At 37.9% G+C, this 72,089-nt stretch overlaps 3 pseudogenes; 1 reads left to right on the forward strand and 2 right to left on the reverse strand.

The window, feature by feature from the left end:
• Positions 1-9,120: 9,120 nt before the first annotated feature.
• Positions 9,121-19,570, forward strand: LOC136379515 (peptidyl-prolyl cis-trans isomerase A pseudogene; annotated as a pseudogene).
• Positions 19,571-39,124: 19,554 nt separating this feature from the next.
• On the reverse strand, positions 39,125-42,023 carry LOC136379516 (GPN-loop GTPase 1-like; annotated as a pseudogene).
• A 14,966-nt stretch (positions 42,024-56,989) lies between these two features.
• LOC136379517 (ribonucleoside-diphosphate reductase subunit M2-like) lies at positions 56,990-65,333 on the reverse strand (annotated as a pseudogene).
• Positions 65,334-72,089: the final 6,756 nt, after the last annotated feature.

Here is a 72,089-nt window from a genome sequence, read left to right on the forward strand (position 1 = left end):
TTATATTGCATTAGATTGTATAATAATCTAATTATTTAGTATTTAATTTATTTAATAATTTAATTCATGGACTGAACTCTCTTCTCTCCAAATTATATTTTGAATTCTTAGTTCTCAATATTTCAGAATATGACGGTATTTGGGGATATGGCCTTTAAAAATATAACTAAATTAAAATAAGATACTTAGTGTAGATTCTGATTCAATATGACTAATGTTCTTTTAAGAAGTGGAGAGTGGACATACAACACAGACCGAGGGCTGAACATGTGAAGACACCGTGAGAAGGCAGCATAAGCCAATCTGCAAGTCAGCAAGCTAGGCCTCAGGAGAAACCAAGCCTGCAGACACTGTGACCTTAACTTCTAGCTTCCACCATTATGAGAAAATAAATTTTGGTTTTGTAAGCCACCCAATCTGTGATGTTTTTGTATGACAACCCTGGTACACTAATATATTTTATTTCTAATTTTTTATTTTTACAAATAAAATTGTTCTTTCAAAAATAGCTTTATGATCATCTCTGACTATTGTCTCACAAAGTTTTATAAAAATTTGTTTTGGCCCTGGCTGGTTGGCTCGGTGGTAGAGCGTCGGCCTGGCGTGCAGGGGTCCCGGGTTTGATTCCCGGCCAAGGCACACAGGGGAAGCGCCCATCTGCTTCTCCACCCCTCCTCCTCTCCTTCCTTTCTGTCTCTCTCTTCCTCTCCCTCAGAGGAGGCTCCATTGGACCAAAGATGGCCCGGGCACTGGGGATGGCTCCTTGGCCTCTGCCCCAGGCGCTAGAGTGGCTCTGGTCGCAACAGAGTGAAGCCCCGAGGGACAGAGCATCGCCCCCTGGTGGGCAGAGCGTCGCCCCCTGGTGGGCATGCGGGGGTGGGGGGGGGATCCCGGTTGGGCGCATGCGGGAGTCTGTCTGACTGTCACTCCCCGTTTCTAGCTTCAGAAAAATACAAAAAAAAAAAAATATGCAAAATTTTTCCCAATTCAATAAGCAAAGAAAACGAACACATTGCTGTGTTTAATTTTACATTTTTAAAATTTCGATGAAGTATAACTTCTTTCCAGATGGTTATTGGCCATTGTTATTTGTGGTAGTGTAATACAAATGTAAATACATATTGTTTAGTTTTGCATATATTTTAATGTATATATTTATATATGATATATGTTCCCTGTCCTCCTTCTGAATCTGATCTTGCTATATAAATGTCACTACTATTAGCATTCTTGTGTGCAACTTTTGTTATCCACTGACACAGTTTCTCTTTGGTTAATGCAGTGGTAGTCAACCTGGTCTCTACCGCCCACTAGTGGGCATTCCAGCTTTCATGGTGGGCGGTAACAGAACAACCAAAGTATAAATGAAAAGGTAGATTTAACTATAGTAAGTTGTTTTATAAAGATTTATTCTGCCAAACTTAGCAAAAATACGACATAAAATACTTGGTAAGTAATTATTATTATATGCTTTAACTTGCTGTAACTCTGCTTTATAAATTTTATAAAGTACAGTTACTTCCCTACTTTATAAATCACCATGACTGTGGAACCACTAGTAGGTGCTTAGAAAATTTTACTACTAACAGAGATACAAAAGAGGGTGGTAGGTATAAAAAGGTTGACTATCCCTGGTTTAATGCAAAACATAGGTATTTCAAAATAAGACTGCACCCCCAAGTTTGAGATTAAATTATTACAGAGCCTTACAGACTTGTCTATGTCTATCTCCAGTTTCCACAGGTTTCTATAATTTCTGCCCTCCCCTGACCCAATCAGTCCTAATACAGACAGTATTTCCAAGACATAAAAACTGATTATATTCTCCCCTCAGAAAGGATTCAGTTCTGGCTGTTCTGGAAAGGTTTGAGGAAATGAAGGGTTTGGGGAAACAACTTCAGAAATAATAAGTGGCACAAAATACCCCCCAAAATATATACTATATATAAACATTTATGTTCAATAACCCAGGACACAGAGCTGCATCTGCCCTTCATCAGGTTTTGAACATTGAAAAGCAGCTCAAAAGTACAATGAAATACAGAGAATATTCTAGGGTTATACTAGAACATGTAGGTGAGGTACATGCAGCATCTGAGACTCAGAAAAAGAGAAAAACAACATTGTCTTCTGTCTCCCCTTCCTGCTGTGATAATAGTAATCATCCTTAATGACTGACCCTTTTTTCTTAGTCACTTCTTTAGTATGTATTTCCAATAATGTTTATCCACAACTTGTTACTGCAATCAAAGGACAGAATTACATGTAAAAATATGAATAGAGGCTAAGTAAAAAAAATAATATATATATTTTTTGCTCATCACAGAACCACTGGCAGCCACCTTAATTGATATTTAGCTCCATCATCTCATTTGTTCTCCCTCAGGATGGGCTTCTCATCCTTCCTTCCACAGAGATCAGAGTCATTACTTCTTCCAGCTTGTCACTTGCAAGGTGAAAGAGGTCATTTGTGGGTACAAATGGCCTTTGAAATAACCACTAACTCTAACCACAGTATGTTTTTACAAATATGATAAAAATGGCACACAAAGTGCTGATTTACACATTACTTGAGCTCAATTCTTTCAGATCGTTGAGCATTACGTATAATGTTGTTACTTACGTCAGTCACTAAATTCTCTTTTTATTCTCACTTTGGTAATAAACATGAAATTCAATCATTATTTTCACTCTGTAACCTAAATAGTTGTTTTCTTTCTTGACCCATTCTTGTAGGATGGCAAGAGGGCAGAAGTCTGGAATGCTTCTCTCTGTGGTAATCAGCAGAACTATTTTGATCTGTTTCATATATTAAATCAGACGATCTCTAAGGTGCTTTGTGAGGTTTCTAAATAGACTTAGAAAACTCCAGCTGTTGTTCTCAACCCTTGTTGCAAATTGGAATCGTTTTGGGAACTTAATCCCAGTGCCCAGAACATATCCTTAGAGATTATAACCTAATTGGCCATGCTGGGGCCATGCCAGGAATAATATTTGAAAGCAACCCACGGGTGTCTCTGAAACTACAGTAAAAAAAACCTCTCAGAGTTTATGAATACATGATGGGGTTGGAACGCCTGCTTTGTCCCTTTACATTAATCCACATGCCACACACTCAGAGCCATTCAGTCGGCAAGAAATTAGGCAGCAGACTTGAAAGAAATTGACTAAATATTTCCTCTCCTTTGTAATCTCTCTGGCTAGACTTTTGATGGAGATAGATTGTTATGAAATGAGCCTGAGCAGCAGAAGCCGGTGTATTCCTAGGTCTTTGAGATGGTGGACAGGGGAATGTCTGGGAAAAGTTAGGCTAGAATGAATAGATTTAATGAACTTCAGTGTACTTGTTGGGAATTTAGTAAGCCTTTCAGAAAGTCTACAGACACCCTGAATCAATATCCCAGGGCAGGGTTTCAGCAATAACCATGCAAATCCTTGTAACTGTGAGTGAAGCTGCAAGAACCCATGAATTAGTGGCACTTTTATTCTCATTCAGTATACACGTAGGTAGCCCCTGGTTCAATGGCCGTGGCCATTCAACTTGATCCTGTTGACTCTTTTCAATTCAAACTTAGACAATCTGAAACAATTTGTCTTCTCTCTCTACATTCATAGCAACTCTGTAGCCTATTCAGTAATTCTAACATTCTTCCCAAGATATGGGATTAAGCTACATTTCATGTTTTACTGAGATGCTTTCTGCAAAATTTATATGAAAGAGCTGTGTTAATTCCATTTCTACTGCTAAAAGTACAAAAATGTATTAACCTATTTTAAACAAAAGTTTAAGAAAAACCATGAAAGAGCTTTTTTGTAACATGACTACTCATTATGAATATAAGCTTAATTAAATAAAAAGTTGACTTTTATTACAATATGAAAACATACTGACAAATGCTAGATATTCATAACCTTATGTATATTATGAAAAAATAGCTCACTAAAAGTAGATAGCTAGTCTGTATAATTTTATTGACCAGTGTCACCTCAATACATTCAATAAAAAAGAAAAAAAGTAGGTATCTAAAGATAGATAGATATTCATAAATGGCAAAGAATATAAAAATGGCAGAAAATTAAAATTGAACAGTCTAAGAATGTCGAAGAACAGAATTATAGCAGATACCAGTATATACATTCTTATTCGAAATGAGAAGCTTCCTTAAGGGGGATGATTGAGCCTGATTCAAGGCTTCTAAACATGTCAATTTTTTACTTAACATTCAAATGCTCACATTTAGAGTAAATTGTTGAGGGTGAAAGAAAAGATGGTCTCTCCTCTTTCCTTTTTTTTTTATGACTGAGACAGAATAAGACAGAGCGAGACAAAGTGAGGGACAGATAGGGACAGGCAGACCAGAAAGGAGAGAGATGAGAAGTATCAATTCTTCGTTGTGGCACCTTAGTTGTTCAATGACTGCTTTCTCATATGTGCCTTGACTAGGGGGCTACAGCAGACCGAGTGACCTCTGCTCAAGCCAGCAACCTTGGGCTCAAGCTGGTGAGCCTTGGTCAAACCAGATGAGCCTGCACTCAAGCTGGGGACCTCGGAGTTTCCAACCTGGGTCCTCTGTGTCTAAGTCTGATGCTCTATCTACTGTGCCACCACCTGGTCAGGTGGTCTCTCCTCCTAACTGGAGAATATAAGTAGTAAAAAAAAAAAGCATTAAGATATTATAACACAATAATGGCTATCATTTAAAATCACCATGTATCGGACACTAACAGATATAAGAGATGCTTTATATACCTGATCTCATTGAATCATGCTAAATATGTATTATCTTGGTGTTAAAAAATATGATATATGTTTTATTTTATAATCTAAGGGAAAAGAGGTCAATGCTCTTGACTAAATAGTTAAGCATTGCATGTTTTAAAAATTCTTGCAGCATTTCAGTGTCCCACAGCACTGCACAAAGGTTGAAAATCGCTGACTTAGAAAATTTATATATAATATATATTATATATAATATATGTATATATAATGCACACAGAACACTGAAAAATGTAGTTTGCTGAAGATTCAGTTTGAGTTAAAGATATGTCTCTTAAGTACAGCATTTATTTCATTGCTGCTGAGAGAGAATCTAGACATTCTGTGACTATAGAGAAGACCTCATATCTTGATATGTCCAAGGAAGCCTCACGGACTTCACAGTTGGAGAGCTCATCAGAGCTGATTGCTGTGTGCAGTGTGTGGAGCAAGAGGAACTCCAACCCAGGGAGGGGCTCCCCTGCATCCACTTCCCTTAGGGATCTCTCAGTGGAGTTGGAGGTGGAACATAGCTGTCAGCTGGGGAGACGTCATTGAGGAAGAGAACATCACTGCTTGAAGATCCAGGTTTATTCCTGAAGAGGGGCCACGAGTGCTTGGCCCTTGACCTCCTGAAAGGTTTGAAAAAGCAGCTTGGGAAATGGAGATTTTCACAAACTCTTCTAGGGACTTAAGTGTTTTTAGCATCTCTGCTGTCTCTTTCTCTTGCCTTGAGCATTTGGTTGTCTCTTCCTTCAGTTTGTGAACCAGGGACATCATTTCCTGCTTCAGCATCCAGTAAGTTGTGGTCCCCTTTCTGTAAGCGATGCTAAGATTGGCTATATTTAATGAGGCTCACACTTGGCATCATCTAAAAATGACTCCATTTCTGCACACTCCTCTTTGCAGTGCTCAACTTGTCAATGGTTGGCATTTCTCCTCAATCTGCGGCCAATGCCTTTGCCCACTGCACTTTGTGTCTTAGGTATAGTTAACTCTGAACAAACCGAATAAGCCTATCAATGTGAGATCTATGAAGAATCCAATGAAAAGAGGACACACCAATGTCTCCCACTGGAGGATGTGAACCCTGACATGTGGGCTCAGGCTATTGGGCAGCAGCCCTACCATCATGTTGCCCAACTTTCCAAGTGGGCCCAAAGCCCAGCTTCTCGGTGAAACCCCAAAATTCCTCCCAATCACAGCCAGCAAGAGTGACCCTAATTGGTCATCAGTGATAGGGTTGGGTTGGGGGAAGATCTGAAGGAAAGTTTCCACATACTGTGACTACCCAATGAACATTCTCTTTTATTTCTACCTGTATGGTTTTTTGTTTGTTTGTTTGTTTTTGTATCAGTATGAATTAATATCATGAAAATAGCAATCATTATATGACTTGGTAAATTTTTAAAACTTTCTAAATCCCTCTGGTATCCAACAACATTATGTATGCAGGCATACCTATATTGTGGTTCAGTTCCAGACTTCCACAATAAAGCCGGTCTTGCCATCAAGTGTGTTGTAATCTTTTCCCAGTGGAAGGTCTTGGCTTCAATTCAGTCAAAGATGCAACATCTGTGGAGCACAATAAAGTTCAGTAAAACAGGGTGTGGCTTCACAAGGATCTTGTCTAGGTAAAACATTTTTTAAAAAAATTCATCTACAGCCCTAGCCAGATAGTTCCATTGGTTGAGAGGATGACACTTGTTCCCTGGTCAGGACACATACAGGAGCAGATTGATGTTTCTGTCTGTCTGTCTCTCTCTCTTCCCCTTTCTCTCTCTAAAAAATCAATAAAATAAACCTTAAAAAAATGTTCAACTATAGCTAGTATTTAATATCATATTAGTTTCAGTTATACAGCATACAATTATATAATTTGATAAGTCACTCCCCCGCTCCTAAGTTTTAGTACCTACCTGGCACCATACAGAGTTATTACAATATTATTGAATATATTCCCTGTGCTATAATTTACACCTCATATGGCTTTTAACTGCCAATTTGTATTTCTTAATCCCTTCACTTTTTAACCTGAGTCCCCCAGCTCCAATCCCATCTGGCAACGCTCAGTTAGTTCTCTGTGTCTGTGAATTTGTTTATATTTTGATTGTTCCTTTATTTTGTTTCTTAGATTCCACATATAAGTGAAATCATGTGTTATTTGTCTTTTCTTGTCTGACTTATTTTACTTAGTACGATACCCTCTATGTTCATCTATGTTTGTGCAATTGATAAGATTTCATTATTCTTTTTTTAAAAATTACTGCAGCAAAAGCACTTTATTATCTCTCTTTTCTACAACCAAAACAAAACAAAAAACTGAGGCCCTATGAGATTTGAATATCTTATTTAGGACCATGCATCAAGAGCACGATACATTCAAAACAAATTCAGATCCGCTGCCTGTGCCGGTACACCATGCTGAGTGCCCGCCCATCTTGCCGTCTCCGTTCTGCACCCTCACCCAGCTACTATGCCAGTGGTTCAAAAAAGATGAGGAGATGAGGGAATATTCTCCTACTTCTGTTTTCACTGTGTCCCCTACGTATGATTGTGACAGGCTGTATGGGGGTGTTTTATCTAGAAAAGGGTGCAGTGGACAGAGATGCTTCTTCTTCACTTGTCCATTCTGGCATCATTATGAATCTATGGGGAAAAAAAATGTTTGCAGAATATTCTCAAAATATCTCTAGTAAATCTCTTTTCTCCCAAGAAGGAAACAAAACAAGATGTCTAAATTCCCACTTTCTTATCATCCTTTGGCTGGTGGCTGAAAGTCTCTGATTTAATAACAAGAGTCATAATCTTCTGCCACAGAAAGTTCACAAGATCAGGATGAGCCGCAGCCTTAACACTCAACAAATGGATCACTCAGTCAAGACAATCACTTCAGTATTTAATTAAGGTTCTGTAGCTCAGTAAGAGGACTGAGCCTTATGGTGTGTGTCACCATAAGATTTATCAGAAGGATTTGATAGACTGCCATACAAAAATCAGTGTTTTTCTATGTATTGGCAAAATAAATTGAAAAATTTAATTTAAACATATTTAAAAGAGCATCAAAAACTATGACATAGTTAAGTATAAATATAATAAAATATGTTCAAGACCTTCACACTGAAAACTACAATATATTGCTGATAAAATTGGAAAAGATCTTTAAAACAACAAGAGACATACATTATGTTCATGCATCATAAAACAATATTTTTATAACATCAATTCTTAAAAAATTGGCCTATATATTAACACAGTCCCATCCAAAATCCCAATAGCATTTTTGAAAAAATTGACAAGCTAATTATAAAATTCATATGGAAATGCAAAAGGTGAAAAATAATTAAAACAACTTTTAAAAAACTTTGTGATGTTAAGACTTCTTCACGGTACAGTAACCAAGACAGTGTGAAATTGGCATGCGAGCAGGTGAAGAGAACGATAAATAGAAACAGAGTCCAGAGATAGACACACACATACTATATAGAAATCTGATTTTTGACAAAGGGCAAGATCAACTCAGTGAAGAAAGAATAGCTTTTCAACAAATGGTGCTTGATTAATTTGACATGCTTATACCAAAACAAAACAAAAGAAAAAACTTTAATTTATTTCTATACATAAAAAACTCAAAATGGGCCCTGGCCAGTGGCTCAGTGGATAGAGCATCAGCCTGGTATATGGATGTCATAATTTGATTCCAGGTCAGGGCACATAGGAGAAGCAACCACCTGCTTTTCTCCTCTCCCCCTCCTTCTTCTCTTCCTCTTCCCCTCCCACAGCCAGTGATTCAGCTGGTTCAGGCATAGGCAGGGTAGTGAGGATAGCTTGTTGGTGTGTCAGCCTCAGGTGCTAAAAATATACCGGTTGAGATTCAGCCTGGGTCCCAGAAGGGATTTCCAGGAAGATCCCTGCTGGGGCGCATGCAGAAATCTGTCTCACTGTGTCCCCTCCTCTCACATAAAAAAAAGCAAAACACCTCAAAATAGATTATAAACCTAAATGTAAAGTCGAAAACTATAAAATGTCTAGAAGAAAGCATAAAAGAAAACCTTTTATGAACTTGGATTAGGCAAAGATTTCTTAAAAATGACATCAAAAGCATCATCTACAGAAGAAAAAAATACATAAATTAGATTTTATCCAAAAAACAAACAACAAAAACCTGCATTCTGAAAAACAAAATGAAAACATAAGCCACAGAACAACCACACACACACAAAAATTATGAATCCTATATTGGCTAAAGAACTTGTGTCTAAAATACATTTTAAAAAGTAGCATACTTAATAACAAGAAAGCAACTCAATAAAAATTGAACCAGGCTTTGCAGATGCCATCTCCCCGAGCGCCCACGCCCAGCCATGGTCTACCCTACAGTGTCCTATGACACAATCATTAGTGGCAAGCCTTTGGGCTACGCCTCCTTTGAATTGTTTGTAGACAAAATTCCAAAGACAGCAGAAAACTTCTGTCCTCTGAGCACTTGGGCTAAAAGATTTGGTTATAAAGTTTCCTGCTTTCACAAAATTATTCCAGGATTTAGGTGCTCAAGTGGTAACTTCACACACCATAATGGCACAAAAGCAGGTTGATCTATGTGGAGAAATTTGATGATGAGAATGTTATCTTGAAGCATATAGATCTTGGTATCTCATTGATGGCAAATACTGGATCCAACACAATGGTTCCCAGTTTTTCATCTGCACTGCCAAGACTCAGTGGTTGGATGGCAAGCATGTGGTCTTTGGAAAGATGAAAGAGGGCATGGTCATTGTGGAAGCCATGGAGCACTTAGGGGACAGGAACGGCAGGACCAGCAAGAAGATTACCATTGCTGTAATCAGTTTGTGTGGACAACACAAATTTGACTTGTATTTTATCTTAACCACTAGACCATTTCTTACATAGCTCAAGAAATCACACTTGTCACCCCCATCTGCTAAGAATATCCTATAATCTTTGTGCTTTTGTTGCAGTTTATTGGGTTCCATATTTTCCTTATCCCTTTTCAAGTCTGGCTGATTTCAGAGTTAACTTTATGATTATGAAATAAAAACTAAACAACAACAACAAAAATGAACCAAAGATTTGAACAGACATTTCACCAAAGAAGATACTGGATTGCGATATGCACATAAAAAGATAATCACCTTTTCTTTTTCTCATCTTAATTAGTCATTAAGGAAAAACAAAATCACAATGAGATACCACTGCACACCTATTAGAACAGCTACAATTAAAAAACTGTTATTACAAGTATTGGAAAGAATATGGAGAAACTGGAAATATTATATATAGAAATGTAAAGTGGTTCACCACTTTGAAAAACACTTTGGAAAACAGTTTGACAGTTTCCTAAAAAGTTAGACATACATTTAGTATATGGTCTCTAGCCATTCTGCTCTTAGGTACTTTTCCAAGAGAAATGAAAATATATGCATACAAAGACAAACATTAATGTTCACAGAATTCATACATTTATTATTGAAGTTGTAATACTCACATATTTGTAATTTACAAAAACTAGAAACAACGCAAATATCTATCACAGGGGAATACGTACACAAAATGTATATTGAACTATGAAATACTAATCAATGGTAAAAAGGATGAACTGTCTATATATGCAATGACAGACAAATTTCAAAATAATTATGTTCAGTGATAAAAATGCAAATATCTGTAGTGTCAGACAACATATCAGTTGTTGCCTGCAGACAGGGGAGAAGAACAGAAGGGGAGATTATAAGTAGATGAAGTACTTTTACAAGTGATGGATATATTCACAATCTCAACGGTAGTGGTAGTTTCATGGATGTATTCAGATGTCTAACCTTAAAAATTGTACATTTAAACATGTGCAGTTCATTTTATATCAATTATACTGTAATAAAACTGCTTTAGCCTGACCAGGAGGTGGCACAGTGGATGGAGCATTGGACTGGAACTCGGAGGATGCAAGTTCGAAACCCCAAGGTAACCAGCTTGAATGTGGGATCATGCTGGCTTGAGCCCAACATTGCTGGCTTGAGCAAGGGGTCACTCACTCTGCTGCAGCCCCTGGTCAGGGCACATATGAGAAAGTAATCAATGAATAACTAAGGTGACTAAGGAGCCACAATAAAGCATTGATGCTTCTCATCTTTCTCCTTCCTGTCTGTCTGTTCCTGTTTGTCCCTCTCTCTGTCTCTCTCTGTGTGTCACAAAAAAAATAAAAATAAAATAAAACTGCTTTATGAGTGGATAAACAAAATAAAATATTATTCCACACAATGAAATATTATTCAGCTATAAAATGAAAGAACATTTTTATAAATGCTAGAGCATGGATTAAACTTGAGAATATTATGCTAAGTGAAATAAGGCAGTCATAGAAAAATACTGTATGCTTTTACTTACATGAAGTATCTAGAGTAGTCAAGTTCACAGAAACAGAAAGTAGAATGGTGGTTCCCAAGGCTGAGGGGAAGGGATTATAAGGAGTTATTGTTTAATGGGTAATGAGTTTCAGTTTTAAGATGAAGTTCTGGAGCTTGGTGTCAAGATGGTACTAAGAAACAAGATATAGTAGAAACAGTGCCTTCAAAGCAACATTTGTGAAGGGAGAGGATATGCTAGGTGTGGGAAACAGAATGATCAATCACAGGGTTAAAATATGAATAGTAAAGAGTGCCTTAATTTTTATTTTTTTCAAATATTTGTATCATTGCTTTCTCAATTTCTCAGATCTCTGCTGAAATGTTACTTTGGCAGAAGGGACTCCTAATGCCACACTGCATAATTTTAACCCCCAACCCTCTTTCTCTGTTACCTTACCCACCTTGTTTTTCTTCAGAGCATTGCCAGTCCCTGATATTACAATATGTAATAGGAAGTATTTGTTTACTGTTTTGCCCACAATAAAATAATATCCATGAATGCAGAGACATTAGTATCTATGAAGGTCAGTATCAAGAAAGTTCAAACTAAATAAAATTCTTAGAATAAAATAAATATTCATTAGGCTAGCCAAATATTCCTGGGCACTGAGAAGCTATTGTAAAGTTGGTATAGAGACAAAGAGACTAGTGTCTGCTGGGTGGGATAGATGTATCTCTGCACAAACAGGTACCCAGCACCTGCTCCTTTGCTTCCCTGGGTCCCATTCCTGGAGATTTCCCCCTCCATCCTGGAGAAGCAGGGCAATTCTCCCAGTTCCAAGACTTCCAGGAAATAAAGAAATTATGTAGGTCCTTATAACAAGAATCTGATAGTGATATCCTGATCCCATATAATTTTAACAAGTTCTATGGTCACCTCTGTAAGTTTTATAAGAGGAACTTTAGGTACAAGTTCTCCTCATGCTAATTCAACTGAATTAGAACTAAAATTTAGAAATAGCATGCACTTATATCATTCTACAATCACACCTCAAAATGCTGCTAACCTACAACGAATCATAGCTCATCATGCCCAATCATCCACCAATAATACAGGCACCACAATTTTACACTTTCTTAAGAGATGACAATAAAAAGGAGGACTAATAAGAATCAACTTATTCTGGAAAATGCATCTCCCCGTGAAGGATCCGCAAAATGTAGGAGCCGGAAAAACTAATTAGTGAGATCCCGGAGGCACTAACACAAAGAAAAGAGGGTCAGTGGTTTAAACAATTTCCCCACCCTCTTCAAGGAGACAGAACTGGAAGACAATCAGATCTCCCAACTCTTATGTCAGTAGTTTTTCTCCAGCTATTAATAACATTCTAGATTTGTGATGTTTGTTCATTTTGTGTCTTTTGCAGAAGAACTCCTTTCTCAAACAAATTTCAACTCAAAACTTAGTGTTAGCAGCAAATAAGAGATGCTCTAGTAGAAGAATTGGGGGATAATTGTCTGAACAGGAAATATCAGGAATCCAGCTTTGCTTTTCTTACCCACAGCTGAAGGTTAGAAAGAATGATTAAGAAAATTGCCAAATTGTTGAAACCTGTCCTTAGTGCTCACCGCATCACTGCTTTGCCACCCTATGCTCTCTTTGGTAATCTGGCCTGTTCCTACTTCTGAAGCATTTAGTCTCTCTGCACGCTAGCTGAAAGAAGTCATTGGTACATTGACTTAAAACTATTTACACTAATTCTTATTGAATCATAGTCTAATTTACTTTATAAGGCTTTCTTTCTCTTTAATTGTGAAATATAAGCTCCTCTTGCATTGAACATTTCAAACAATTGGGAACGGTCTGGGGTGATCATTTCAATGACAGAGCTCTAGACCAGGGGTCCCCAAACTACAGCCCGCGGGCCACATGCAGCCCCCTGAGGCCATTTATCCGGCCCCACTGCACTTCCGGAAGGGGCACCTCTTTCATTGGTGGTCAGTGTTCTGAGAGTAACTGAATGAGAACGAGGTACTGCGCAAAGGATTATGTGGCTGCACAATGGAAGACGTCCAAAAGCAGGCCCATAGTTCCCATTGAAATACTGGTCAGTTTGTTGATTTAAATTTACTTGTTATTTTAAAATTGTATTTGTTCCCGTTTGTTTTTTTACTTTAAAATAAGATATGTGCAGTGTGCATAGGGATTTGTTCATAGTTTATTTTATAGTCCAGCCCTCCAATGGCCTGAGGGACAGTGAACTGGCCCCCTGTGTAAAAAGTTTGGGGACCCCTGCTCTAGACTACTCCATGAAGCAGAGTTCTCTACTGGCTTCAGTTATTTTAAGCATCCTGGGAGAGAATCAGACGATACTATATAGAGTTTTCTTTTTAGCTCTCCAAGCCTGGGTTGAAAAGCTGACTCTACAGGTTTCTTGCTATATATGTAACCTTTAAGAAGTTGCTTAATTTTTCTTATTATCAACTTTCTAATCTGCCACTTGGGCTTAAAAAATCTGCACCAGCCTTGGTCAGATACATCAGTTGGTTAGAGCATCTCAAAGTGCAGAGGTTGCCAGTTCGATCCCTAGTTAGGGCACATACAGGAACAGCTCAGTGTTCCTGTCTCTTTCTCTCTCCCTTCTTCTCCCTCTAAATTCAATAAAAAATAGAAAAAAAAAGAATTCTGCATCAGAAATGTGTTAAGAAATGTTAAAGGTGATGAAGGATATAGTACATCTTACAAAGGTTAGGGCAACAAACATTGATTCCATATTCTTCTCCCTTCTCCCTTTCTGGAAGAGGATGATCTGAATAAAATAAGCTGGGACTCTGAATGTCCTATCCCCAGTAGTTGATGGGGGAAAGGTACCACCAGCTATAGCCTTTTGAAACTGGAACCTTTTTTTACCCAAACAAAAGTTCACGTATCATTCTAGGACCCTTTCAGTCTTAGCTTCTACTCCTCCCTTGCCTTCTAGAGCACAGGGTGGTTCATTCATTCATTTATTTAAAAAAAATGCATCATTCTGGTCCTGGTTTCACACCAATAAAACAGTTCCTTTCCTCAAGAAAGCTACAGTGCAATTAGGACTCTGAACAGAAAAAAAGTTACACACTTTTACCTTATACCTATACACCAGCCTAAGGGTTTCACACATATACACGACACGGTGAGGTGGAGAGCTGTTTTTAGATCTAATACAGTGGTAAAATTATATCAGTAATTTTAAATTTGTCTGAAAAAGAGGTGTGCACATATTATACTCATATCATTAGTTTAATAAATAGTGTATAGTTTAATCTGTAAAGTGGACATCAATTCTCATCCTTTTTTTTGGTCTTTTTTTTATCACCCCCAAATCAAATAACTTTCCAGGAACTGAGTAAAGGAATCTGAAGTAGATGAATGCCAGTGACCTATGTTGTGGGATTTTAGTGTCCCGAGTTAATAGATAAGTTTACAAATTTTTCTGTCTCACTTACCTAACATCACTTGACAAAGGGATGTCTGTCACTCTTCCACAAAACACTTTCTTCCTCGTTCCATGCTCTGCTTTTTTCTTTTCATAAGAATTACTTACTAGGCTTTTCTTCCCTTCAGCTTCTCTATAGACTTGGACAATTGGAAGGCAGTGGCCGAGGACTGAAGACAGCACAAACAGGTAAGCTGAGGTATTCCTCTTCCTTCTCCATTTCCTATGTTGTCTTGGTAGTGACTATGTCTCCTCTGTGATAGCATCTCCTGTTTGACAGTCCAACTGTGGGCCAGCTAATGTAGAAATACAGCCCATCACCTCCTCATCTCTCTAGACAGATGATAGGTGTTTTCTGCTGATGTTAATTTCTTGGTTGCCTTACCTTATTTTTTTTGGCTTCCCTGAGAATCTATCACCCGTGTAACCAATTTTGATGTTAAATTTTATCAGTTTTAAATGTTTATCATGATTTCTGTGTTCCTGTTTAGATCTTGTCTAATATATTGGGTTTGTCCTTATATACATATACAACACATTTGGATGTGTTAGGAGCATGCCTTTGACCACATTAGAAATAAAAAACAACTTATATACTATATCTAACATGAACTGGCATGCAGTAGGTGTTTAATGAGCATTGTTTTGTAAATTAACTGTTTATGGTATCAGAAAAAGTAACATAAAAGGTAATTCAAAGGTGGAAAATTCATAGTAGCTATAATCATTTTCTGACTTGAAAACAATTTATGCCTTTTCATTTTTTTTGACATTATACATATCAGGAGACATGTTTGTGAAATACTGTAGTTAAAAGAAAAAAATTAACATAAAAAGTTAATTAAGAATTATTTCTAATGTAACAATGAAGGGAAAGTCTAATATTTTCATTTGTTCCCAGGACTAAGAATAGGTGTTCAGATAAAGTGAAGAAATTTAAGATTTCTAAAGGGGTAACCAAGTATGATTTGTTGACTTTATCCATAATTTTCCTCTTCAGAGAGTCTCTTTTGGAAGAAATTTACACTGCTTCCTTGTAAAACCTTTCTTTATAAAAGAGCGGAGTGCATTTTACTGCTTTCCCTTTGCAAGATTTAATTTTATTTTGTAATTAAAAATAACTAGTTTGGGAATTATCCTGCAGTGTCTCTTGGTTTTGAATTTTCATTGAGTCTTTCAGGAAGAATTAGAAACTCCTTAAAGGAACTGCTGTTGTTTGTTACCATGGGTAATTGTCTCTAAATAAACTCAGGGTAGTTAAGTAGATAGGAACAGATGGAAATAAATTGATGCAAGTTGACTATTGTGCCTCTTGGCTTCTGTTTATTTGTCACCAGCAGAGTAACTTTTTGTCTTGTCATTTTAAGTACTTGAACTTTAACAATGTAAGCTAGATTCCTCCTCAGAGCCTGCATAAAATTGAGCTTCAGGATAAAGCCTTCTGCCAACATGGCCAGTCCACAGTAGAGACCTAATCACAGTCCTCTAAACCCTATAGAAAGAAAGGTCACATATATTCATGCAGCTGGCTAATTATGGGCATATTTACCTACCCTTCAGTTGGGATTGCAGGCAGGCTCTGTTGTTTTACACATGGCGAAAATAAAGCCAATGGAGAAGAAACGATTCATCCTAATGTTTACTCATTCATTGAACAAATTTCACAATTAGTTATTGTCAACCATAGACTAGCCATTGTTCTGGACATTGGGGCCTTAATTCGCCTCTGTCCAGGGACTAACAGAGTCAAGATCTCTTAGGAACTTCAAGCTTTAGGTTGGAACCATGAAGAACTGCACACTAGGAATAATGTTAAATCAGAATTAGATCAGCTTTTGCTATAATTAATGCCCAACGTTTATTCCCTAAAAATAGATTAAGGAAGTCTTAGCTTTCTATTGTCTCAAACAGACTGCCGGAAAAACACAGATCCTCTCTGGAGGAAGATATTATAATTCTAAGTTACAAATTATTTCTACAATCTTTCACATTCAGTCAAAAAAAATCATACATATAAAGAATCAAAGCAATATGAAAGGGAAGAAAAAAGCAGACAATAGCAACAAATCTACAAGAACTTGAGAGACAAATATAGTTACTGGGAAGCAGTTTGATCCTTTCTGCTCTTGCTTTCAAGTAGGGCTGCTTCATGGGCTTGCGACCTGGTCAGTCACATGTGTGCCAATGCTTAGAGAGACTGAGTTTGGCTTAGCATTCTAACCTGGTGTAAAGCCAGCAGCCACGGCCACTATCACAGCAGCCTGGCCCATGCAGGTTCACATTGGATTCGGACAGTTGGTAAAGAAACAATGGAGCCAAAAACTGATGGGCCATTGTTGGGCGGATAAAATGTATTATGTTCACTTTGTTAAAGATGCCGTCGCCCAGGTGATATTAATGTGTGTTGGGGGCAGACAGGATCATTGTAGCCTGGGGCTTGGTTTTGGGATTAAGCCTCTCCCACCCGTCTTGATGTGGGGTGGTACAATCCAATCATGCCTCAGAGAAGTGACTGTATTAGGGACTTCCCTATTTTGTATATTGGATTAAAGGGTGTGAAGCTACAGTATAAAGTGGGGGCAAAACGGGAATTTGCCTCTTGGTTCCTGAGATTATCATTAGAAGAGAGAGCAGAGGAGAGCAGAGAAAGGCCACGTGGAGGAGGCCAGGAGAAGCAGCCAAGATGGCGGAGTGCAGAGTGAGATGCCAGTTTGTACAGAGTTTGTATCTGGGATAAGGAAGGAGATGGGGAACTGAGGAGAATAAGGCTGGTGAGCTAGAAACCTTTGATTCTAGGAAACTCGGATAAGTCAGTGGCTTTGTGAGCACTGAATGTGAGTGGGTTTTGGAGCCCAGTGTGTATTTTTACTTGCCCGCTGGGTGCAAGCTAGAATTAAAGACTATGGCCCATCAGATTTTGGCTCCGCTGTTTCTTTACCGACTGTCCGAATCCAGTGCGAACCTGCATGGGCTGGGCTGCTCTGATGGTGGCCCTGGCCTTGGCTTCTGGCTTTACAGCCATCATCTTAAATCCTAGCTTGCACCTGGCGGGCAAGTAAAAACACACACTGGGCTCCAAAACCCACTCACATTCAGTGCTCACAAAGCTACTAACTTATCTGAGTTTCCTAGAATCAAAGGTTTCTAGCTCACCAGATTTATTCACCTATGTTCCCCATCTCCTTCCTTCTCTCTGCACACACTTTGCACAAACTGGCCTCTCACTCAACACTCTGCCATCTTGGCTGCTTCTCCTGGTCTCCTCCACATGGCCTCTCTCTGCTCTCTAATGCTAATCTCAAGTACTGAGAGCAAGCTCCCATTCTTCCCCCATTTTATAGAGCAGAAATCAAAACCTTTAATCCAATATACAAAATAGGAAAGTCTCTAATACAAAGTCACCTTCTGAGGCATGATAGGATTGTACCACCCCACATCAAAAAGGGTGGGAAAGGCTTAATCCCAAAACCAAGCCCCAGGCTACAAGGATTCTGCCTACCCACAGCCCACCCCTAACACACATTAATATCACCAAGGTGATGACCTCCACGTGGGCAGTGCCATCTTTAACAAAGTGAGCATAATATATTTTATCTGCCCAACACCTGGCCATTTGAAAGTCTTACTAGTTTTGCAAAAGTAACCTGGAGTTTTCATTTTGCATTATGTCCTGCTAATTATGTATGTTGTTCTGCATTAAATGGGACCAGAACAACATATCTCACCCAATACTCTGTGAATAATCAGATTTTCCAATCAAACTGGAGCTATTAGGCAGTATTCCCAGCCCTGTGGGAGTGACAGGTATTATTTCCTCTAATAGCCTCTGGTAGTTCCCTCTCCTGCTTTAAGTAGTTTCCTTACATTCCTGTGCTGATCAGTACTCTCCTGTGTGCTCAAGGGGGATTTTTAGGATTCCTGGAATTCTTTCTCTATTAGGCTGTCACCTCTCCTGCAAGGCCTTTGCAAACTCAGGAAATCTACCTAGGATCTCTTTCCTGCACAAAGGCCTGCAAACTCCTCCAGAACAATATCTGGGGTAATTATTTGACATCTCATGTATTTCTCATCTCACAGGGATCATTGTTCTTCTTTGCCTAATGTTCAATGTCTTGAAAACAGTTATATATCCTGACTAGTTTTGTCACTGTTTTTACTTCATTCAAGTAGAATGGCTTATCCTACTCCAATACTCCATCTGGTAAGAAGGTAGTCATCCAACAGCATTTTTTAAATAGCCCCCAAATCTAAATAACCCCAATGTTCATCGGCAGTAAATGAATAAAGAACCTGTGGTGTTTTGATAAGGTGAAGTCTTATTACAAAAATTAAAAAAAAAAATGCCCTGGCCGGTTAGCTCAGTGGTAGAGTGTCAGCCTGGCGTGCAGGAGTCCCAGATTTGATTCCTGCCAGGGCACACAGGAGAAGCACCCATCTGCTTCTCCACCCCTCCCCCTCTCCTTCCTCTCTGTCTCTCTCTTCCCCTCCCACAGCCAAGGCTCCATTGGAGCGAAGTTTGCCCGGGCGCTGAGGATGGCTCTGTGGCCTCTGCCTCAGGAGCTAGAATGGCTCTGGTTGCAACAGAGCAACACCCCGGATGGGCAGAGCATCGCCCCCTGATGGGCATGCCAGGTGGATCCTGGTCTGGCGCATGCGGGAGTCTGTCTGACTGCTTCCCCGTTTCCAACTTCAGAAAAAAAAAAAATTAAAACAAATAATGAAATATAATTGTACTCAGTATCAAGGATGAATCTCAAAAATAATGTAAAATAAATAAAACACAAAATATTACATGACTTATACTTTCCAAAACAGGGAACACTAACGACTGCATTAGAAGCCAGGGTAGCGATTACCTTGAAAAAGAAGGGAGGGAAGGCTGTGATCTGGAAGAGACACAAAGGAGCTTTCCTTTTGCCCCTGGCAGTGCTCTTTCTCTTGATGTGGTGGCCGTTGTGCAAGTGATCTATTTCTGACAACTACTGAGCTGTGTGCATTTATATTTGGTGCACTTTTCTGTGTTAATGACCAAGTATAACCCAGATAATATAAAAAATAATAACAAAGAGTAATATGGAATAGATACATCAAACAACAATAATACATATTATTTTCACAAAAACTCAGAATTCCAACAAGCACATTTGGAAAAGATTCATGTCGAGAGGGGTGAAACAAGTTTTCCAGGAATATTCTAAAATTCTTGAGATACAAGCTGTAAGATGGCAATTGAAGCAATGTGGTTTTTGATATTAATATACATTTTTATTAAATACAGTATGTGTTGAGAAATCTGTTAAAAGAAGCCACATTTCACCAAATTGTTTCCTTGTTTATGGAAATTTTATGTGTATTTATTTGCAATCATTTCCATTAAAATATTTAGTAAATGACTAATATCTTATGTCAGGGTTATTGATTGGTGGCTTGACATTCCCTTTGAAGTTTGCAGGTACTTCTAAGAATACAGTTTTGTAGCCAATTTAACTCAAATGCCCAGGTTTATCCACATCTGCAGTGTACGTGGCAGGGCTGGTGGCTAATGGAAAACATGGGTTCTGGTTTTGTTTTGTTATCAAATCATATGTGAAAATATCACCACCAGTTTTCATTTCCAGATATGTGTTTGTACTGACTTGATAGTGAATCTACAAAGTGAAATAGATAGGAAAAACAAGAGCAGTTCTAAGTTCTCACTCATCAGGTGTTTTAATATTATCAATTGGCCTGCATTGTCTAAAATAATATCATATAAGAACAAGTCTCTCTTTTAATTACCATTACCTTTGGGGTAAAGAAGATCAGGACAAGTTCACACTAGCAAATTAATGACAATTCTAACCAATGTTATTTTGAATTCAGTAAGATGAGATATTTGGCTTTCTCTTATTGTGAAGGCTTTCAAAATAAATAATGTACAATATACATTGTTTTCCCACTACAGACAGCAAAGCAGTTTGGGTGTTAGAAAAGAGAGAAAGTATTTAAAGGTAGAAGCTCTGAATTGGACTCTTCATCTCACCACTTAATAAGCTGTGTTACCTTAATCAAGTCATCAAATTAACTTAATTTATTTATCTTCTCCATCTATGAAATGATGATATTGATAATTACCTCACTAAGTTCTATGGACATAAAATGAGATGAAGAAAAGATATTCTGTGGGCAAAAACGTATAAATACCATCTGTCGAACAAGCTCCTTATTTTCCAAACGTGTAAACTGAGACTGAGAGAAGTTAAATGACCTGCCCAAGGTCACAAATGATTGAAACTCTTGCATTCTCTGTTCTTTTTAATTGAGCAAACTGAATGTGAATCCTTCACATTCTTATGTTGTAACTGTCCTGGTGCTGTGAGGACTTCAACCACTAAGCTCAGTCAGTAAGGTGTTTTGAGTGGTGTGAATTGAGGAGTCTTTCTGTCCAGAAAGTGAGAGACACTGCAGCACAGTTTGAATTTTCATTAAATAACACGGTTGTAACAATGTTACTGAACAAATTATTTTTTTCATTCTCAGTCTTCACAGTCTTTAAATCATAATTAACTTAATATGAACATTTTTTTTCAACTAGATTCTATCACATAATTTACTGCTCTATTTGGCTGATGTGCTTCTCAACAATAATAGATAAACAACATTTAAAAACCATAGATGATAAAAGTTTTTCAGCTTCTATATCCCCATTGGGGCTTGAATCACCTAAAGCTCAGCTCCAGCTTTTCAACCTGTTTAGTCTTCCCTTATTCATAATAAATTTCCCTCAAATATTCTTCCCCCAGCATGCTTCCCTCCTTTCACATGTGGAAAATATTTTAGGTAATGAAGTAAGGCCATTGTGTGTAATGAGAAAGAGACCGAGACCAGTGTTGATTAAAAATATATATGAAAGCTCTGTACAATTTAGAAAGTGCTGTATAAATTTAAGCAGCTATTGAAATAAGAAACAATTCTATTGATTTGGAGTGTAAAAGATTTTGTTGAACATGGAATTCTAGGCAATGGAAAGCTAAAAAAAAAGTGACATAAGAGAGACTTTAACTTAATAGCAGTCATAATCTCTTTATGAAGATAATTTGTATATCCCCAAGATAACAATATGAGGCATTTTATGACTAAAGATACAATTGTTTAGAATAGAAACTTAAAGAATTGGGGAGTGGGGGGAGGTGGTGGGAGGAAGGATGTAAAGAGAGACAAATAAAAGGTGACAGAAAGTGATTTGACTTTGGGTGATGGGTATACAACATAATCAACAGTTCAAACGCTATAGAGATGTTTACCTGAAACCTATGTGCTCTTATTGATCAATGCCACCCTGTTAACTTTAGGTTTCTAAATAAAATTTTGAAAAAAAGAACTTAAAGAATTATGAGCTGGAGGAAATGGTTCTTGAACTGTGTTTTGAATAATAAGAATTGTCACTAGTGAATGAAGATGGGCAAAAGGGACAAACTTCTAAGCATAAGATACATCCTGGGGATATGACGTACAGCATGGCAATTCAGTTAACGAGACAGTATTGCATATTTGAAAGTGGGTAAGGGAGCAGATCTTAAAAGTCCTCATCACAAGAATAAAAAAATGTAAGAAAAAGATGTAACTATGAATGGTGATAGATATTAACTTATTGTCATAATCATTTTGCAATATATATATACACATCAAATAATTATATTATACATTTTACACTAAAATATATTATCTATAATATATAAATATAAAAAATATGTTAAAAATATCTTAATTTAAAAAATGAGATCTCACTACATACCTAACCAAATGTCTAAAATCCAAACACACTGACAACATCTAATGCTGGCAAAAATGTGGAGCAACAGAAACTCTCATTCTATGCGGTGAGAATGCCAAATAGTATAGTGACTTTGGAATACAGTTTGGTAGTTTCTTACAAAGCTAAACATAATCTTCCATACGGTTCATCAATCATACTGCTTGTTATTTATTCAAATTAATTTAAAATTTATGTCCACACATACACCTGTAAATTAACATTTACAGCAGCAGAAAAAGGTGGGGTGGGAGGAAAGGGAAGGAGGGAACAGAAGAAAGGAAAGAAGGAGAGAAGAAAGGGAGAAGGAGAAGAAAGAAGAGGGAGAGAAGAGGAGGAGGAGAAGAGGGATTTCCATAGTGGAAGGTAGAAAAGAGATACCATGAGCAAAACTGAGGAGACCAAAGCAAATCCCGCAGCTTGCAGAGGCTGTGTCAGGGCAGCTGTGTAGGAGATATGGAACATTTGCTGAAGTTTTCTGACTGGACAGTCAGGCAATTTCTAGATAGTGATAAAAACACTGAAAGTTGTACTACAACCTAATAGTCATATAGTGACTTAAGCTCCGTGTACACTCTGCCTCAGAATTGCATTTTCATATCATGTTATAAGCAAAATGACTTCTTTCTGTTATGAGTCTAAGGCAAAGTTAAAATGGACTGAAGATAGTGATAGAGATGTTCTTTTAACATCAAGTGTTAGAAAGTAGAAAAATGGAACATATGACTGATCTTCTTGTTCCCACATGCATAGGGTATTAACACATGCTCTCTTTAGGTATAGAAAATGCATACTGATGAAGTTTGGTACATTGGGTCTGTCTTTATCCCTTAACACACTAAAAGCATAAGCCATATGAATAGTTTAGAACATGTCTTATAATTGGCAAAGGAAGGCTGTTTCCTGGTGTCTACCCAAAAGAGTCAGCAATATTCCCAATTGTTTGTGATAGTAAATCATAAGGGGAGGGTAATTCTTCCAGGCATTCTTGAGTGCTTTCAGAGTTTATTATGTAGTAATTTAGAAACAGGATTCCCACAAATCCAAACTGAATTTGCCTCAAAACATCAAAACTATTTTTGGGCAGCCAAAATTCAGTTTTTAATATTTTCCATTAATTCTAAAGCATATGTTATACATTTATAGAAAAAAAAGTAAAATTTTCTGTGTCTCTAAACAAAATACTCAATGGAAAATACTGTCTATGGTACAGAAATAGAAAATATTTTAGAATGAGAAAATACAGCACAAAATTAAATATATGTACAGTTATTGACAGCCTCAAAAACATTTGAAATTTCAAAACAAGTGAAAGCCTTCATTATCATTAACATCATCATCATTGTTATTTCCAATGAGCTATTTGTAATTTAATAAGCAGCTCTCAGTGATGGTGTTTTGATTTGAAGCATTTCTTAAAATACTTTTTTAAATAGTCATCCAAAAGAAGCATTATAAGATCATTTAGGTAATCATGTTATCATATATATCCATTCATTGAGGAAAAGATACAAAGGAAAAGAACATATTCCATGACCACTGCTATTCACACTTTTCTGAAAGCAATCACTGGCTCCCATGCAAGAGCTGAGGATGTGGAGAGGACTCATAGGCTGGAGGTAAGACCCTGATTCACATGCTGCGATGGGTATTAGGGGACTTTTAAAATACTTTTTACTAGAACACTTCAGAGAAATAAAACCAGATAAGAGTGGTAGCTAAAAGCCAATTTTACCTAATACTTTTTTGTTGTTGTTTTTCAGGGGTTTTTCTAGCAAGAGAGAGAGAGAGAGAAAGAAAGGGACAAACAGGGACAGACAGACAGGAAGGGAGAGAGAGGAGATACATCAACTCTTCATTGTGGCATCTCAGTTGTTCATTGATTGCTTTCTCAGATGTGCCTTGACCAGGGGCCTCCAGCTGAACCAGTGGCCCCTTGCTCAAGCCAGCGACTTTGGGCTCAATCCAGCCAGCATGGAATCACGTCTATGATCCCATGCTCAAGCCTGTGACCCCACACTCAAGCCAGTGACACTGCATTCAAGCCTCTGACCTTGCGCTCAAGCCTGACTTAACCAGGTGAGAACTTTACAAGAGGGTCCAAGGTCCTCCCTAGAAGGAAAATTCAAAATGAAAGAAAGTCTCCTACTGGCTTTAAAGAAACAAACTGCCATGCTTTGAATGGGGACACGTGTCAAGGAATTGTTGAAAGCCTCCAGTATCTAAAAATACCTTCTGCCTGACAGCCAACTAGAAAGCAGGGACCTTAGTCCTACAACCACAGGAAGTAAACTCTACTAGCAACTAGTGAGTTTGGAAGAGGATTTGCGCTCCAGAGTAGCATGCAACTACAGCTAACACCTTGATTTCAGAATTGTGAGACCCTGAGCAGAGAACACAGCTATGCTGGGTCAACTTCTGACCCACAGAAACTTTGAGATAATAAATGGGTGTTTTAACCTGCTGAGTTTGTGGTAATTTGTTATTTAGGATTAAAAAAAATTAATACCATAGATTTGTATTAAATAACTATTTATTTTTGCTCCCTCTCTAGCTACCTATCATCCCCCATCTTATCACTCTAGAATTAAATCTTATTTTCTTTAGCAAATTTTCTTTCTAAACTACAATCACATGGTTCTCTTAGAGGTTGTTAATTACAATACTGTCCTTTCCTGACTGCAGAAAAAGGCCTGTGACTATCCATATAAGACTAAAACTTGAGAAAAGCAGAGAGGAACGATGCCAAGAAAGAGAGGTCTCTGGCAGCAATCAAGTCCCGAGTTCCAATCCTAAAAGCTCTCTCTGTCCCCACCTTATTCTGTTCCCAGTACTTGAGGTACCATACATTAGTTTGGTTGGATCTTGGTCACCAAAAAAGTACTGAATTGGGTTTTTTATATCCAAGAATACTCACTTTCTCACCCCAACATTTCTAATATGACATTCACCGTTTTTTTTTTCTCTTGCTACAGAATCTTAACCTAGAAAAGGTAAATCTTTGCTTTTTTTTTTCTGTAACAAAAGCTATAGCATAATCTTTTTTCTTTTTAGCTATGAGTAAAGTAGAAAAAAAACAGTCAATTCTTAAATGAGAGACAAAGTTGAGACATAGCTATATGTCCACTAAGTCCTTCTTTCTTTTCTATTCCCCATAAAGTTTTATCAGGAAAACTATTGCTCTCTTTGAGTAAGAATTCAAAAACTCTTAAATTGATGAGTCATTATGCAACAGAATGAAAACATCAGATCCACCAGGCTCCCTATTGGGAATGGAAGTCAATACAGACAGAAGATGATGAAGATACTACTAATTTAGAAAACTCCTATTGAGAAAAAGTTATGAAATTATTTCAGGACTGTGTGCCAAATCTTTATTATAACCTGTACTTGAAGATTCTGTCACACTCTCTATTTGATACTTGTATGTTTAACTAGCTCATCTACAGGATATGCTTCTCTAGAATCCTAAATCTAAACCCTCATTGGTTATAATAAGGCTTGTGATCTTTAGTGCATGATGGTATCAGTAAGGTTCTGTAAAGTCCCAAAAACTACTGAAACAGAAGCATTCTTTATGCAAGAGCCAAAACAGATAGAACTAAGACATCATGCTTTTTTTTTTTGCATTTTTCTGAAGCTGGAAATAGGGAGAGACAGTCAGACAGACTCCCGCATGCGCCCGACCGGGATCCACCCGGCACGCCCACCATGGGGTGGTGCTCTGCCCACCAGGGGGCGATGCTCTGCCCATCCTGGGCGTCGCCATGTTGGGACCAGAGCCACTCTAGCGCCTGAGGCAGAGGCCACAGAGCCATCCCCAGCGCCCGGGCCATCTTTGCTCCAATGGAGCCTTGGCTGCGGGAGGGGAAGAGAGAGACAGAGAGGAAGGCACGGCGGAGGGGTGGAGAAGCTAATGGGCGCTTCTCCTGTGTGCCCTGGCTGGGAATCGAACCCGGGTCCTCCGCACGCTAGGCCGACGCTCTACCGCTGAGCCAACCAGCCAGGGCCCATGCTTTTTATTTTAGATCAATGTTTACCTTTGATTTTCATCTCAGTGATGCTATTACTATACTTCAAAAATACATTTCTCTGATCCCTGCCCCTTACCCACAGCATTAACTATGAAAAGGAAATTTATATTTTTCTCATGTGGACTTGGAAAGATGGGTTATAGAAACTAAAAAATACAAATTATTTCCCTTATTGACAGTAAAGTAAGGGCATGAACAGTGTTATTTTCTTCTAGTCCTTCTTGTGCAGGGTCTATATGAGAGAGTGTCATCTTGAACTCAGTTGCTGATCCCCAGGTAATCTGTGAGGAATGGTATCTAGTAGAGATTTATTCAATTTAGGTGGCAAAATTGCTGGTTAAAGTGGAGAAAAAATATTTACATCTAAATGCAGTAATTTAATTTAAAAATTGCTTGTTGCAGGATAATTATTAACTGAGTGATATGAGGACATGAAAAAGTATGAAACATGATTTCTATCCTCAAAATAATATATTGGTAGATAGAAAAAACCTGAATATATAAAACTGCTAATGAATAATAAAAGATAATATATAATTAGCCTCATGGAAGAGCTTAATACATATTTCTGAATAAATATTAGCAATGCATATTTTATCATTTTTAACGTCTCTAGGTTTCCCTGTCTTCATCAATAAAATATGCACAATAATCTACCTCAAATGAGAATTAAAAAGGATAAGGTATAAAATGTTGATGATGTGTTGATACACAGCCTATCCTCAATATGTGGTACTTTTATTACTCTTGACTTTTTTTAATAGATTCTATTACCATCCCTTTTCCTATAGGCCAAGTGACTGGATGTGAAAGAGCTAAACCTATTAGAAATGATTGTTCAATAGAGCACAAGATTATCAAACTGGGCAATCCATGTCAATAGAATTAAGATCTGAACTCAGGAGCTTAGAGCCCAAAGAAATTTCTGCTGAAAGAAACTGGAAAAAAAAAAAGAATTAAGTTTATTCATATTTCAGGGTTTAAATAACCCCAAAACAATTAACTAATCAGAAGCAGATTAACTAGAAAATGCTTAAAACAAGTTCAGTATTTAATGAATATTTACTGTGGTAAAAATACTAAGTATGAGAAAAGAGGCTTCTATGCATGTGAAACCTATGGTTTGAGATGCTATTTGCATTTCAGAGTAGGCAAACAGAAAACCGTTACCTATAACCCCTTACCATTTAATCCCCAGAAATGTCCAAAGACACACAGGAACTAAGAAAAGAGTAAGTGCTTACTCAGCAAACACAGCTTCAAAACACATAACTCAGTTCACCTTGTAAACACATTGACAAACCTAAGACATTTCTATCTAAAAATTCTGGCAACATCATTGTATGAGTGCAGATCTATAGAGCCCCGGCAGCCATCACTAAATGGAGCTGACCATAGATTTGCGTATATAAAGAAACATATGAGAGGCCCTGGTCCGATAGCCTGGTTGGTTAGTGTTGTCCAGACATGCCAAGGTTGTGGGTTGAATGGGTCAGGGCACACACAAGAATGAACCAATGAATGCATAAATAAGAAACAATAAATGGTTGCTTCTCTCTCTCTCTCTTTCTCTAACCAATGAATAAAAATATATTTTTTAAGATACATATGAGAAGGTCCTGGATAGAGAGTTCAGTTCAGTTGGTTAGAGCATTATTCCCGTATGTCAAGGTTATGTGTTCATATCTGGAAGAAAGAAATTAAATGAGAAGTAGCAGTTCAAGTTTTATTATTTTAAGCTTAGTGAAGCATAATTGAATAACAAACTGGTATTTGTCATTTTAGAAGTTTATCTTTGCAAATTTTGTTGCATAATTATTTGTTTTAATATGAGTGATTCTTACCAGTTGAGCACTGATCTAAAAAGGTACAGATCTAAACCCTGAATTTCTCTCTCATTATCCTTGTTAAATGAAATTAGAACCCTTGATTAAAACTGCTGAAATGACACATGAACTAGTATTACTGGACATGTTTAGATGAGAAAGGATTTTTAAAATATGGATCTGCTAATGTTATATTACTTCATTCAAGAAAATTTAACCTTACTTACACTTGTTTTGCTTCTAAGTAATCAAAGAATAAAAATTAGAAAGAATAAAAAAATATTAAATAGTGAAGATAATTATACTTAACATTATATCCAGAAGACACACACACTTTACCTTTGAATGAATGTGAAATGGAAGATGGATATCTCTTGCTGTTTTCGTCTTTTTCATCCTCTTGTCTAGCTGCAGGTGATCACTTTAACTTTATTTAATGTGACTAAAATATTTAAAGATTAACATGCATGTACATATATATTTGCATATACACTTATATATGTATGCATGCATATCTATAATTTTTATACTCACCATACCTTTTAAATACAAGCCAACTGCTTATTCCCACTAAAAAAAGAATATCACTATATACATTATATATTTATAGGTACATAATACTGTACAGAATAGCATATCTGAAAAAACATCTATTTTGTTCCCTATGAATATCTCTGATGTCTATTCAAGTTTAATTTTGACTCTATGCAGTTTCAACCTTATTCATAAACAACAGTACCGAATCCCTACCAAGTCAGCCTCTATGCTTGTTAGGTTATGTGAGAAATAAGCTTTCTGGACACTAGAAAGCTGAAGATAGAAACAAAAATTAGCACTGACTTTCTCTGTAATCACAGATGATAAAGTAGCTCATAAATCCAGAATTATGAAAAGGAAAAAAGAAGCTTTTAAAAAGATTGGGAGATCAGAGCTAAGTAGATATAAAAAATAGTAGGATCTACCTTAGAGAAACTTAAAACAGAGAGATAAAAATGTCAGCCATGGAGTCAAGATAGTGAAAGTGGTTTTGTGAAAACATGAATGAGAGGAAAGACAGGGGCAAGAGATCAGTGCCCATTCAAGGTCAGGGTACCCCAAATGAAAGAAACAGTTCATGGAAATATCTGTGAAAGGAAACTGTGAGTGGATCAGGAAGTTACTTTTCCAAAGAGGACCTCAAGGATTATTGGGGAATGGAGGGAACTTAAGCCCAGAACTTCCTTTCTTCTTTGACTGGAAGCCAAAAGAAATATTAAAAAGTGATAATAAAACATCTAAGGTTGGCCCTGGCCGGTTGGCTCAGCGGTGGAGCGTCGGCCTGGCGTGCGGGGGACCCGGGTTCGATTCCCAGCCAGGGCACATAGGAGAAGCGCCCATTTGCTTCTCCACACCCCCACCTCCTTCCTCTCTGTCTCTCTCTTCCCCTCCCACAGCCAAGACTCCACTGGAGCAAAGATGGCCCGGGTGCTGGGGATGGCTCCTTGGCCGCTGCCCCAGGCGCTAGAGTGGCTCTGGTCACGGCAGAGCGACGCCCCGGAGGGGCAGAGCATCGCCCCCTGGTGGGCAGAGCGTCGCCCCTGGTGGGCGTGCTGGGTGGATCCCGGTCGGGTGCATGCAGGAGTCTGTCTGACTGTCTCTCCCCATTTCCAGCTTCAGAAAAATAAAAAATAAATAAATAAAATAAATAAATAAAAACATCTAAGGTCAGCATAATATGCCTGATGACGGGTACTTTCAGCTACAAAATGAGCCAAATCATGAGCCGTCTACAAAGATTGAGGCTGTGGCCAAAGGGAATGGGCTTCCCAATCTATACATTAGTCTAAAAGTAGTGATATGTAATTCATGAGGAAGAAAACAAACAAACAAAAAGTCCAAACTGTGTTCCCTTTTTTCCTTATCCAATTTGGAGTCTAGAATCACCCAAGTGGTAGGATGGTTAGGGTGAAGAGATAGAAGGACAAACAATAAAGTCAAATTAAAATCAGATCAAGAAAGAGAATTCTGGAGATAACGTCAGAGTAATGGTGGTGTAAGAAATACCCCTGATCTCTCCCCTTGAAATTTCAACAAATTGAACAGCTATAACTCAGCAAAAGAACTCCATCAAGGCACAAAGTCTTGCCTGAAAGATCTGTGCACCCAACTGACTAAAGTTGGAAAGGGTAAAAAAATAGGGTTGGAAGATAAGAACACTGTGGTTGGCTTGGGAGAGTGGAGAGGCCTGGACCAATTCTGGCTTTTATCTGCCGGGGCTCTGCAGAGGAAAGAAACCTGGAGTGACTGGATCTTCTTCTGCTAGAAGGAATGGAGAGATTGGGGGGGGGGAATTTGGTGTGATACTGAATCACAGAGGCAGAGCATAGGTTCACCACCAGTGTTCCCATGGTTGACCTGCAGTCTGCACAAAAATGCAAAGTGTGGCCTTCCAGCTTCCCAGATACAGCCTCCCACCTCCTCACGGTTATGAAAAATGGGAGACATACCCCACAGCTGAAGACAGAGGTGCTCTGTGTCTGATCCCTCGCTCCTTTGGATTCAGGGAGGGCACCCAGAAGCCTGAAATTGTCATTGTTAAAGCTGTAAAGCCCTCACAAGTCCAACCCATCATTGTGACTGCAGCTCCACTTACACATTTAGGACAGCAACTTCTCAGCAGAGTTCAGCCTGGGATTTTACAGAGCAAAATCTTGTAACATAGTTTTACCTACTGGAAAAATATAGACAAACATCTCAGAAATAGTTTTTTTCTAATTTTCTTGAATTTCTTCAGTTTATTTTTTGTATCTTTTGTGTACAATTACTGTTTTTTGTTTCCTGCAATCTTTCTCTTTAATTTTCAATTTATATTTAAATATATTTTTATATTTTTGTTGTTATTCTTTGATTGATTTTTTAACAATACCACTTTCAAATGTCCACAGGAAAGAAAAGAAGGAATACCAGGACTATGCAAGAAAAAGACACAGTTCAGAAAGAAAATGAAAAATATTTTGGAAGCAAGCTTAATTACATGGAGACCTTGGAGTTAAGTGATAGAGAATGCAAAAATGAAGTTCTGAAAATACTTAATGAGATATGAGAAAACACCAGTAGGCAATTTAATAAGCTCAAGGAGATTGAAACTTTAAAAAGAGAGATGAAGAACTCAATGTGTGAACTGAAAAATGAGCTAGCTATTTTAGCTAATAGAACAAGCCAAATAGGGAAGAGAATCAGTGATATTGAAGACAGAGAACTGGAGAAGAAACAGAGAGAAAAAAAGAAAGAATCAATAATTTAAAAAAAATTAGAGAGCTCAACAAGAATTGTCTGACTATCAGAAAGAGCAGTATATGAATAATGGGAATAACAAAAGAATAGTGTGGGAGAAGAGAATGGGAAGCCTATTCAAACAAATAATTGATGATAACTTTTCAAGCCTGTGAAAAGAGTTAGAGCCTCAAAACCAAGAAGCAAACAAAACACCTAGTTACCTCAACCCAAATAGCCCTTCTCCAAAGGCACTGAAATAAACTTGTTAAAATTAATAACAAAGAAATAATCCTCAAGGCAGCTAGGGAAAAAGGAACATAACATGTTAAGTGAAATAAGCCAGGCAGAAAAAGAAAAATATCATATGACCTCACTCATTTGAGGAATCCAATGAACAATGAGAACTGAGGAATGGAATTGAGACAGAGGAGAGATCAAAGGGACCAGAGGAAAAGAGGACAGAGGGAAAGGGGATGATAGAATGGGATAAACCTAAAGGAAAGGGGGGAGGGTGTTATGGGGAGGGGAGCAAGGGAGATGTTGAAGGGAATACGGGGGAGGGGGGATGCATTCGGGGCAACACTAGAATCTATGTAAACACAATAAATTAAAATTAATCAAAAAAAAAAAAAAAAAAAAGGAAAGCCCATTAGGTTATCATCAGACTTCTTCGTAGAAACTCTACAAACCAAAAGAGAGTGGACCCAAACATTCAAAGTACTGAAAGAGAGAAATTACCAACAAAAAATATTATTTCATCAAAGTTGTCCTTCAAGAAGGAAAAATAAAGACTTTTCAGACATACAAAAGCTTAGGAAATTCATCACCAGAAAACTCCCTATGCAGGAAACATTCAAGGGGGTTATTCTACCAGATACAAAGAACAAAACTAGAAGTAAAAGCTCCAGCAAGGTTACAATATAAACAAGGATAATCTGTGACAACAAAAACATTAAAGGGGAGAGAATAAAGGTGTGAAATAGCAAAAGAGGATGGAGTGCAGAAGCAATCATAAGACAAAAGATTTGTGTATATATGAAACTCTTTTTTCAACAACCTAACAGTAACCACCCATGAAAAACCAAAACTGAATTAAATAACTCAAATGAAGAGGAAATAGAAGAAAGGAGCATGAAATACCACAAAACAAAAACAACTTACAGAAATACAAAAGTAAAGAACCAAAGGAGACACAGAGCTACCAGAAAACAACATACAATGGTAGAGGAAATCCATGTGTCAATAATTATCCTAAATGTAAGTGGACTGAACTCACCAATAAAAAAGCTCAGAGTAACAGACTGGATCAAAAAGCAAACTCAACAGTACAAAGTCTTACAGAACTAGTATTGTTTTTTTTCTAATAAATGTTTTTAATAAAGTAACTTTGTCATGCCAAAGAAGTTACTAAATCTCTTTTATCTGATAAAAAAATGTTTGGAAATCAGTTAACCTATTTGATAGAAGTCTCAAGTTTTAAAATAAAAAACAGATTTTAATCCCAGTCTTCCCTTTTAGCAGATATGAAACTTTTGCAATTTCTGTAAAGTCAATGAGCTTCAGTTTAACCAGAGATTAAAAAATAGCTAGCTTAAATATTTGTTGAAAGTATGAAATGAGATAATACATGTAAATACTTAAGACTCTGCCAAAAATAAGTACTCAATAGAGGTGACTATAATTATTATGTATATATCTCTTGAAATATGTATTTTTAAGATTCATATCTAGATCACATCTGAAGCTAGTACAGTAATGGCAGAGACACCAACTTTCACATCCATAGTTTCAACCATCATGGCACTAAGGAGGTACTTATATACCTACCATAGTACAGTACCTTTACTTACTAGAGCCTTAAATTCTAAAGGTATTAAGGAAACAGCAAAACAACATTGATTTCTAGAACTTCACTATAATCATATAATTATAAGCAAATAGTCAAATGAAGCATTATCATTTTAAGGGAAAAAAATGAAAAATGAAAAATTAAATTTTCAAAGACTTGTTTATTTTCAAACTATCCAATCATTAAATATCACATTGGTTACTGTTAGGCAAAAATCCAAGAATATATATATATATATATATATATATATATATATATATATATATATATATATATATATATATATATATATATATATATATATATATTGTGTGTGTGTGTGTGTGTGTGTGTGTATTTTTCCGAATTGAGAAGCAGGGAGCCAGAGAGACAGACTCCCGTATGCGCCCTACTGGGGTCCACCCGGGCAAACCTGCTAAAGGGCAATGCTCTGCATGTCTGGAGAATTGCTATGGTTGCAACTGGAGCCATTCAAGTGCCTGAGGCAGAGACCATGGAGCCATTTTCAGCACCTGGGCCAATTTTGCTCCAATGGAGCCTTGGCTGTGGGAGGGGAAGAAAGCGATAGAGAGAAGAGAGAGGGAGAAAGATGGAGAAGCAGATGGGCACTTCCCCTGTGTGCCCTGGCCAGGAATCAAATCCAAGACTTCCTTCCACATGCCAGGACGATACTCTACCACTGAGCCAACCAGCCAGGGCCAAGAACATATTTTTAAGTCATAAATATGAATAAGACAAATTTGACTTCAGTGACTGAATCATCCAGATACTCTTCCATTTATTTCTGTTATTTTAATTTTTGCAGAGGTATTCATTCTAACATAAAAATTCCTTCAAAGATTGTGAAAATATTATTAGAAATTAAAATATGGAAATAAATGGAATTTAGTATGACTCTTGAATCTTTTTTTTGTCTCATCTCTATTATGGCTGTATTAATAATCCCATTCAGGAGTCAACATTTAGGTTTAAGAGTGTATGTCAAATACAGTGTGTCCATAAAGTCATGGTGCACTTTTGACCGGTCACAGGAAAGCAACAAAAGACAATAGAAATGCGAAATCAGCACCAAATAAAAGGAAAACTCTCCCAGCTTCATACTATTCAGTGCAATTTGATGTAGGCTCACGCACAGATTTTTTAGGGCTCCTTAGGTAGCTATCCCGTATAGCCTCTACAGACTCGTCACTGACTGATGGCCTACCAGAGCGGGGTTTCTCCACCAAACTGCCGGTTTCCTTCAACTGCTTATCCCACCGAGTAATGTTATTCCTATGTGGTGGCGCTTTGTTATAAACGCACTGATATTCACATTGCACTTTGGTCATAGATTCGAATTTAGCGAGCCACAGAACACACTGAACTTTCCTCTGTACCATCCACATCTCAACTGGCATGGCCGTGGGCTGCTCTGCTGTATACACGGTGTTATGTCATCATCTGCGCATGCGCACATGCTGCCACATCATCCTACAGAAACAGGTAGAAAAAGGCAGTGGCCATAAGATAAAACTTTGATTAAGAAGTATGATTAGGACCAGAAACAAGTGTTTACAGCAGAAACCAGTACACATTACAAACTATTTATAGATTTACAGAATGAATATTTCATTTAATTTCACTGGTAACCCATTAAGATACATATTATTATTATTCCTCATTAATTAATAAGAAAACTGATGTTGAAACAAATTGAGTACATTATCACATAGTAAAATACAGTAGTTGGCTCTGGCCAATTGGCTCAGTGGTAGAGCATAGTCTAGATGTGCTGATGTCCTGGGTTTGATTCCCAGTCAAGGCACACAGGAGAAGTGACCACCTGCTTCTCCACCCCTCCCACTTCTCTCTCTCTTCCTTTTTCTCTCTCTCTCTCTTCCCCTTCCACAACCATGGCTTTATTGGTTTGATGGAATTGTCTGCGGGTGCTAAGGATCACTCCACGGCCTCTGCTTCAGATGCTAAAAAAAATGTCTCTGTTGCTGAGCAATGGAGCAATGGCCCCAGATGGCAGAGCATCACCCCCAAGTGGGCTTGCCAGGTAGATTCTGATCAGGGTTCATGCAGGAGTTTGTCTCCCTGTCTCCCTTCCTCTCACTAAAAAAATAAAAATAAAAATAAGTAGCAATTTAAAATGAAAACTAACATAAATTTTAATGCAGAGCAACTGTTCTTGTAATTATACTCACTTCCCACTGGTCTTTATCTGCCTACACGCATATGGCTCTCTATATGTTTCTATTTTAAATTGTTTCCTCCAATATCATTTGTCTTTTTCTCTTTTAAAATAACTATAGCATCATGCAAATTTTAAAAACATTTGCTGTGAATACTGAATAACACTTTTTCTTCTCCGATTATTAGTTAAAAAGGGTTGGGGGCATGGAAGAAAATGTTGAATTTATCTTTTAAAAAAAAATGAGACCAAGTTGCTATAATTTTTCTTCTTTTCTGTGAATCAGGTCAATGATAAAGAAATATAATTTTTATCCCTCTGTAAAAACTAAAACAATATCTCATATTTTACTTCTATTAGACAAGTAAATTAAAGCACCTCAAAAGTTTGAATGTGTATACTTACTAAACTTGCAATATAAAAGGAAATGCAACAGATGTAGAAACAGAAAAGATAAAGCCATTTTTAGCAAATCACATTTATTAAACTGACATTTATTTTTCAGCCCATTCTGTTGCATTTATCATGGCTACCATGAAGGCAAGGTATATAGAAAGAAAAGAGGTGTGGCATTAGGTCAGATAAAGATTAGGAGATGAGAGAAGAACAGATGTGAGAAAATAATACTTAATATAAAGCAGATTAAGATTTTTTTCCCCCAGAAAGATATAAAGAAAGGAAACTGAGGCCTAATGCAGCATAAACCTCCTGCTACACTAATAATTGATTTCTGTTGACAAAGCTTCCCTTCACATTCACCATTGGTGACTACAGTCTGAAACTCTGAGCTTAACTTCGGGTGAATTTTTCTGCTTCCCCTAGATCCCACAATAAGAGAGACATAAAAGTATCCATAAAAGTTCAGCTCACCTTCATATCCTAGTTTCTAAAGCTTCCAATCACTTCTTCCCTTCAAAACTGAGTAAGAACTCAGTTCTTTCCAGAAGTTTTCTAATAAAATGAGCCACACTCTACTCTAATCCCTTCTTTTTCATTTTCTCCCTTCCACTCTGGTACTCCATTTTTACTAGATAATTTAAAATGTTTTAATATAAAATTATAACCCCAGAGGGCATTTATAGTGGAATTTAAATTTCCTTTGGGCAATATTCCTCTAATCAAGATAGACGTAGGACTAGAGTGATTTATCTTGTCAAAAGTCACAAACTGCCCTGGTTGTTTGCTCAGTGGGTAGAGCCTTGGCCCAGCATATGGACACCCTGGGTTCAATTCCTGGTCAGAGCACACAGAAGAAGTGACCATCTGGTTCTCTCCTCCTTCTCTCCCTCTTCCCTTCCCACAGCCAGTGGCTCCATTGGTTCTAGTGTCTCCTGGGGTGCTGAGGAAAGCTCGTTGGTCCAAGTGTCAGTCTCAGGTGCTAACAATAGCTAGGTTGAATCAAGTATTGGCTCTAGACAGGGATTGCTGGGTAGGTCCCGGTTCAGGCATATGCAGGAGTCTGTCTTACTATCTTTCCTCCTCTTAATTAAAAAAAAAAAAGTCACAATCCAATGAAAGGCAAATTTAAGCTACCTCAATTTCATTTCAGGTTCTTTCTGCTACATCACATTCTTTGATTTATTATTCCTTCTGGAAAAAGAACAGAGGCTGTGCTTTATTTTGAAGATTCGAGAAGAATATTTTTAGTCATTTTATAAAGCTTCTTACATTTAAATAACCTCACACTTCATTAAGTATAAAAGTTCATGTCTAATTTAAAATTTCATGTTTCTAGTGTAATAATGTTTTCAAATTTATGAGAATTCCAACATACACAAAGCCAAAAATTTAAATAATGCTATTTCCTCCAAAATCCTATCAGGGGAAAATATTCAAAACATATAGCCTCCCCAATCTAGAAAAACTCTAAACTGAAATATTTCTTACCTTGAATGCACCTAAGAACTCAATTCTCAGCCCTTTAAAAACAACAATAATAATAACTATCAAAATTTATAGAGCACTTTCTATGTGTTGTGAGGCACTGTGTTGGTCAGAAGAAACAAAGAGAGAGAAAAGAAGAAAGATAACTCCAATGTGAAAAATAGGGAAAGGGGTTTGCTGAAAGGTTTATACAGGAAAGTTAGTAAGAAAGTAAGAAGGAATTTTAGGCCAAGCATTTCTAGCTTTCACTGAACTAAAAATATGTATTGTATGCAGGGATTCTTAAGCAATTTGACATTACTGTAATATGGAATGTGATATGAAGAACAGTAAGAAAGAGGTTTGAGAAACAGATACAGGCAAATTCACAGAGGGCCTTTTCTTAATGTAAACAGTATTACTTAGAATTGATATCTAGTGATGTGATTGTAATCATGACTTAGTTACCTTATAATTACTAGAAATTAGATTGGTTTATATTTTTCCAGCCTTTAATCACCACTTTCACTTTTTAAAAAAATAAAATATATTTTTTAGAATGTTTAAATGAAAGAATAGGCACCAGATGATCAAAGTTAGGTTACTCTGATAAAGTAGATCATATGAGGATTGATACCTAAGACTCACCTGGCCTGGAATTGTCACAGGCTCTTTGTTAGAGCAGTGCTCTAAATGGATTGCTGAGCCCACTTCTGATTCAGGTCTTCAGTGTCCCATTTCTAACTATTTCCCAGATGATGCTTACTCTTCTAGTCCAGAGACCACATTGTCAGAACCATGGACAGTGCATTTCCTTAAAAGGAATGTACTATATTTTAAGATACTGTGAAGAATGAAGACAGGTTAAACCCTTACCAGAACTGTTACATATGGAATATACACTTGACTTAAACCCCTGGCCTTTGAGTAAACCACCAAAGATACTGTACTGTAAGTTCAAAGTACAATACAAACAGGGCCTGGCTCTATACCTGGTTACTAGGTATGTGTACAGGGGAAACTTCAGTAAGCATCACCTCTTACTGAGACAGGATCAGACATATGGCTTTAAACCTTTCTAATGAACAGAAGTGAATCTATTTGTGATTATATATTTTTTTTATTTGAAATCACAACAGGCAGTCATACAACAAAGTTAAAATTAAAATCTCTTTATCCAAATTACCATCAAAAGCAGGATTCTCATTAATTATATTTTGTTCACTTTCTTCAACAAACCTCATGTCCTATAATGAGCTATCAAGCATGAGGCACATTTTATACCAACATTGATTGGTTGCTAAAGAGACTCCACTGCCACTCTGTACAAGCTCATGCTAAAAGGAGGGGAACTAGTGGGTCAAGGGCAAGATGCTAGAAAAATAGAGGCTATAGATCCAGCCTAATAACTGGTATCTGAAATGAACAATATGTTCTCTCTCTATCCTATCCATCAGCAGCAAAAGCACTTGAGTTCAAAAGATCAGACATGAAGTTTTACACTTGAAGGAACACCAGCATCCAAGAATAGTCAGAATATCCTTCCGTGCAAAAATACAAGGGGAAGACCTGCCAGATGCAAATGTCTCTATCCTTAGCTTCATCAGGGTCAGGAGATTTTCCTATAAGAGAAACTGCTATTCTGAATAAAAGAGTTTATATAGTAAGTTCAATCAGAAGTAAGTGCAGTTCTATAATTCTTGCACAGCATTCCAAACTTTTGGACTTCTAGAAACTACTCTGTGTTTCTCTTCCAGTACTGTGCCATTGATTCTTGCATAAAATTCTGGAATGCTGGCTCTTCATGGCTTTCCTCTCTCTGGTCAATATCATCAGTGTCACTGTCTCCTTCCTCATCCTCTTCGTCCAAGTTCCCTAAGTCAGAAGGGTCCCACACAGGAGATAAGCTGTCTATAGCAGTTCTTGCATCCAAGGCTACAGAGTCCATATCCTTCAGAAGCTGTTCCCATTGTTCTTTCTGCTGATGGCTCTGTGTACTGGCCATTGATTTCCACAGATGTTCAGATTCAGGATGATGCTCCCTTTCATATCCTTCCGCAGCACTAGTGATTTGCACGAAGAATTCCTCTAAGCCTGTAACCAGAACAACAGACACACCTACTACCTTGAGTGAACTGTAAGACTCATGTAACACCATGTTCATTGAATGAGTTAGTTTACTGACATGTAATTTCTTGACTGAAGGCATCTTGAAAAGCATCAAAATCTTGCATTCATTCCACTGCAAAGCTGTGATCAATATGTCAGTTTTATTCATGATCACAATCAAAGGAAGCTTATACTTCAAACTACCCACATGTGTCAATTAAGATTTAAACATGTTTGGGGCCTTCTCAATAAATTTTATCACCTAATCGAATCTGGGAGCAAAGAGATTGAATAAGGTCACTATAACACTGTTGAACTCAAGTCCATATCTGGACACTAAATTGAGGATTTAAATTGCTTATAGATGAATTCAGATAATAAAATTTATACAATATTGGCAGGAAAGAAAACTTTGTGCACAGCTGAGTCCAGATCGATTCCATAAGGTGGAGAGCCTTGGTTAGGCAGGTGTCCTATTCAAAGTTGGTTTCCCATATCCTCCCATTCTCAAAACCAACAGATACACTGGGGGCCAAAGACTCCTCCTCTCTGGGAAGCCTGGGATTCAACTCCCACCACAGTGACCTTTCATAAGAAATCAAAGTGAACATATATGAGACATGGCCTAAACTTCAGTATTCTTTCAAAGAGAACTTTTGTAAGATGAATTCATTAAAAGTTTTAAAATTAAAGACCTATTTAGAAAATATAGCCCTGGCCGGTTGGCTCAGCGGTAGAGCGTCGGCCTAGCGTGCGGAGGACCCGGGTTCGATTCCCGGCCAGGGCACACAGGAGAAGCGCCCATTTGCTTCTCCACCCCTCCGCCGCGCTTTCCTCTCTGTCTCTCTCTTCCCCTCCCGCAGCCGAGGCTCCATTGGAGCAAAGATGGCCCGGGCGCTGGGCATGGCTCTGTGGCCTCTGCCTCAGGCGCTAGAGTGGCTCTGGTCGCAATATGGCGACGCCCAGGATGGGCAGAGCATCGCCCCCTGGGGGGCAGAGCACCGCCCCTGGTGGGCGTGCCGGGTGGATCCCGGTCGGGCGCATGCGGGAGTCTGTCTGACTGTCTCTCCCTGTTTCCAGCTTCAGAAAAATGGAAAAAAAAAAAAAAAAAAAAAAAAAAAAGAAAATATAAGTGAATAGTCCTAAAGTAGAGGTTATTATTTCTATGTCTCTGAAATAAAAAATAATAATTTCACTTTGTAAATATAATGGTAAATACTTTACATTTGTCACTAATGAATGGATTGTAGGAAAGTTTGTTTTATTCAGTTGCTTTTTAAATAAACAAACCACAGCCAAAGCTTTTGAGAAGTAAACAGGTCCTTGAAAATATGAGGCAGCTCTCCGTCCCCTTCCAGGCCTAATGACTATGTTCAGTCTTTGTAAAATGTAGGTAAATCAACAAAAAACTCAAATCCTGCAGCTCTGCAGCAAGCACCTGACCTGGAGTCATCTACAACTTCTTTTCACCCTAGTAGGCTGTCTCCTTTCACGCTTTCTACTCCATTTAACACAGGCAATCTCAAGCTACACAATCCGTTCACTTTTTTTTTTTTGGCTCTTCTAAGAAACGTCCTGATCATGGCATGCTAGAATAACTAAATGAATTTTTCTTCAAAGAACCAAATTTTTTAAGCTCACACATTTATTCCAATTAGCATCCATCAACTTCTGAATAGTGGTGTGTGTTTAGGACTGTGCCAAGCATGGCGGGAGATGCCAATGAAAGAATGAAACCTGGCCCTTGTTCTCACCAAGTTTATGACCAAGTTCAGGGAGACAGGACTAACATACATGCAACAACTGGGAAATAATTTGAGACAGTGTATAATTAAGTGCTAAATGTAGTACTGACTGTAAGAACATAATACTTAACTAATTACCTATTGCTTTAAGGAATTAATACATTGGGGATTTCAATCACAATTTCTCTGTTAAGAATTAATTCTTTTTAAACCAGCAATTCAATTCATTTCAAAGACTTAAAAACATACCCTAGTTTTAGCACATTATCAGCATTGTTCTCAAAAAATATATTTTTTTCCCATTAGGCGATTAATTTAAATCCTGATTATTCTGACTTCCAGGGCCTTTTAGGGGGTGCTTGCTTCTCAGACGTAATATAATTTTTCAAGTGAATTTTTTGACTGATGCGAGATTGAGAGCTCTTAGGGAACAAAGTCTGCTTTCTCCCCAGAAGCAAGGGAAGAGGACAACCTTGGGTAAATGGCAGGTCCACTCTTCCCTCTGGCAGGGGTAGACGCACTCCAGCACTGGGCTTCTTTCCTTTTTCCAGGACCTTTTCCTTCTCTTTTACTTCCTTTCCATTTCCTTATACTGTCTCCCCCGCTTGGTCCTCTCCTTTCTCCTAGTCTCCCTTTGTGTCAGTCTGAAGCACCTGCAGGAAAGTCTCTTCAGCTGGCAGCCCTCTGGTGGAGCAGGTTGCTAACCTCACCTCCTCTACCAGCAGCAGAAGATGAGCCTGCCAGGCAGTATGGCCTCGGAGAACCAGCTCTGTTCTTCATCAGCCGGAAGATGTTCTGGGAGGATTGCAAACATATTTTCCAAATGTGCTTCCAGACAAAGACCTCACTGGGTCCTGAGCTCTCCTGTGCACCTTCATGGACTCACTCCACCTGGGACACCTGACAAACAATAATAGGTGGGCACAACTCTATCCAAACCTGCATTTTAACATTTCCTTTGACCAAGAAATAATTAGACACTGATATGTGTGGCATGACACTCTTTTCCTTGTCTGAGTGTGGTGGAATGCAGAAAGCAAGTACAAGTTACTTCTCTTCCCTGGGCTGCAGGGATTTTCTTTCTATTTGTTTGTTTGTTTGTTTGTTTTAAATAAAAAAGTGATATCCACACAGCGGGTTGTGTAGGAGTTAACAGGAATGTTGGTAAAAAGCCAAGCTTCCTGGCTTTGAGTCCTGATTCTGCCTCTTTCTAGCTAGGTAACCTAAGCAAGTTCTATAGTATTTCTGTAATACCAATTGCTTACCTGTAAAATAGGAAGAAAAACAGTACCTACATCAGAGATTTCATATCTCAGAATTAAATAAGTTCAATTATGTAAAACATATATATAAAACACTATAAATTGGCTTTCAGTATGTAAAGAAACTTGCACATAGTGAATGCTCTATAAATGTAAGTACTTCTTTCTGTTTATTTGTACAAGTTACTAGCAGGTAACACACCCAGGAGAGTGACTGTTCTGCCACTGTTAACCAGGAATTGGCACTTCCTTCATCAGAGATAAGAGATTTCAGTCCTGCTCCAACACCCAAACACATTGTACTTACCATCAGAAGTAATATGTCCGGCCTGACCAGGTGGTGGCGCAGTGGATAGAGTATCGGACTGGGATGTGGAGGACCCAGGTTCGAGACCCCGAAGGTCATCAGCTTGAGCGCGGGCTCATCTGGTTAGAACAAGGCTCACCAGCTTGAGCGCAAGGTCGCTGACTCGAGCAAGGAGTCACTCGGTCTGCTGTAGCCCCCCCCACCTCCAGTCAAGGCACATATGAGAAATCAATCAGTGAACAACTAAGGAACTGGAATGAAGAACTGATGTTTCTCATCTCTCTCCCTTCCTGTCTATCTGTCCCTATCTGTCCCTCACTGTCTTTGCCACACACAAAAAAAGAAGTAATATGTCCTGTGATGTGATAAATTTCAGCAATGTGCACTAAACTTTTCCTTACTAGAGCACTAAAAACATCAAAACAGTGTTCAAAATTGGGCAAAAGTAAGTGCTACCCCCAAATGCATTTTTTCAGTAGCCCATACTTCATAAGCTCTTACAGAGATTGTATAATTAGGAGATTTTAATTTAATAAAAATTAAAATATAAAAAAAATTAAAATATTTGATTGGGCTCAAACAATTTAGGGTATGAAGGTAGGGCCAAATGAATGTGGAAAAGATCTGCCATTACTCTTCTTTGTACAAGTCAATGAAAAATAAAATTTAAGGAAATGGATGAATAAAGCTAGCTTTTCTCTTAACATACAGCCCTACTATAGTTAATAGTATTTCTCTTCTACTTAGAATGAAGGTTCACGAGTGCTTTTGACTGTGAACACATTCCTAAGTTGGCTAAATTGATGGTAGGACACTAAAAGTACATACTTTGGCCTGACCTGTGGTGGCACAGTAGATAAAGCGTCGACCTGGAAATGCTGAGGTCGCCGGTTCAAAACCTTGGGCTTGCCTGGTCAAGGCACATATGGGAGTTGATGCTTCCAGCTCCTCCCCCCTTCTCTCTCTCTCTCTCTCCTCTGTCTCTCTCTCTCCCTCTCTCTCTCCTCTCTAAAAATGAATAAATAAAAAAAATTAAAAAAAAATACATACTTTGTAAGTCTCTGACCTTTCAATTATTTTTTTATTTATTCATTTTTAGACAGGACAGAGAGAGGGAGAGAGAGAGACAGAGAGGGAGAGAGAGGAGAGAGAGACAGAGAGAGAGAGAAGGGGGAGGAGCTGGAAGCATCAACTCCCATATGTGCCTTGACCAGGCAAGCCCAGGGTTTCTAACCGGCGACCTCAGCATTTCCAGGTCGATGCTTTATCCACTGCGCCACCACAGGTCAGGCTGACATTTCAATTATTAAAGTTTGGAGATGCAATTTCTTTCCAAAGTTAAACTATCAGATGCCAAATGACTTAGATGACAATGATGGTGATAATGGTAATGATTATAGTGATGGCTAATATGTATTGAGTGTTTGCGTATATTAGGCATTGTCCAAAATATTTTATATATATTAACTCACCTAATTAACTTAGGCAGTCTCATTTAATCTTATTACAACTTAATAAGCAGAAAGTATATATATGTAATTCCATTTTACTAATGAGGACGTTGTTCAAAAGGTTTAAAATAAACAGCTAGAAGGATGATTCCTGCTAGTAACAAAGCAGACAAGGTAACTCCAAAAGTACTTTGATTTGAACTTTAAAAGCAACTGAATTAGGTCATGTTTCATCAATGACAGGAGTATCCATAATATAAAAATGTGAATACTCATTAATTTTTATGATAGCAATGTTGACTTTAAATACTAACTACCTCCTTATTTGCAAAGTCATATAATTCTGGTCTCATGAGCCAAAAACTAGGAAAACACCCATGCTACCAACCAATACCTAGTTTCATTTGTACGGCACCAGATCTTTTCAGTCAGTTTATAATCTAAAAACCTTTTCAATATAGACATTATCAAAATACAATTTAATCATTCTTTTCTATTCCCCAAAAAACAAGTGACAAGGCCACTGGCCAGTTTATACAACAGGTACCATGGCCTTCAAATTCCTCACTGCCTTCTGGTTATCAGGAAAGTTAATTATTATCAAATCCCTACCTCTCAACAATGAGGCCAAAAGCCACCTAGTTCCAAAGCCCTTGCCAGGTAAAATACTGTAGTAGAAAACTGGCGGTTTTATTCTGAGCCAAGTTCTTGATGCTCTAGAATACTGCACATAACTTTAGGAAACAAGATTAATTTATTAAAAAAAAAAAAAGTTGCTCCATAGGGCTGGGAGGGAGGTGTAAGAGAGTAAATTACTTAACAACCACAAGAAAAGATCATTCAGATGATCAATGATTTCTAAGGCCAAATGATAGAGCTTCAGCAATATGTTAAAGCATTATTTAATGAAGAGCTAACCTAATAAGATCGACTGTTGTTCTCTTACTGTGCCTAGAATTTGAAAAGATACCCAGGAGTGACTGAATGAGAATTTCTCATAAAATTCTGAATGCTTTGGAATGGGGAGGTTGCAGACACCCTTCAATGCCCCAAATCAATCTGGAGCCTAGAATGAAGTCATAGTTCCCATGTCTACATATGCAGAGGTATGAAGAGGGAGATGAAGAAGGAGCAGATGTAATAAAATAAATTTCAAAAGAAAAGCAATAGTCAGAATATTTTGTAGTTTATAAAATAATTTGAAGAGTTCAGATTCTTATTTACATGATATTTGGGAAAAATAATTATTTTCCCCAAACCAAATGGATAGTGAAGTGTTTTCACAAAGATTAAAGTAAAAGTAATTATGGCAGCTTTTAACATTCTCACAGACGTCTTTTTTTGGATCTGAACATATAAACTGATATAAATTTAATAGATTGTAAAAAAATCTAATTTATAAACTCAATTTGTTCAGAAACAAAATAATAACCTAAGCAAGAAATTTTTAAATATAGTTGGACCAAAGAAGAACTAACTTTGTAGGCAAGTTGATAATGTACAGAAAGGTTTGACTATGAAGTACTGAGTCCATAAGCCACACACCCCCAAAATACCCAAAAAACACTCATTTTATTTCATGAATAGAAGAATATCATAATTTATGAGAATAGCACACACACAAAATAGTATCACATATAAGTTAGAATTCTAAAAGCAAGATTCTTAAATGATTGTTTTCTGACCAAAAACAAAAAACCAAGCAATTGAAACAAGGTCAGTTTGCCTAAATGACATACAAAGAGTGTGTATCACATACTATACTTCTTGAGAAAAAGGAAATGCCTCTTTCAAATCAACAACTTCTAGTTATCTCCTTTTGCAACTGTGATTACATTTGGGTTTTTACATCATGGGTGCAATGAAGCTGGAATTTACTGCCTGAATGAAAGATCAAAGCAAATCAGAAAGTAATTAGCTGATAGAGCAAAGGGCTGCTTATCTGAATGACTTGGTTTATGGAACATAAAGGAACAGGAAACCCTTGCCTTAGCTTTCGAAATTTAAAAAAAAAACCACAAGAAAAAAAAAAAAAACGACATCCAAGTGCAATTTGTCGGTAGGGAGATCAACTACAGCTATCCCTTTCTCTTGCAAATTAGTTCTATATCTTTTCTTTTTTTTTACTAGCTTTTTAATTTGAGAATCTATTTCCCTTCATTGCAAATGTTTCTCTGGAGCCTGCATATTCATTTTCTGGATATTGGATCCCCTATTTACCACAGCCTGTAGTTTGTGGATATTTGCTGTGCAAGGTTTTATCCCTCCCCTTTCAATGCAGAGTTTTATAGTAAAAATTACTGAAAAGGGAAATGAGTGACAGACCCTGTAGAGCAACCAGTGATCACAACACACTTAGATTTTAGATTATTATTATTATTTAGCATTTTAGGTGCCCACTCTATCACCATCATGAGTGACTTCTCAGGGGGTAGCAAAGCATTCAGCTTTAGGGACAGAGTTTAATTTGAGGTTGAAAATGGTTAACAACAGACTGAAGTCCTAACAAAAACACATTTGAAAGGCCAACCAGAGGGATTTTTATTTTAATAAAAAAAATAATAATAATAAAGAAAAGCCCTCTGCAGGGAAAGCAAATTTGACAAGGTTATTTAAACATATATGTGGATTTTAATGTTGCAAAAGACTTTTTTAGAAAAAAAAATAATGGGTTTCAATCTAATTTGTGGGCTTGGGCGTGAGTCACAGGGTAGCTGAAAGATCATATTAAACAGCAAAACTCCGTTGCCAAGTAAGGGTTTAGAATAAAATCTAGGATATTTGAGTTGGAAGGGGATTTAAAGATGATCTAATCTGACCTCTTTATTCACTGGACATGACACTAAAGCCCCAAAATGTGAAATGAGTCCCCCAAGGCCATGCAACTGATAAGTGAGAGAGCTATACTAAGAATGACCCTATGACAAGCGCTTATGCAGGCTGTCTGTTAGCAACTTTATGCTATCTGTAATCCTCATAATAGACTATGAGCAGGCATTATTATTCCCAGTTTACAGACAAAGAAACGGAAACTCAGAGGAATTACATAATTTACCAAAGGTCACACAGCTAGAAAGAGAGATGAAGCAGAGGTTTAACCTGTATGATCAGAAGATATGCCTTCACGGTTCACCCCAACAGAAGGCAGAGCTCTTCCGCCTTCCACAAAGCCTTCGGACTCTAATCCCCTGGTTTTCAGCAGAGCTAGCCAGGCTCTGCCTATCAGACCTATGATCTCACCTGTTCTGTTTTGAGTTGTTCATGCTATATTCCCAACCTCCCTGACTTTATATCTTGAACTCACCTTAGTTTCCAATGCAGCCAAAACTCCTCCAGATGGTAGATCCTGTTCTCTTTGGCCCCTGCCTAGGATGACCCTTACCCTTTCCCTCCTTCACGTGCAGCTCCTGAAACCCCAGTTCAGGCCAATATCCCTAGTCTAGAATCAACTGAGAGGCAGATAAAAATGGCAATAAAATCTACCTGATTCTAAATTTGAGGTGTAATGGAAAGTGAAGAGGAGGTCTAAGCCACTATCAGGAGCTAGTCAGAGTTCCAATAATTTATGAACTAGGATAAAAGTTCAAAGGCTAGTTTTTCAGTCAGAGTTACTAAGGAAAAAGAGAAAAAGGGTGACCCAAGGAATGGAGTCAGGGAGAAGGGAGGGATTGGAAACAAATTCAGCAGCCCCATGAATTAGCTATCAAGTGTGCCCCCAGATCCGAGGCTCAGTATAAGACGTAATCCCACAGCCTGTTCTAGGGTGGGGTGGAAACTCCTCCCTCACAAGAGCAGCCTCAAAACTCAGTCAGAGCCAGTGACAGCAGGGACCATCTACGGCTCCAGCTGTGAGGATCTGGGACAGGTAGAAGCAGGGGACATGAAGCAGAGCCTGACACATTGCCCTATCTCCTTCTCTCCCCAACCCCCAGCAAGACAAGGTCTGGATAGTACCTTCTCCTTATCACAGTTGTCCCTGTATTTGAGTTAGTCTTTGGTTGGGTAAAGTTAATCTCTTTCGCTTCCAGGCACCCTTCCCATTTCTTGATAACAGTGAACAAGGCATGGCAGTGTTGCCATAGCCCCTGGACCCTTTTTCTGGTCAACATGGTATCCTTGTACCAGATATGGCCATGACTCCTCTTTCTCTTTTATTAATAGGAGGCACCCTGAGAAAGTTGGCCTTGCTTGGTTAATGCACTTAACTATGTTAAGGTCTGTAGTTCTGGCCCTGACCAGTTGGCTCAGCAGTAAAGTGTCGGCCCGGCCTGTGGAAGTCCTGGGTTTGATTCCCAGTCAGGGTGCCCATCTGCTTCTTCACCCTTCCCCCTCTCTTTCCTCTCTATCTCCTTCTTCCCTCCCGCAGCCAAAGCTCTATTGGAGCAAAGTTGGCCTGGGTGCTGAGGATGGCTCCACGGCCTCCACCTCAGGCGCTAGAATGTCTCTGGCCACAACAGAACAACAACCTAGATGGGCAGAGCATCGCCCTCTGGTGGGCATACTGGGGGGATGCTGGTCAGGTGCATGCAGGGAGTCTATATGACTGCCTCCCTGCTTCTGACTTCGAAAAAATACAAAAAAAAAAAAAAAACCCACAAAGTTCTATAGTTCCCTGTGGTTCTGTGTATAAAGCTCTCCAGAGCCCTACTTACATTCATATTTTATGCTGAAGTGTTGGGTTTAGTATTATCTTTTTCATTACTTGAAAAGGTACTGGGACTGCAGGTAGTATATCAGGTGAATACTACCTGATCTACTTTAGACTCAATCTGATCTAGTCCATGATAGAGCGCTCACTGCGCCATCCTAGTCTCCTAGGAAAGCTCTGTGATTGCCTCACCTGTCTGCAGGTAAGACCTGTTGCAGATAGATGGTCAGCACTGGTAGGACTAACCCCTTTACTTTTTCTCCATATGAGTGCCATTTTGGTGGGAAAAATTATGGCTTTTAATTTTCCTCCTTTGTATCCTAAGCCCACCATTTGCTATCAGAATTATCTTGAGAGAGACTTTTAATCTCTCTCAGCTTTAGTTTTGCTATCTCTTAAACTGTATATACCTCAAAAGGTTGTTGTGAAGAATAAATGAGACTTTTTACAACTGTAGTTTCAACTGTAAGTTTCTCTAGTGTGTTAGTCAGGATTCTTCAGAGAAACAGAACCAATAGAATTTATATGTAATCTTATGTATTAATTTATTTGAAGAAATGGGCTCATACAATTCTGGATGCAAGCAAGGCCCAAGATCTACAGAGTAGGTCAGGAAGCTGAATACTCAACAGAGCTGATGGTTTAGCTCCAGTCTGAGTCCAAAGGCCTGAGAACCAGGAGACCCAATGACGAAGAGCTAGTCCTGCAGTCTTTAGACCCAGGAAGAGATGATGTTTCAATTCAAGTCTGACAGCAAGAAAAGAAGCCAACAGCCTAGTTCAAAGGCAGTTAGGCAGAAATAATTTTCTCTTACCCTGAGGAGGTTCGGCATTTTATTCTATTCAGGCCTTCACCTGATTAAATGGGGCCCACTCACATAATGGAGGTCAGTCTGCTGGACTCATTCTAGCCACTTAAATGTAAATCTCATCCCAAACACCATCACACAAATACCCAGAATAAATTTTGACCAAATATCTGGGCACTTTGTTGCCTGATAAAGCTGACATAAAAAATTAACCTTCACAACTAGTATATTTAAATATGCGAAACCTGAGGCAACTTAGGGCAGCAGGTAGATGGGAATAAATTCACATATGTATTTCTAGGCTTTATGATGAATTTCTGTGTCAGGTATATTATATTATATATTTTGTAATTTAAACTCACAATCAATGTTTCTGAAAACTGCCGATCATGTGTTGCATATTGTAAAATATGGGAGCTTCTAAAGCATATTTAAGAAACTACATGCTAACAGAAGAAATTGTCATTCTTAGGTAAGTTCATTGAGAATTTAATTAAAGGGAAACCAGTATGCCTATAGTATAAATTTTATAGTCATAAAAAAAAAACACTCTCAAAAAAAAGTTGTGTTGCCAATTTATTAAATTCTTATTTTAAATAAGATGTTAATAGAGCACACCATGTAAGTGATCCAGGAGATACAATTTCCTCAGATTTTTGAAAAAGCTTTTAGTAACTTTTCTTCTAAGGGGAAAAGTCACTAACGGGCAAGGGCCATAATACTGCCAAGAATTGCTTGTGAAAAGCCATAAAATCAGCTTTAGTAAACAGCCATGACTGAAAGAAGAGTTAATCATTTGACACCCAATGGCCTAACATTGGTTCTAGCCTTTGTCAATACAGCATATTAAATAAGGAGGAGGAGAAACTGGAAGACAAGTTACTAGAGATACAGAATCTGACTGTCAATTCTGCCAATGACTCTGCTTTAGGTAAGTGGAGAAAATGAGTTATCACTTTGATTCAGTGCTTCAGAATTTTAGCAAACATAAAAGTACTTGAAATTCAATTTGTACCAATAGCCATACCAGCGTAAATTAAGTCAAATTTTTCTGAAATCTCTTTTGAAAAGTGAACTTGTTAAAGGAAGATCTAATGTTTACGTGAATAAACAAAATACATAAAGAGAATGCTGTTATAACATAAACCAGTTGTTCAAATAAGAAATGTAACAAGTTATCTATGAATTTCTATAAAATTGTGCTACCAAACACAGCTCTTCATTGATTTTAAAAGGGTTTGATGCCCTGGTTGCTGGCTCAGTGGTAGAGCATTGGCCCATGTGTGGATGTCCTGGGTTCGATTCCTAGTCAGAGCACACAGAAGAAGCACCCATCTGCTTCTCCACCCCACTCTTCCTCTTCTCCCTTCTCTCTCTCTCTCTCTCTCTTTCTCTCTCTCTCTCTCTCCCTCCCTCCCTCTCTCTCTCTCTCTCTCTTCACCTCCTGCAGCTATGGTTCGATTGAAGCAAGTTGGCCCCACGCGCTGAGGATGGGTCCATGGCCTCTGCCTCAAGTGTTAAGAAGATCTCAGTTGCCTGACCAGGTGCTGGCACAGTGGATAGAGCGTCGGACTGGGACACGGAGGACCCAGGTTCGAGACCCCGAGGTCGCCAGCTTGAGCGCGGGCTCATCTGGCTTGAGCAAAAAGCTCACCAGCTTGTACCCAAGGTCACTGGCTTGAGCAAAGGGTTACTCGGTCTGCTGAAGGCCCATGGTCAAGGCACATATGAGAAAGCAATCAATGAACAACTAGGGTGTCGCAATGAAAAACTGATAATTGATGCTTCTCATCTCTCTCTGTTCCTGTCTGTCTGTCCCTATCTATCCCTCTCTCTGATTCTCTGTCTCTGAAAAAAAAAAAGAAAAAGAAAAAAAAGAAGAGCTCAGTTGCTGAGTAATGGAGCATTGCCCCAAATGGGCAAATCATCGCTCCCTAATGGGCTTGCCTGGAGGATCCTGGTCAGGGTGCATGTGGGAGTCTGTCTCTGCCTCACCTCCTTTCACTTAGTAAAAAAAAAAAAAAAAAGATTTGATACTCAATGGTTTTAATTTGAAGAAAGGTTCAGTTTGTAGATGGATGCAGAGAGAAGAAAATAATTTTATTTTGAGGAACACTGGTGTAAAACCACACTGGATTAAAGCTACTGGTGGTGATTGTTGGATGTTCTCATTAGCCAGCATTGTTCTAGGCCTTACCAGCCTGTGTCACAAATGAATTCATATTAGCATTGACGTACACATGGCTTAATAACCTTTACTTGCATAACTGCCTTGAAACTTCAGAGTTTCCTGAGGTACTGAATGTAAGACTAGTACCATTTCTTTCCAATTTTGTTTGTTTGTTTGTTTGTTTGTTTGTTTTAGTTAGGCTCCCTGTGGTATCTTCTGTCAAAGAATCATGAAGAAAGAACACTTCAGCACTAGGGCTGGTGCCTGAGTGATGTGTGAGACACCTGTATCTCTAATGTCTCTAGCACTTCTGAAACTGCTCTAACCTAATGCACTTCTTCTGTAAGACCGTGTGCCTTTATGGAAGTTTGCATTTTCCAAAACTGATCACAGAATGACTTTTGGTCCCACATGTTCTCCAAGGGTTTTTCCACATTCCTATTGAGAAATAAATTGTTTTCCACCCCTTGAATCTGGATAGCAAACAGCTGTTACAAACAATAGAGTAAGGCAGAAATGATGCTATGTGACTCCTAAGATTAGAACACAGAAAGAATACAGCTTTCTCGTGGCTCTCCTGGTATCTCTTTATGACTCTGGTTCTTGGAATCCAGTCAACATCGTATGAGGAAGCATAAGGTTCACGGATAAACCATGTGTTTCCACCAGCAGCCTTAGCTAATGTTACAGCCTACAGCTAGCTTCCATTGTTAGATGTGTAAGAAGAGAGACCTTCAGATTATTCTGACTCCCAGCTTTGGAGATGCCCCAGCTGACACCTATTTGACCAGTGATGAATTATTTCGGCCAAACCACGCATACTTTAACACAAAACTGGAGAGAATATCAGCATCCCAAGTTCTATGTGGACCTTTGAACATAAGTTCCAAGCATGTGCTTGCCCAAATACTAAACATTCTTTTACAATAACAAGCCTCTCAAGTTTTGCTTTAGACACTTCTTAATAAGGAGGAGCTGAAGGTCCTTGGCTAGGCAGTATGCTGACATTTTCATCTCACTATTTCTCCCTGAGGAACATTAACCCTAAATTTTCTCCTAGCAGATTCCTCTCTTGCATGCATTTTGACTCATATAATTAGATGCTGAAGATTAAGAGCTGAGGTGAGGAATGGTCCATAAATCCAGATGGAATAACCAGATTGACTGAAGACCTCACTTCAAATGCAAACCCATTCTCATCATTTTTATGAATTACCTCTGAAACAGAATCTTTCTAAAAGGCTGTGATTTTATTATTTATCTTGGTAATGCCATTTTATATGGGGCAATATAGGAAAAATACAAATAAGAATAAAAGAGATCTTGAAGAGAGAAATGTCCTTGTTAGGAAGGTAATTTTTGAGAGTTATGAGGCTAAAATATAAGAGAAAACCAGGAATTTTAGTAGCCCTTAGGACTCCCATGCTACCAAGCTAACAGTGAGGATGTGGCAGTGTTATAGAAAATTTCTTTATGCTTTATAAAACTAAGAAAAAGCAACAGCTAGAGGATCCTACCCTTGACAATTAGAAAAGTGCTGAAAGAATATTTGAAATGTCAAAAGTTGAACAAGTATCTTACTAAGAAATGAATAAAAATATAGATACTAAACTTATGAACATTGGCCGTAGAGAACATTTTATGAATTTGACTCCAAAGGCAAGGGAAGTAAAGGCAACAATAAACGAATGGGACTATATCAAACTAAAAAGCTTCTGCACAGCAAAAGAAACCAACAACAAAACAAAAAAGGCAGCCAACCAAATGGGAGATATATTCACAAACAATAGCTCTGATAAGGGGTTATCATCCAAAATGTATAAAAAACTTGTAAAGGCCCTGGCTGGTTGTCTCAGCAGTAGAGTGTCGGCCTGCTGTGTGGAAGTCCCGGGTTCGATTCCTGGCCATGGCACACAAGAGAAGCACCCATCTGTTTCTCCACCTTTCCCTCTCTCCTTTCTCTCTATCTCTCTCTTCCCCTCTTGCAGCCAAGGCTCCATGGGAGCAAAGTTGTCCCAGGTGCTGAGGATGGCTCCATGACCTCCACCTCAGGTGCTAGAATGGCTCCGGTTACAGCAGAACAATGGCTCAGATGGGCAAAGCATCACCCCTGGTGGGCATACCTGGTGGATCCCAGTCAGGCACACGCGAGAGTCTGTCTTCCGCCCCCTGCTTCTCACTTCAGGTGGGGGTACTTGCAAAGCTCAGCAACAAACAACAAACAATTCAATTTAAAAATGGGGAGAGGACATGAACAGACACTTCTCCCAAGAAGACATACAAATGACCAATAGATATATGAAAAGATGCTCATCTTTGCTAGCTATTAGAGAAATGCAAATCAAAACTACAATGAGATACCGCCTCACACCTGTTAGATTGGCTATTATCAACAAGACAGGTTATAACAAGTGCTGGAGAGGTTGTGGAGAAAAAGGAACCCTCATTCACTGCTGTTGGGAATGTAAACCAATATAACCACTATGGAAATCAGTATGGTGGTGCATCAAAAAATTAAGAATAGAATTTATATATGACCCAGCAATCCCTCTACTGGGTATCCCAAAGGCTTGAAGACATCACTATGCAAAGACACATGCACCCCCAGGTTGATCACAGCATTATTCACAGTGGCCAAGAAATGAAAACAACCGAAGTATATTTCAATAGAGGATTGGATAAAGAAGATGTAGTACATCTATACAATGGAATACTACTCAGCAATAATAGATGATGCTATATTGCCATTTATGACAACATGGATGGGCCTTGAGAACAGTATACTAAATGAAATAAGTAAATCAGAACAAGCTAAGAACTATATGATTTTATGCATAGGAGGAATATAAAACTGAGACTCATGGACATGGATAAAAGTGAAGTGGTTATGGGGGGTGCAGGAAGTAAAGGGGGACAAATATATGGTGACTGAAAATGATATTACTGGGTGATGGGCACACAACACAATCAACAGCTCAAATGCTATGGAGGTGTTCACCTGAAACGTATGTACTCTTATTGATCAAAGTCACCCTATTGAATTTAATTTCTAAATAATATTTAAAAAATAAATAAAATGAAATTAAATGAATGGAATCTAAAAACAAATGAGGCCCTGGCCGGTTGGCTTAGTGGTAGAGCATCGGCCTGGCGTGCAGGAGTCCCGGGTTCGATTCCTGGCCAGGGCACACAGGAGAAGCACCCATCTGCTTCTCCACCCCTCCCCCTCTCCTTCCTCTCTGTCTCTCTCTTCCCCTCCCGCAGCCGAGGCTCCATTGGAGCAAAGATGGCCCGTGCGCTGAGGATGGTTCTGTGGCCTCTGCCTCAGGCGCTAGGATGGCTCTGGATGCAACAGAGCGATGCTCCAGAGGGGCAGAGCATCGCACCCTGGTGGGCATGCCGGGTGGATCCCGGTTGGGTGCGTGCGGGAGTCTGTCTGACTGCCTCCCCGTTTCCAGCTTCGGAAAAAAAAAATGAAAAACCGTCAGTAACCTTCACTCCACCCTGTAAGATTGTGTATGCCTTCTACAGCACATGATTTGCCAACACAAAAATCACCTTTCAAGGTGTTTAACTGTGATATTCAGAATTTAAAGAGTACAATAATTTTATAGTTTCCATCTTGTTAACCTAGTGTTACTAAGCAATACAAATTGGTGAGATAAAGATTTATATTCAAAACACACAAATTTGAAAAACATACATAAAGATACTGGTCTGTAATACCTTATAAGTCCATTTTAATACTTTCACTTTAGTGTATTTTTGTCTTTATTATTTCTAAAAAATTATATATATATTTGTAATTTTGACACCTAATTACAGCTAATAATAAGGGCAGCTTTTAGCTTTATAGAACTCAGGTAAGTTAGTTGCTGTACTAATTGCTAAAAGTATTTCACTTCATCTTCACAACAACTCTTGAGGTAGATAATAGTATTATATATTATCTCTAGACCAAAAGAATTTAAATAACCTGCTCAATATTCCACAGAAGGTAGAACTAGTCATGTAAAGCAGGTGTCTGACCCCAAAGCCTAAGTTGGACTCCTGAAATAAAAACTTCCTGCACACATGTGAATCACAGCATCAAACTTCTGCATGTAAAAGGTCTTGTACACCCTGGTTGAGCTGAGGAAGCCTCTAGAGCTGAAACCTAATTCTGATTTTTCCTATTCTCTCACTGCCTCCTTCCCAGAAAAAAGAGCCAGTTCTCTTCTCTCTCCTGCGTCACAACCACCACAGACTGTTGCCTCAGCGGCCTTGATTTTTCCGTATATCACAGGAGTACGACCCAGGAAATAAGATTTAAAAAGTGTCAGGAAGAAGAATTTACTTCTTACAGAAACAGTAACAATATGATTCCTGTGCCAGCTTTCTCCACAACCACATTCCTCAGAACTCTGCCGACCTCCAACCTTCTCTTCTGCTGTTTTTGTATTCTTAAGAAAACATTCAAAATATATTTAAGCCAATGCAATGACATTGTATTTTACTTTTCTCTATAAAAATCAGGGAATTGGTTTTTAGAAGAGGAAGTAATGGTAGGTGAATTCCAAATATAGACGTATCTAACTGGTTTGGGCAGAAAGGACATTCTAGTGTCTGTAGAGCGCTCAGCCCCTGGCCTTATGTGATTAGCAGTGCCAGAGACTTCAGAGCATTGAAATGTGCCTTTTGCACTCTGTCAGGAACACTGTTGGATCTTAAAAATTTGTCTGTTAGCCAGAACAATTCTTCTTTAATATGCCATATGTTTTAATGATTGAAAATTCTACTATTTAACATGTTCTCAAGCAACATTTGTAGGGTGGCTGATTTAATTATTAGAAACTCAACAATAAAAGAATATTATCAAACAACCTTTATAAGCTTTCCAGGGGATGTGAGTGAGGTTGATTGCTTGTTGAGAGTGATAATAATCTTTCCCATGAACCTCTGCAATGCAGCCGTACAGCTCTCCCCATCAAGGGATGACAGCTATGTTCTCTACTCTTGTATCTATACTGAACTTATGGCATCATTGACCAATAAATCATGGCAAAAATAATGCTGTGCCAATTCTAAGACTAGGCCACAAAAGGGCCAGCAGCTTCCACTTTAACTCTTGAGATCAAATTCTACCACCGTGAGAAATAGCTCAGGCTGAACTACAGAATAATGAGGTCCTCTGAAGAGAAAGGTTCCAACTGTCTGGATGTCAGACATAGGGTAGATGAGGAGACCTCGGGCTCTCCAGCCCAGCTGAAACCCCTGAGAAATGCCAGACAAAAGCAGCATAAGTCTTGCACATCCAGAACACAGAACTGAAATATAAAACATTGTTTTAAGCCACTAAATTCTGGGATGGTTTATTATCTAGCAGTGAATAATCAATACGATAGATTAAATTAATGCAAAAACATTCTTCTCAAAGTGTAATCAGTCCCCCAAGTTAATACACACTTTTTTTTTTTACAGAGACAGAGAGAGAGTCAGAGAGAGGGAGAGATAGGGACAGATAGGCAGGAACAAAGAGAGATGAGAAGCATCAATCATCAGTTTTTCACTGCAACACCTTAGTTGTTCATTGATTGCTTTCTCATATGTGCCTTGACCATGGGCCTTCAGCAGACTGAGTAACCCCTTGCTCAAGCCAGCGACCTTGGGTCCATGCTGGTGAGCTTTGCTCAAACCAGATGAGCCCGCGCTCAAACTGGCAACCTCAGGGTCTCGAACCTGGGACCTCCGCATCCCAGTTTGACCCTCTATTTACTGTGTCACCACCTGGTCAGGCAAATTAATACACACTTTTAAGTTGACATGTCAGTGTCATATATAGACCAGGTATTAGACCTTACTCTTGTCAATGTTAATAAAAAATAGCATTGATACTTTAGTTCCATATTAATTACTTGCCTAAAAGAAGTAGTCTACTGCACAATACATCACATTTTGGCTTTAATAACACTATTTTTTTTTCTCTGAAAACAGATGTCAGATTTTCCCATATCCCTCCAATGGATAAAAGGGAGACCCGTTATCCTCTTAAATCCCATCCTAAGCTTAAAAGCTTTGATTTAAACTCTGGGGGGGTTTAAAATTCAAAACCTTTAAAATAAAGCCATGTTTCATAAGAAAGACAATACTAAAAATACTAGAGAAAAAAGAACTTGTACTGAATCAAACTTACAATCTATTCATACTGTGTCACTTAGATACAAACTAAACTGGACTTTGAAAGGTCACTGGTTCAGTGTTTTTTAAATGTTATATTTAATCTACAGATGTTTCCTTCCCTTATGCCTTATATTTCCCAATAAGTTAAAAAGTTCTCCACCTAAACAACTTGAATAAAACGTATCATATTTAAATATTCAGAATTTTGAGTGGAAAGATACTTTTATTTTTCTTTCACATAATCTTTTGCAGTGGTGTTATGGTAAATGTTTAATAAGCAGTCCTCTGGAAGAAGAAAGGTATACATATTCATATTGTCCATAATTTTTTATGAGTTATAATTATGTAAAAGATATACAGCACACAATTTACAAAAACAAAACAAAACAGTAACATATGAAATGCTATTTATTGTAAATTCTGTGTAGCTAGTTGATTCTCACAGAATTTTTTCATTATTTTTTTGCCCAAGTCTTTTATCTATAGCCAGCCTCTGGTGCAATCAAACCATGATTTGACAAATGGATTGCATGCCCATCCGGTAATTCTTTTCCCAATGGTTCTGTTGTCATTAAATGTGATATGTGAGGTGTGACTAAACTAACTCTTACTTTCTACAACCTTTTTCAGCTTCAGCACTAGACATTGCACACTTTTAAGTTTAATTTTTATTATTGACATTTTCTTTCTCGCTTTATTAAGTCTAGAAAATCAACAAAACAATAAATTAAACTTTATCATAGCATTTGCTGATTTCCAGGGAGTAAATATTCTTGTGGTAGGTAGTTAGATAGGAATGAACGGAGTAGAAAGAATAGGCTAGCTGCAGAGAGTCATCAATGTGGTCACCCCTGGGTGCCTAGCAAGGGGCAAAATTACAAGCCTTTGCATGACCATTCCCTTAAGCCTTAACCCCTAGAAGATGACGTCAAGGCTTCAGCTTTGTTTCAGCTCCAGGCTCAGAGAAGGAGTGATGCCATGGCTGACATCAGGCCCAGCTGCACTGACTAATGACCCCCTGGCACCAACCAATTAGTAGAAACCACAACCCTGAGGAGAAACACTGTGAAAGCTCTTGAGTATTCTGTTAAGATCCTCCCCTGAGACTTCCAAATAAAAGCCCTCAGGACTGAGAACCCAGCTCTGCTCTAAGAAGCACATCCACACTTTTTCCCAACCTCTTTCCTCAGGGTGCTTTCTCTCTCTCCGTCACTCTTTCTCTCTGTATCTCTGTCCTCTCTCTCTCTCTCTCTCTCTCTCTCTCTCTACTCTCTCTCCTTGGAGCATCTCATGCTTCTCCTTCCTCATTCTCTTAAGGCAAGTATTTATTTCTCTCTCTCCTAAGTTTTAAGGGCCCTGCCTTTGCTGTAACTGTTCCTTGAACCAGTTTTTTCTATGGCTCATTCACTTATTCTACCTCTAAGACTTTCTAGATAAACTTTCTTGGCCCCTGGCAGGTTGGATCAGTGGTAGAGTGTCAGCCCAGTGTGTTGATATCCCAGGTTTGATTCCCAGTCAGGACACAGAAGAAGCAACCATCTGCTTTTCCATCTTCTCCTCCCCCTTTTATCTCTCTCTCTCTCTCTCTTTCTCTTTTTCTCTTTCTCTCCAACAGCCATGGCTCAATTGGTTCCAGCAAGTTGGCCTGGGTGCTGAAGTTGGCTCTGTGGAGCCTCTGCCTCAGGTGCTATAAATGTCTTGGTTGCTGAACAATGGCCCAATATGGGGAAAGCAAACCCAGTTGAGGGCTTGCTGGGTGGATCCTTTTAAGGTGGATCTTGGCCCATGCAGGACTCTGTCTCTCTGTGTCCCTTCCTCTCACTTGGAAAAGAAGAAGAAAAATACTTTTTTATAGTCTGGGTCTTGTCTCTGAATTTTTCTTTTAGCCAGAACTCAAGAACTGAGTTTGCTAAACTGAGGTCTAATACCTGCTGCCATTTTTCCACTGCTAACATTCTCCCCATGATTGGCTTTAGGCTACCACCATGATATCATTGAATTCAGAGTTGGAAAGATGTGTGTAGTATCACCACCGATAGCATTTCTACTTTCAAAGATGTAAATAACCTCAAGAAGCCGTTAAAATAATTAGAAAACGATGAGGTTTGAGACTTTATTACCTTTGGTTTTAATATAATTTACTTAATGTTAACTCTATAAATTTAATTTTAAATAATGATTATGATTAACAGCCAGTTTACAAAATCTGTGAGCCTAATTCAGCATACACTGTTTAAGTACAGTTGAGTAGAGGGTGTGATTTTTGTTTTAGTTTCTAAAAAAAACAATTTTATATTAAGACTACCTTGATAGTAAACTTAGACCTAAGTAGAAAAAAATAGGACAGAAAAACTAAATTTAGAGAAAGAATATTTACAGACTCTTGTGTCATTATATAATCTTTTTTCACTTTAATCTCATATTTTTATTGCCCTGATCCTGTTCTTTGTGGATATGAAAAATAAATGGGTTTTTGACATATATAAAAATATGTTTTATCATAAGTTTAATATCTATTTGGCTAAGATAATTATAGTTCTTATAATATAGCTTATGTTTTTATTATTCAAAGTGAAAAAGTCTAAATAAGGAAATAAAGATAAGCAATTTTAATTTAAGAAGAAGAAGAATATATAAAAGTGAATCAGGGAAAATGTTTGAAGTAATTTGCTTCAATATTAAGGCATCTCCACTATAATCTAATCACAGTCTACATGCAAGCAGTGGTCATTTCTCAGACAAGCAGCCTCCAGGCTGACACACCTATGACCCCAGAAACCCTAGCATTCTCTCTCCACCTTATCAGATTGGAAACTCCTTCAATTCCTAATACCAGACTCCAGGACAGAAGCTGTTGAGATAAATGCCTTCTAAACTCTACTACTGTCGCTATGCTCAGAAAAGCTTCTGAAGAACTCATTAACACATTAGGTTAATATCTCATTTGACTGTTAAAGTATGCAGAGAATGCTCTCTCCTATATTTACTGTGCAGATTCTCAAAACCTCCATTAAGACGGTACACATTCAAGACTGAATTTTTACACTTGACTCTGGTTAAGTTTCTGGGTGATAAGCTAAGCACTGATTTGAATAAATTCCTTCATTTCTCTGTTTTTATGTGGCTACAGGCACATGGTTACTCTGAGACCATAAAATGCAATATGCTTTCCACACCTGAAAGTATTTTATAGCCTTTTCTTTAATTTTTTGTGTTTCAGTCTTGGTCTGTTTTAACAATTTCCCGTCCTAGACTGTGATCTCTTTGGGAAAAGGGACAGTGTCTTATTCTTTCTCCTGTCTGCTGATGGTTTATAATCTATGTTCTGTAAGGTATCTTATAGGCTCAGTGTAAGACAAGTCTGGAGGTATTAGTTTTCTATTTTAGAGTTTCTTTTAGAGTTTCACAAGACTAAGGAAAACCAGACTCATTTATTTCCTTTGTATCTAGATAGAGCAAGTAAATTAATCAAGAAAATAAATCTTGTATTTATTTAAAGGACTTTTACCATAATTAATAGTTTTTTTAAAAAAATTTGTCAAGAAGGTGAAGCACATTACTAGAAAACAGAAATCTCCAGCAGTCAGTTGGCAAGTATCAAAAGCAAAGTTATAAGAAATTATAAGCCACCCGTAATGATAAATTAATTGAAGTGAGTGACATTTTAAGAATCTTAGATAGTGTGACTGCAGGGCTGGGGGAAGGGAGAGAGAGGAGGTTATAGGAGGAGAAATGGTGATGGACAAAGACTTGACTTGGGGTGATGAACACAAAATATGGGGTACAGAGATGTGTTGTGTAACTGGGCACCTGAAACCTATATGGTTTTGTTACCCCAATAAATTCAATTTAAAATTTAAAAAAATCTTATATGGTAAATAATTGCATTTGATGAGTTCAGAAAGCACATTAGAGACTTTTGCCTTTTCCCCTTCACCTTGTATTCTTCCAAAAAGAGAGCTTTTTACACATGAGTGTCTCTTGTATGAAGTGCTAAGACATAAAGATTAGTAAAATATTGTCCCTACCTTGAAAGAGCTACAATCAAATGGAAAAAAAAAAAAAGACTTTGTCCTTGCTTGGGGAAAAACCACCACTTCTGTGTCAAGACAGTAGAAAGCGGCCATATGCACTGAATATTTACTCTGTGCCAGAGGCTGGCTAGGCATTTTGTGCATATCATCTCTTTTGCTACTGTGCTTACTGTGTTCCATATATTGTGCTCACATAGACACCTTAGCAAAGTAAGTAGTATCTGGGGAAAACATTTTCCAAACTAAATTTTATTTTCTAGTATTTAAAGAACTGCTTCTTTTACCTCCTTTAGATTTTTTCTTTATTTATCCTTTTCTACAGTTTCTTTGTCAATACTATGCCAAATTTTCCTTTTAGTTCCCCATATCTCACCCACCTTATATATGCTCCAAATACTGTTTTCATGTGCACTTTCATGTTTTATCTTAGCCCTAGAAAAAAAATATAATTGCCCTTAAGGGACTCTCCTTTCCATTGTTATATAAATAATCTATTGTGGCTGCAGTCACTGGACTCTACATAGCATATGATATTAATTAGCTAGGTGTGATGGTTTAGCATAAAGTCTTTCATGAGGGTTGTAGAGGTAACTTAACTTTCTCTTTATAGCTAGAAAGGATGACTGTAATAACAATGATGATATTTTTAATGCAGTTTTTCAGAAACAATGATAACAAATAGAAGGTGCATTTTGAAACTGATTTGCTTTTTACTAATATTCTATGACTTTGAGGATAAACCTATTATGATCAGTTTATGTTAGGTGACCAGTGAGAGTGAGAGGGGCACCTTGGGATAAGGCATCCACCATCCATATATGGGGCTTATTTCCATTACTTTGGCTCCTACACACTGTTTTTGAAATTTTTCAGATCTTTAAAATCACTTTGGGATGCTTGTTAATATTACAAATTACTAGGATACTTACATGGAAAGTCTGATTTAGTAGATAGAGTACACACTGGGAACCTGAATTTTTTATTTATTTATATAGTAAGTGATGAAAATAACTGACAACATTACATTACAAGCCAGTGGTCCAACGCCACAGCAAACAGTAACACAGGGGACCAGAGGACTAGCGTATGTCTGTTAGTTCACACTTGCTTCAGACACTAGGATTTGGATGGAGTATGTATTCGTGGGTCATATGCTACACTCCTTCTCTAACCCATCAGGTGACACTCAGATTGAGGTAACTTCTAGAAGTCACTACACTGAACAATATAGACTCAATTGTTTATGAACTAACTGTAAGGTAACACTAATTATTTCAAAGCATAAACTAAATATAAAATGTAAAAAAAAATTCTAATTTAAAAAAACATGCAATAAAAAATGAATATTTAGTACAAAGCACCTATCAATACAAATTAAACAAAAGCAGAACAAGGCACAATTCTTGGGAAGTCGATGTTAAGCCCTGGTTTCACCACTGAATAAGAACCAGATTTTACATGAGTCATTCCATTCAAGAAGGATTTGAAAGTCAATTTACACTCCTATCCCAGATCCTAGCTATTAGGAGTCTGCAAGGACCTTTCATACAAACTGCAGTTGGGGAAAATGTACTTGGAGCAATAAAATTATACCATAACCCTGACACACCCAGGTTACTGGCAGTTGGCATGGCCCACACCTCAATGCCACCCCACACTTTAAGTTAGAAGCTCCTTCCCTCTATTTCCTATCTCATGACATTTGATCTGGGCGACAGACTACAAAGTACAGCCCACCTTTTATGTGGCAGCAACTGGCTAGTACTTAGATATGCACGGGATTGGATTTAAAGTTGATGAGAAGGCACTTCAACTCACTGAAGAAAATAAAGAATACAAAAAACATGCTTAGATGACAATTTACTTATTTAACTTATTTTGGTCTTCTGTTAAGTTTTGAGTTGGCTTCCATTACTACTGGTCAACAGAATACTTTGCATTTGGTATACAAGCTACCCAAGTTAGGTTTTTATATATTTATATAAGGAACTAAACTCTAAAATCTACTTTGAAACAGGGGGTAGCCGTCTTCCAATGGCCTTATGATTTATATTGAATGTATGCTGCTGACCCAGACCCACCTGTGTGCCCAGAGGTCTGCTAAGAGGCATAGTGAAGTCATGTATGACCTGCCTGTTCATAACAGCCAAACATGGACATAGTCTTTCATTAAAACCTGACCAGCTTTTGTCCATGGTTTCATTCTAGGTAACAGATGTTGCTAGCACCATTTATAGGACAAACGGCAAGGTAAGTACAAAATTTTAAAGCTGCTATTAAAGAGCACAGTGAATAACACCAGTTATGGCTAGCTGATAGCTTTCAAATGCCTACTTGTGTTTTTAAGGAGGCCTGACCTGTGGTGGCGCAGTGGATTAAAGGTCGACCTGGAACGCTGAAGTCACTGGTTCGAAACGCTGGGCTTGCCAGGTCAGGGCACATATGGGAGTTGTTGCTTCCTGTTCTTCCCCTCCTTCTCTCTCTCACTCTCTCTTTCCTCACAAAAAAGGGGGGGGGAATACAAAAACAAGCCTTCATCTCTGCTAATAAGTTCGTTGGAAAACGTGAGGCCAGGCATCAGTCCTCGTTTCTTGAGCCAGAATATTGACGCAAATGAACCAGAAAAGAAGATTCCTTCCACTGCGGCAAAAGCTACAACACGTTCTCCTATTTTTAAGCGTCAACGCCAAAGAATTTCCAGTGAGTTCATAGGAAGAGCCAACAAACCAGTAACACCCTTCACAGAATAAAACGCAGGGGTAAGGAGAGCCACAGGTGCCCTTTCCATAGGCGGCCTCTTTGTCCCCGATTCAGCACAAGGCCCAGTCGGCCTTCTTCTTGACACAAGGCATCGTCTCAATGGCGTTGAAGAGAAACTCCCTTTTCTTAGCATCTTTAATGTATGTGTCAATGAGAAGGCTACACATTTCAGAATGGATGTTTTCCATGGCGATCTGGAAGCCATAGAAACATCGGGCTTCAGTGAGTTGAACTTCTTGGCTAAAGCGCTCCACCAAGTTCTCATTGACTATGCCATCGCTCGCTCCTCAGCAGTCCAGAAGGAAGCCTCGTCTTTCTTGTACATCTGCCAGATATCATAGTATTCGATGGGAAAGACGATGAAGCGGCGCGGGTTCTCTCTCAGCAGCCGCTCGTCCAGCACACTGAGTGCGGGGGCCTTGCTCTTCCTGCGAGCGCTGCAGCTGCTGTGGGTCCACGATGGTGGCGAGCGGGACGCGACAGAAGAGCATGTCTGTGTGCAGGTCCCACAGGTGAGGCTGCGCTCGGGGTCGGGCTCTGGGAACCTGAATTTTTAACACATGCTCCTGCTGATTCTCATTGTCAAATAAGGAAGAGGGTAATACATTTAAAAAATGAGTAGATTTATGGTAGAAATTACTAGCATACCTTGTTTTATTGTGCTGTGCTTTATTGCATTTCACAGATGTTGTGATTTTACAAATTAAAGGGAAGACCCTTCTCCTGAAAAAAGATTATGACTTGTTTTATTAAGGTGGTACGGAACCTAACTCACAATATTTCTAAGGTATGCTTTTATAGTAATTCCCTACCATCTCTTCAGAATATATCAATGGAATCAGAGAAAATACTTCTAACTTAATCTATGAGGCAAGCCTTATTCTAATACCAAAACTACATAAGGACATTACAAGAAAGAAAGCTACCAGTCAATATCCCTTATCAACATACTATAGATAAAAAAATCCTCAACAATATATTAGCAAATCAAATACAACAATGTTTAAAAAGAATAATACACCACACCAAGAGAGATTTATCTTAGATATACACAATTATTTCAACTTTTGAAAATTAGTTAGTGTAATAGCTTCATTAACAGATGACCAAAAAAAAAAAAAAAAAAATCACATGATCATATCAATAGGTGCTGAAAAAGCATTCGGCAAAATTCAATACCAATTCACGATAAAAACTCTCAGTAAACTACCAATAGAGGAAAACTTTTTCAACTTGATATAGACAGTCTATAAAAACCCCACAACTGGCATCACACTTGCTGGTGAGAAACTCAAAGCTTTCTCACTAAAATGATGTATAAGGCAAGAATGTCTTCTTTCACTACTTCTTTTCAATTTTGTGCTATATGCCCTTGATAATGCAATAAAGCAAGAAAAGGAAATAAAAGTATACAGATTGGGATAAAAAAATAAAGCTGTCTTTGTTCACAGATAATATAATTATTTAATGAGCAAATCCAAAAGAACTCACACACAACACACACACATACACACACACACACAAAATATCCACACAAAATAAAATAAACAACTCCTGGAACTAAGAAGTGATTACAGGTATAGTAACGTTTCAGAATACAAAGTTAACATAAAAAGTCAGTTGCTTTCATATGTACAAACAATGAGCAAGTGCAATTTGAAATTAAAAGCACAATACTGGTTCCATTAGCACCTTCAAAAATGATACTTAAGTATAAATCTAACAAAATAAATACAAGATGTATATAAGAAAAACTATAAAATTCCGATGAAAGAAATTGAAGAATAAATGAAGAGATATTCTAAGTTCACTTTTCAAAATGTCAAATTCTTCCCAAATTGATTTATAGATTCAATATAGTCCCACTCAAAATTACAGCAGGTTATTTTATGGATACTGACAAACTCATTCTAACGTTTATATAGAAAGGCAAAAGACCCAGAAGAACAGCACAATATTGTAATAGAAGAATAAAGTTAGAGGGCTGGCAGTATTTGACTTCATGGCTTACTACAAACTACAGTAATCAAGAGAGTGCGGCATTGGTAAAAAGAGTAGACAAGTGGATCAGTGAAAAAGAATAAAGAACGCAGAAATAAACCGATGTAAATATAGTCAATTGATCTTTAATAAAGGAACAAAGACAATACAATGGAGCAAAAATAGTCTCTTTAACCAATGGTAGTAAAACAATTGGACATTCACAGAAAATGAATCTAGATAGAGATATTAAACCCTTTTTAAAAATAAACCTCAAATAAACCACAAACCTACCTTTAAAATGCAAAACTATAAACATCTTAGAAAATAATACGGTAATATCTAAATGACCTTGGGTATGACGATGACTTTGTAGATACAACTTCAAAGACACAATACATAAAACAAAGAATTGATAAGTCAAAATGTATTAAAATTAAAAACTTATGTACTACAAAAAGCAGTATCAAGAAAATGAGCAGACAACCCACACTGGCTGGGAGGAAGTATCAGCAAGACAAATGTGATAAAAGACTGCTATCTAAGTTATACAAAGAACTCTTAAAATTCAACAAAAGAAAAACAATCCAATTAAAAATTGGCCAAACATCTTAACAAACACCTCACCAAGAGAGATATAAAGATGACAAATAAGTATGTGAAAAGATTCTTCACATGATATATCACCAGGGAAATGCAAATTAAAACAATAATGAGGTGCCATTGCATGTCTATTAGATTGGACAACATTCAAAACACTGACAACAAAAAACACTGTTGAGAATTTGGAGCAACAGAAATTCTTATGCATTGACGGTAGGAATGCAAAAACAATACAGCCCCTTTGGAATATAATTTAGTGGTCTCTTATACAATTAAACATATTCTTACCGTATGGTGTAAAAATTGTGCTTTTTTATATTTACCCAGATCAATTGAAAACTTATATGTATACAAAAGCTTACACATAAATGTTTATAGCAGCTTTATTCATAAATACCTAAACTTGGAAGCAACTAAGATACCCTTCAGTAGGTATATGGATAAAGAAATTAATAAATAAACATCCAAATAGTGGTTTATTATTTAGTATTAACAAGAAGTGAGTTATTGAGCCATGAAAAGACATGGAGAACCCTTAAATGCGTGTTACTAAGAAAAAGAAGCTAATCTAAAAAGGTTACATATGGAATGATTCCAGCTCTATGACATTCTGGAAAAGGCAGAATGATGGAAACACTGAAAAAAATCAGTGGTCTATAGGGCTGAGGATGGGAGGAGAGATGACTGGGCAGAAGGCAGAGGATTTTTAAGGCAGTTAAAATACTCTGCATATTATAATAATGAGTAGATGTCATCATACATTTGTGCAAACCCATAGACTCTATAACCCCAAGAGTGAACCCTAAGGTAAACAAAGGACTTTGGGTTATTATGATGTGTCAATGCAGGTTCCTGCTTGGTAAAAATGTACTACTCTGGCGAGTGATGTTGACAGTGGGGGAAGTTATGCATGTGTAGGGGAAAGGGAATTATGAGACATTTCTGTACCTTCCTTTTAATTTTACTGTAAACATAAAACAACTCTTAAAAAGTTTTTCAAAAACAAACAAAAAGCTAGATGCTTAGTAGTCAAAATTTGTGTTAGATGCTTGTTCCTCACAGCATTTGGAATTTAGAGAAAAACGGATACTTTAAAAGTGTGTCTCTACGTATCAATGTTTCTGAGTTTTGGGGGTATATACCCAGTAGAGGGATTGCTGGGTCATAAGGTAGTTCTATTTTCAGTTTTTTGAGGAACCACCATACTTTCTTCCATAATGGTTGTACTACTTTACATTCCCACCAACAGTGAATGAGGGTTCCTTTTTCTCCACAGCCTCTCCAACATTTGCTATTACCTGTCTTGTTAATAATTGCAGCATTGTTCACAGTGGCCAGGACATGGAAACAACCAAAAAGCCCGTCAGTAGATGACTGGATAAAGAAGATGTGGCACATATACACTATGGAATACTACTCAGCCATAAGAAATGATGACATCGGATCATTTACAGCAAAATGGTGGGATCTTGATAACATTATACGAAGTGAAATAAGGAAATCAGAAAAAAACAGGAACTGCATTATTCCATACGTAGGTGGGACATAAAAGTGAAACTAAGAGACATTGATAAGAGTGTGGTGGTTACAGGGGGAGGGGGGAGAGGGAGAGGGAAAGGGGGAGGGGGAAGGGCACAAAGAAAACTAGATAGAAGGTGACAGAGGACAATCTGACTTTGGGTGATGGGTATGCAACATAATTGAATGACAAGATAACCTGGACTTGTTATCTTTGAATATATGTATCCTGATTTATTGATGTTGCCCCATTAAAAAAATAAAATTATTTTAAAAAAAATGGAAGAAAAGCAAAAAAAAAAAAAGTGTGTCTCACATTATTCTTAAGCACTTCTTATTTTCTAACTTCAAATGATACTGTAAATGTATATATAATATTTTGAATTGTCATTCTATAAAGACAAAGTCGGGGAACTTAGAAAAATTTACATTTTTTTCTAATATTCAGTTGTTTAAACTTTCTCAAACTTCATTCTCTCCATTTTTCTTTATCTTTATCACTTGATACTTGAATCTTGTCCCAGATTCTCCTATAGCATTCATCTCACTCCTATCTAAGCTACATGGATGCAAGGAATCACACCCAATGGGTCTCTGACTTGTTTGTGTAAAGCATCCCTTCAGATTATAGCAGTTGCTTTTTCTAAATTCTCTCTCAACAGATTAGGTCATGAGCTTCATATACTTGTTATTAACTTAAAACTAATGGAGAAACAAGAAAACCTGATGGGAAGACAAATAGTTTTATGTACGCAAAAGGAATATTGGAAAAGGTTATAATTATATCAGGATTATGTTGAGAGTAAATCTAAATTAAGGTTTGGATTAGATATATTTATTTATTTTTATTATTTATTTACTTATTTTTGTATTTTTCTGAAGAGAGAAGCAGGGAGGCAGGCAGACAGACAGACTCCCGCATGTGCCCCACCATAATCCACCTGGCATGCCCACCACGGGGCGATGCTCTGCCCATCTGGGTCATTGCTCCCTTGCAAGCAGAGCCACTCTAGCACCTGAGGTAGAGGTACTCAGTGCCTGGGCCAACTTTGCTCCAGTGGTGCCTTGGCTGCTGGAGGGGAAGAGAGAGATAGAGAGATAGGAGAGGAGTGAAGGGTGGAGAAGCAGATGGGCGCCTCTCCTATGTGACCTGGCTGGAATCAAACCCAGACATGCACATGCCAGGCCGGCGCTCTACTGCTGAGCCAGCCGGACAGGGCCACATTGGATTTATTTTGAAACGGAAAGTCATGTGGCTATTTGTGGACCACGTGTGTAATTCACTGAACGCTAGTTTGAAATGAAATTATATACCTTCCATTAGTAGCAATTGTAGAGAGTACTTAGATTTGGCTTAATTGTGTTACAAATGCTTATCCAAATAGTCCTCTTAAGTATGCATTCAGCTATAATTTGATCACACCTTAGGATGTGTCATCACAAGCATGGTTTGCTGAATGGCAAATTACCCTGAATGGCAGAAAGCTGAAATCTATTTTCTGTCTTGGCTACTGATTGGCTGCCACTGTGGTCAAGTCCTTCAATTTTTCAGCCTCTAATTTTTAGCCTGTAACATAAATAAGCTTATGTAAAACACGTCCCCTATAAAACAGCTATCTTCAAAATTCTAAGCATGATCACTGGTGATTGTTATCCAGGCAGTTCAGAAGCAACTGGAAAAGCTGTCTTATTCCATTTTTAGCAGAAGCAACAGAAATTAGAAATATATGGTCAAGAAGTAATTTTGATAGTATAGCTTTTCTTTTTATTCTTTTTTTATAATCCAAAATATTTTTTTCATTCTCATTATACCACAAATTTATAAGAAATAAAACATCATTTAAAACTACCAAGGCACGAAAGAGAAGCTCAATCTTTGAAACTCCCCCGCCCCCCAAAGACCATAATTTCAATGCCTGTATCATTGTGGTCATGGCAACTAACAAACAATTGTCTCCCATACTACTAGTATGTTGTTGATATTTTTTTTCTAATTCTGAGTAAAACCTACTCTGCAGGCTTTATTCACTAGTTATTTATATATTTGTTTAGATAATGCTCTGTCTCATTACTTAGGAAAATACACACAATTAAATAGAATGAAATAAAATCTAAATTAAACAAATGAAGAAATACAAGAAAAACTAAAGTAAAACCAGGAACTAGACTATTACATAAAAGACTTTTCTTTATACTGTACATTTGCTAAAAATGGGACATCAATTTGCCTCTGAGATTTCTAATAGCTACTCATTTGTCTGGCTTTTGCTCCCTGAGACTACACATAATAAATCAAGCCCTTTTTTCTGAAAAAAAAAGTCCCTCAGTAATTAAAAAAAAAAAAGGTTCTGAATCCTCTAGGCTAAATCACAATGAATAATCTTACCCATTTCCCTGAAAACATTATTAATCCACTTCACCTTTGTAAGAAAATTCTAGTTTGTTCTATTGCTCCTACACTAAAGGACTATAGGGCATTTGATTGCCTAACCTCATTTCATTTAACTTTTTAAAGGTAGAACACATTTTTTCATGGAATTGAGTCATTTGTAGTGGAGTTGAAGAATTGACAACTGCAAGACTATGTTGGTAGCAAAGTCTCCCTTTAAAACTTTGTATACTGACCTAGGCAAATTCAGGACCCATTTTTACATTACCTCCTAGTGATCCACCATAGCCTTTACATATTCAGAGTGGTTTTACTCCTAGCGACTTGAGTGTTACCGTTTTCTTTTTCTGATTTGAAAGAATTACATTGAAACCATTCAGACATCTATTTGACTATTAAGTGTGCTAAAACTTCTCTCCTAGTACTCTGTGTATGTTCCATCCGAAGCTCAGTATTTGGTGAAGAAGACAGAATTAGACAAGAACTCGCCCTCAAAACAGTATAAAAACATCTGAACTCCTATGCTCAAACCTCCAGTGAGCCTCACTAAGCATATTTGACCAGAAGAAACTCTAAAATCTTTTAATATAAGGTCAAGAGAATCCAATCCTGCCTAAACCTTTAATTTATACAAAGTTTTAGAATATATTCAAGCTCATCCACAACCCCACCCCGCCACTACCACTGTAGGCAGAAACAACCAGAGTTTCTGTTTCCAATGATCCCATAACATATCAGTCTGAACCACGTACCATCT

Source organism: Saccopteryx leptura, chromosome 8 (assembly GCF_036850995.1).
Source record: "Saccopteryx leptura isolate mSacLep1 chromosome 8, mSacLep1_pri_phased_curated, whole genome shotgun sequence".
NCBI classification, from domain to species: Eukaryota; Metazoa; Chordata; class Mammalia; order Chiroptera; family Emballonuridae; genus Saccopteryx; species Saccopteryx leptura.